Source organism: Oryx dammah, unplaced genomic scaffold (genome assembly GCF_014754425.2).
Source record: "Oryx dammah isolate SB20612 unplaced genomic scaffold, SCBI_Odam_1.1 HiC_scaffold_29, whole genome shotgun sequence".
NCBI lineage: Eukaryota > Metazoa > Chordata > Mammalia > Artiodactyla > Bovidae > Oryx > Oryx dammah.
In genome coordinates, this window is record NW_024070213.1 from 50,586,178 (window position 1) to 50,647,125 (window position 60,948).

The window sequence follows — 60,948 nt, forward strand, 5'->3', positions numbered from 1 at the left end:
TAGAAAGTAAAGGTAACAACAAAAAGATAAAAGCAAACAGCATTCATAGAGTCACTACATAATTATAAAAAATTCAATTCACCAGGGAGATGGAAAAGTTCTAAGTTGGGCTTCCCAGGTGGCGCTAGTGGTAAAGAAACTGCTTGCCAATGCAGGAGACATAAGAGACATGGGTTCAATCCCTGGGTCAGGAAGGTCCCCTGGAGAAGGGAATGGCCCCCACTCCGGTATTCTTGCCTGGAAAACCCCATGGACAGAGGAGCCTGGTGGGCTATAGTCTATGGGGTTGCAAAGAGTCAGATACGACTGAGTGACTAAGCACTCATGCATTCATCTAAAAATAAAGCCCAAACAGAAAGCAAACACCGCTTCAAGAGAAACTGAGAAATCGGCTAATAATGAAATCTTGAGGCTCTTCAGTAAATAAGAAACCAAGTATAAGATAAATCAGTAAAGAAGATCTGCACAGCACAACTAACAAATTTGATCTAATGGACACTACATTCAACTAAGGAATATACACATCAATGTACACACGGGACATGTATGAAAACTGATCACAAGGTAAGTCATAAAGCTAGTCTCAAATTTCAGATCTTTTAGCTCATATTCTCTGGCAAAATGACATTAGATATAAAAATTAAGACAACTGTAATCCACCCAAGCATTTGGACATACATTTTTAAAATGACTAGTGGGTTAACCAGTCAAACCGCTGGAAGGATTAATGATGAAGAAAAAATGAGAAGGCGTAAATAACAGGAATGAGAAACAGTCATAACTACATATGCTGTGGAAACAAATGATATAATATGGATAACAATATCAAGAAGTTTTAAACTAAGATGAAATGGAGAAATCACTAGAAGAACTTATTAAATTTAATAAAACTGACTCGAAAATAATACATCTTAATGATGCTATAATCCTCAAAGAAATGGATCAACAGTTTACATGCTCTTAATAACCACTGGCTTTAAGACTAGTTCCAATCTTAAACTCTTACAGACTGTTGAAAGACTCATTTAGTAAGATCAGTATAACCTTGACACCAAAACAGACAACGCAGGACATAAAAGGAGAATTATAAGTTGATTTCACTCATGAATGTAGAGGCATAAATCCTAAAGAAAATATTTGCAAGTTGAGTCCAACAATGTATTAACACACATACACACCAGGACCAAATTGGGTTTATCCTAGGAATTAAAGATGGGTTCAATATTAAAAAGTCAACTATCAATTTAATACAGTAACATTAAAACAATTCATGCCTTTAAATAAATGAGAAAAAAGCATTCAATAAGATTCAACATTCATTCATATTAAACTATTAGCTTGGACCTCCCTAGTTTAAGAATCCACCTTGCAATGCAGGGGAAGCGAGTTTGATCCCTGGTTGGGGAACTAGGACCCCACATGCCACAGGGTAATTAAGCCCACACACCACAAATACAGAGTCTGTGCCGCAAAAGATCTTGCATGAGGCAAGAAAGATCCTGCAAGCTGCAACAAAGACTTGATGAAGGTAAATAAATATTAAAAAAAAAAAAAACTATTAGTGAACTACAAATAGAAAACAATCTCCTTAATCTGAGGACAGGCCATTTGTGGAAAAAAAATAAAACATAGAAAACTGAAATGTTAAAAGCATTCCCTTTAAACTGGGACTGAGACAGGATGTTCATCATCAGTTCTTTTCAACATTGTACTACAGGTCCTAGCAAGTACAGAATGTAACAAATTTTTTTAAAGGGAGAAAGTTCAAGAAAAGGAAGAAAACTGCCACCTTTTCACATGATGTCATTATATAAAAAACTCAAAAGACATCTAAATAAGAACTAATAAAATTTTAGCATGGTTGCTAGATGCAAAATCAACATGTAGCTACAATAGATCTATAATCAGTAAGAACCACTTAAATTAGAAAGTGTAATTCTAAGAAATTTACCACAGCATTAAAAAATATATTTAAAAAAACTAATATAAGACGTGAAGGCCTTTATGGAGAAAAATAGTTAAAAGTTTATTGAGAGATATTAAATAAATGGAGAAATACACAACGTTTTTGGATGGGAAGACTCATTATTGAAAAGATACCAATTTTCTCCAAGCTAATTAATAAGTTCAATACAATTATAAAAGATAATACATAAACTGGGAGAAAATACATACAACATATTTAAGTGACAAAGGACTGGGATTCAGAATATATAAAGAAATTATATAAATCAATGAAATAAAAGACATCAACAGAAAAATGGGTAAAAGACATGAACAGGTATTTTACAAAGAGGAAACACGTTTATATATGAAAAAACATTCAATTTCATTAGTAATCAGGGAAACGCAAATTAAATGCACAGTAAGATACTATATAATCGCCACTCAACTGGCAAATATAAAAGATAGTCAAGATTAAGTGTTTGCTAAGACCTAAACATTTGCAATGACACTCAACCACTGCCAGTGGGAGCATACTGGTACAAATGCTGTAGAAAACAGTTCAGCATGATGAAGTGAAACCTGCTTTTTGGAGCATCAGTTCTCAAATTTTTACTCCAGAACCTCTATACAGCCTTAAAAATTATTGAGGACCTCAAAGAGCTTGTTGTTCATGTGGCTTATACTTATCAAAATTTACCATATTAGAAGTTAAAACAGACATTTTCAAAACAAAAATACACAGGTACACCCTTGATAAGCTGTCAGAGTGATGTCATCATATATCTGAAAAACATTTAAATGTGAAAAATGAGAGTGAAGCGGACAAATAACGTTCTAGCACTCATGAAAATCGTTTTGCCCTCACAGACTCCCCTCTGAAGGGGTGTCAGGGTCCTCAAGAATCCCTGGACCATATTTGAGAACAACTGCCCTAGAGAACTCTTGCACATGTGCACCAGGTGACATGTACAAGGATTCACTCATTCCTCAGATATTTATTAAGCATCCACCACGTACCAGCCTTGTTCCAGACATTGTGAATGTGTTAGAAAAAATCAGATGAAGCAAGACAAAACCCCTGCCCACACAGAGCTTACACTGTAATTGGTAGAATGCTCATAGCAGTGTCATTCAGAATAGGCAAAACTGAAAACAATCCAAACCTCCATGAACAGGGGAACAGATAAATAAATTGTGGTACAGTCATACAATGGAATACTATACAGTAGTGAAAACAAATGAAATACACTTACATGCATAAACATGGATAGGAATCTAAAAAACAATGTCAGAAAAAGTCACAGAAGAATATATAAAGCATGATACCATTTACATATAAGTTCAGAAACAAGTAAATCTAAATAATATATTATTAGGGATACATAACATAGAATGCAAAGCCATAAATAAAAACAAGAGAATTGTTACCAAATAATCCAGAATAATGTTTACCTCATGTGGTATGTGTGGGAGGAAGGCAAAGGGGGGGAGCTGTATACATCTCAGGGTATTCTAGTTCTTAAGCTGAAGACGTGTGATCATTTTATTCTCAACAAGCATTTTAAAAGAAAAAAAGGTTATGTGATACAATTTCACCAACAAAGAGAGGGAATATCTGATATTTCAGCCACTGTTCTGCACTGCAAATCAGCCAATTATTGTAACTGGTGGGGAAGAAGTACATAGTAATAGGAAGAAAGGAATAAATATGAGCTATTCTTCACAGAAGTTAATTACGTTCCCAGAAAGCTAGGATCTAATGAGATGGCAGTATTACAGTGCTGCTCTGCCAAGTTGGTTCAGCCACTGGCATGATTCTGGTTACTTTGTTCACTGGGTATAATTATTTGTATAAGTGGAGAATAAAATGATAAGTGATGCAACTCCCAGAATAAACTGAGAAGACATTGACTCTACTGAATTCTGTTGACTTTCAAAAGTACAAATTCCCTTTGGCACATTCTTTTAACAGTGCATTTATGTATTAAGCAATTGAAAAATAAAGTGCATGGCAGCTAGTTTCTCCACACTGGTCAATAACAGGTGCCCAAGTTGTCATAACAATTTTGCAATCATGTCTCTGCCAGGGTCATCACCAGCAGTGACATTCTGCAGATTAAACAAGGCACAGTTAAAGTGCAATTTAATCTTATTGAGGGGATTAACTATACATTTTGGTATTCAATCTAGAAATCTGAAAGAAAAAAAATCTTGAAACACTGGATCTATGCTTTGTACCCAGCAACACAGGCCAAAGTTATCTTGGGTTAGGGAGTTGATACAAGAGGTGGACTATGCCTGGAAGCAAATGGCTGGCAACACACTCCCAGGAAACGGAGAGCAGACAGAGAGTATCCTTTAGTTTCTATCTCCCCACCCAGGTTCCAATCATTCAAAAAGTTCCAGATATCACTCTGCTATTTTTAAAATCCTAGGCTGCTTGCTGCAAGACCCAAAATCTTACCCATATGTGAACTGGAATGGACATTGCCACCAGGAAGTGCTAAACTGCAACTGGCTGCAGGATGATTTTGGACCAAGCAGTTGACAAGACCTGCAGGGTCTCACCCACTCTCTTATATGCTATGCTGCCTTAAGTGGCACACCCACACCTTTGTTAAACCAGATATAATTATTATACCTGTAGCTTTGCCCTCCTTCTTCAATAAGAAACAGAGAAATAGAGAGGGGACTTTCCTCAAGCTCTTAAGGAACTTCCACTCTGTCTTCTCAGAGAGGAGGAGGAATGGGTAATTCCCTTGGTCAGAGCTGGACATTTGCTGGACCATGAATTGCTAGTGGACAGATTACTGTTTGTTCAAAAATGAACATTAGCTGCTGCGCTATACAGATACAGAAATAGAAGATACAAAAATCTATTTTGGATAAGGAGGCTGGTATAGCTTTTTCTTTCATCGTTTAGTTTTTAGAATTAACTGTTCCTCCCAGAATGCTGCAGTTCATGTTCTTCCAGGCTTGATTTTTAAAGTCTTTTCTGACTTATGGAAGTGCATAACTACGTAAGGACTCTCAGGTATAACTGGGAGGCCTGGAAGGAAGCTGTGCCACTGCCGTCTTATTTTCAAGTAAAAATCCTCTGTCCTGTAAGCTTAGAGGTGGCCCAGGGGCCTGACCGACTCCAGTGCAGTACTAATGCTGGGGCTCTGTGTCCTTCAGCAGCTCCCTGTGCTTACGTATTAAATAGGTAGCTTCTTCTAGACAACTGTCCATGGCTTTCCTGTGTGGAAATCAGAGAGACTGACTTTGGAAATATTTTTAGCTCATTTTCCTTATCATCCAAAATCATTAGAAATCCTGACCATTAAAAATCATTATCCAGTAATGCCAACCGATTTCACTAAATGCTCATATCTTTTTAGATCAAAGAATCCCTCTTGATGTCTATACACACCCCTATTAAATCCTTTTTAGCCTAATAAATACATAGTAACATATCTCTTACTTATCTCAGAACTTCTCTTAGGAACCTAAGTTAACAGCAGGGTAGAGTAAGACAAAGGTGGACCTTGTATTTCCTCCAAAAGCTTATTCAATCTGCTAAAATCTCTTTCCCTTTGAAAGCCTCCCTTGCACTTTGATGCAATTTGAGAAGAGGAGGGGGAGTATGGAAAGAGACATAAAGGTGACAATTTTCTTTAATCATTTGTTAAAATATTTAAGTATCAGCTAAATGGCTGATATGGAAGAGAGATAAAGACCCAGTCTCTGCCCTAGAGACCTGCCACCTGGCAGAGGGAGAGGAACAATGCTGACAAGTTAAGGGCATAACAGCTTTTAGGCTGCTATGACAAGACTGAACAAAGGGCAGTGGGGGCACAGGAAAAAGGAGTAAAATCTCCCTAGAAATAAATTATGTCAGGAAAGGCTTCATCAGATTGGCAACATTTACATGAATCTCTGGAGACAGGTGGGAGTGGAAAACAGGACTGCAGACAGAGGAGATACATAAGAAGACAGAGGGCACAGTTTGACAGAAGCTTAAAAAAGGTGAAAGTGTCAAGTTTAAAGTAGTTAAAGTTTCAATGATAAGATTAAGTACAATGAAACAATTCACTGGATTTGGGAAATGAGATGTTATCCCTGACCCTTGCTACAGCCATTTTGATGGAGCAGCTAGGACAGAAGACGGGCTGCTATGAATTAAAATGAAGCATGAAGAAAAAATATTAAAAGTAAACAAGACCAAAAAAAGAAATGGGACAACTAGGTTAATCTGTTTCTTGGAGCCATTTGCTTTTTTACTTTCAAGCATACTAGTTTAGCTACAATAAAGGTTAGAGAAGCTTTATATTTGTATCAGAAAATGACTCCCAAACACAATCCACTAACTCATAAGTTTTTAGACACATTTCATTCTTTATGTGCCAAAAAACCGATGCTTTTGAATTGTGGTGCTGGAGAAGACTCTTGAGAGTCCCTTGGATAGCAAGACCAAACTAGTCAATCCTAAAGGAAATCAACCCTGAATATTCCCTGGAAGGATGCTGATGCTGAAGTTCCAATACTTTGACCACCTGATGCAAAAAGATGCCTCACTGGAAAAGACCCTGATGCTGGGAAAGATGGAGGGCGGAAGGAGAAGGGAGCGACAGAGGATAACATGGTTGGATGGCATCACCAACAGAATGGACATGAGTTGGAGCAAACTCTGGGAGATGGTGCAGGAAAAGGTGTGCTGCAGTCCACAGGGTCACAAAGAGTTGGACAGGACTTAGCGACTAAACAACTGACAGCAGCATTATTTACAAGATTGCCTATATTATTTTAAGTGATTTATACAAAATCAACATTTCTACAGATTTACTGTATATTCAGCCATCATTAATTTTTCTTCCATGTAATTAAATAAATAACACCTGTAACTGGTTACAGTAGAGAAGGTGCTTTATTTTACTTGTCACTGGTACACAGTCCATAAAACTGCCTAAAATTAGTCTTGGAAAACATAACTGTCAGTTACTTATACCTTCAATGGTCAAGGACCAAGTCTATTTTGTAATCTACTTCACTTAAGATCAGATGACTACAATACTTTTAAATACAAATAATCTCTTCATATCCAATGTTACAAGTTATTTTTATGCTACAAATGCTGCAATTAAAAAAAAATCTCCAGTTATACAGACCATATCTCTGCAACAAAACTCTGCTAGTCTACAAGTCTTTGAAATAATGGATCAACAGTTTGACCTTCTGACAGATGATTATATTCATGCGATTGGGTTAGAGGGAGCAGGGGCTCATACATACAATCAGATTATTTGTTTTTTTTTTTTTTAATGCGAGTAAAAGTGAGTTTACAATACCCTACTTCTAGTTAAGTTGCCAAAGTTTACTAAACTAAAATGAAGTCAGTACAATATTTTAGAAAACATAATTCTAAGAGCGTGCAACAGAAAAATCTTTTTACTATGTGAACCAAAGCTGCAGAGTCCAGGAGGATTGTGGCACAAAGACTTGTACATCTGAATTGCTTATTCAGTTGGGAGGAGTAAAGAAAGTAATTTAACTCAGTGTAAATCCTCTTATGAAAGATATCTGCATGTTATATAACTGTAGTCACTGCAACACCAGAGGATCTTCACTTAGAAAAGGTGCAAATCATAAGAAGCTAAATGCACTTCTCCTATTATTTATCTCCATCCATTCTCTTCATAAACATACAGCTCAATGATCTCTTATTAACTATTAGTGTCAAAGCCACAGAGATTTCTCTATGGCATCTTTCAGTGACCAACCATTTATCAAAGGGATAAATGGGACTAGAAGTTAATGTACAATTGTAAAAAAATGTTAAGAATTTGGGCTAATTCTCAAAGTAAATCCCTTGGTATACGAAGACTGCCTTTGTCTCTAGAAAATAAGACATATTTTAGAACCACAGGTTCATATTCACCTGCTAGTGTGGAACAGAAGAGGCATTTAAGCAAAGTAAACTAAAAAACAAAATACTAAATAGTTAGAAATGTACACACTCAAATATTCTATTCTTTGTTTAAAGTCAACTTATTCCTTGTCATTAAGAGAAGTGCTTCAAGATGCAAACTGTTAATGCAGTTTGATTAACAAACTGTTAATCCTACATGAGAATAAGGGGTTAAAAGCCAGACCTTTTTCTAATAAAGCAAGTAGATTATAAAATGACTGGGCTTGAAATATATACTTACTGTAACTTTCCATTCTTACTTTTTTTATAACTAAACATACACACATATACAACAAACCCTAGCATTTAATATGTGCAAAATTGCTTACCATTTATTTTAACTTTGGTTAAGTACTTCTTTAGCCTATATCAGACATATTATGGAAGCTATACAAATGATTACAAACATAATAATGAGGTAAGGTAAAATTCTACTAGTGCAAAAAGCAAGCATATGCCAAAAAGCAATGCATATGAGTTAAACAAATACAGAATGAAGTTCTCACCAAGGCAGGTGCTGGGCTAACAAACCAGAGAAGCTCCTTGTAAACACTGTTTGTAAAGTACACATTTAGAGATCAAGGATTCATATAGCCACAAAAAAGGTATTCTAACAACACCACAGTAGTGCATTTATTTTACCTTTAGAGTTTGGAAATCTCTCAATACGTGTCTTAACAGTTTGCATATTTTCTTCAAGAGAAACTTAATTAGTGAAGACACATTAATTACAAATACTGTAGTATAAAAATCCCAGTTCTTTACAAAAATTATATATTAAAATATTCTATACACTTTAAATTAGTAACTGGAACATACATACATATCAGTTCTGCACAATTAAATCCATCTTTGCTGGGAGTATTATACATGAAGTTTGAGGACATAGCTACTCAGTCAACCTCAACTGGCAAAAGGTTACATGGTATAAAAAGGACAGACCTGTGCTCCTGCACTTACTGCAGCTTAGTCTGAAATGTCTTTTCTGCAATTATTGCTCTATATATTTATTCTGGATTTGAATAGGCAGTGGAACCATGAAATTCCTAAAAGGTTTAAAACAAGTCACCTGTAGCAGACTCTCCATAATGCCTATATGTATCTTTAAGGTTGTAATGGAACCTGAGTAAGCTGTCTAATGCTTATATTTCAGTTGTAAAAAAGTTTATACAATTTCAAGATAAAAACAATGCAAAAATAAAACATTTAGAGCATTTACAAAAATCTTACAAATGTTTAAAACACTATTTCAAAACTCATGTCTTGTTAAGGTGCTTCTTTCTTTCTGTGATAAGGAGGACAAAAAAACGCTGAATTTTAAATTATGAACATTTTAATTTTAGCAAAAGCAAAATTAGATCCATTAAGACAGATGTTAAAATATTTAGTGATAAACTTCACTTCTAATGAACATACTGAATTTAAGTGCTGAAAGGGACCTTAAAGGTAAACTTTTTTTTAACTCCCTCATCTATTAATCAGGAAACTGAGGGCCAGGTAAGTGCTTTGGCCAAAAATATATTCCAATATATCAACCTGGTATGAATCAAGAAAACCCATTAATCTTTTTGTATGTTGCTATGATTCTTGGAAAATGATAAAAATTCCCAAGCAGAGTTTCTGAACTTGCTTCTTTCTTTTTTTTTAATTTCTTAAGCTCTTTGCTAACTGTAGGTAAACAAAGAAATGAATCATATGGCTCCTAAAATCAGTATTACAAATATTATCCAGTAGAAGATAGTTGCTAGAGGACCACTGCTCATATAGAATAACGTGAGAAGGAGTACTCAAAGACTGGACCTTTTCAGTGTAGGGAACATTTACTATATAAGACAGCACAGTGTACAACAGCCAGTTACTAGAATCATCTCAATAACTCTAGGATGACTGAGTTACATGGCCTTTATAAAAGATATTGGGGTAATAAAGCCTTTAGCTTTTATCTTAATTTTACTATTTTTCTTTATAATAGAGCTATAACTATAGGGAAGAATTCATATACTGATTTTCAGAGAGGCTTTGCTTCTTTTCTGTTTTTATTTGGATCTAGAATTGAGCAAATACATTTTAAGAACAACTTACAAACTCAAATTCATAACTGCTAGAAATACAGTCAGAGAATACTCTTTTAAATGACAAATCTCCAAAACCAGTTACTAATAAATAATCATCACAATAGCTTCAGTAAAAAAAAAAAAAAAAGAAAAGAAAATCAATTTAAAGGTGCTTTTTTATTGTTACCTTGAAGCCATCGAACTTGTGTAGCTGGTCCATATCCCTTTTCATTCTTTGCTGATATCCTGAACACAATGGCAGGCCTGGATGTATAATCAATATGTGCATTTGCAAGCTGCCCAGCAGTTACTATACAAGATGTCTTAAGACCACAATAAATCCTCATAAACACAAGCTGACTTGGATTATCTTGTATTTGTGCTGTGCGGATAGCCAAGTAGGCTGAATATTCCAAAATATTTCCAGAAGGTGAAGTTGGAGGTTCCCAGGAAAGATGGATACCCTCAACATTCTTGAAGAGAGCAGAAAAACAAAAACAGATAAAGGTTCTGAAGTTTTCTCTAGTACAGTTACTATGTTATCTTTAGAACACAAGACGTTTTCACTAAAGTAACTGTATCAGATGTTACAACTTTTGTTGTTGATTTTTAAAAATTTACCTTACCTGGATCCGTAATGTTTAATTTATGCCCTTTTAAAAAACATAACTAGGCTTAAATGTCTGCCTGTACACCCAAAGAACGAGATCTTTCTTATCTGAAAGCAGAACTTTTCTTCTCTAAACAGAGATATGACCTTAGGATAAAATATAATCCAGTTAAATGTCAGGTGGCACAGTGGTGAAAATCTGCCTGCCAATAGCAGAGACGCAAGAGACACAAGATTGATCCTTGAGCTGGGAAGATCCCCTTCCCAACTAGGAAGGGTAGGAAATGGAAACCCACTCCAGTATTCATGCCTGGGAAAGTTCATGGACCGGGGAGCCTGGCAGGCTACAGTCCATGGGGTGGCAAAGAGTCAGACATGAATGAGCGACTGAACACACACATTAAAATTCTCTAGCATAATACTTTTCATTTCTATAACAAGAACAAAATTAATATAAGAAGCATACACAGATCTCCCTGACTTTCCAAAATCTGGATGCTGTAATTCTGCTTGAAATTTGTGTCCTTAAAAGTATCATGCCCAGTAGTGGAATTGCTGGATCATACAGTAGTTTTATTCCTAGTTTTTTAAGAAATCTCTATATTGTTCTCCAAGTGGCTGTATAAATTTACATTCTGACCAAGAGTGCAAGAGGGTTCCCTTTTATGCACATCCTCTCCAGCATTTATTATTTGTAGATTTTTTGATGATGGCCATTCTGACCAGTGTGAGGTGATACATCATTGTAGTTTTGATTTGTATTTCTCTAATAATAAGCAAATAGGAAAAGCAGTACGTCAAGGCTGTATACTGTCACCCTGCTTATTTAAATTCTATGCAGAGTACATTATGAGAAACACTGGGCTGGATGAAGCACAAGCTGGAATCAAGATTACCGAGAGAAATATCAATAACCTCAGATATGCAGATGACACCACCCTTATGGCAGAAGGTGAAGAGGAACTAAAGAGCCTCTTGATGAAAGTGAAAGAGGAGAGTAAAAAAGTTGGCTTAAAGCTCAACATTCCGAAAACAAAGATCATGGCATCTGGTCCCATCACTTCATGGGAAATAGATGGGGAAACAGTAGAAACAGTGTCAGACTTTATTTTGGGGGGCTCCAAAATCACTGCAGATGGTGACTGCAGCCATCAAATTAAAAGACGCTTACTCCTTGGAAGGAAAGTTATGACCAACCTAGATAGCAATTGAAAAGCAGAGACATTACTTTGCCAACAAAGGTCCGTCTAGTCAAGGCTATGGTTTTTCCAGTAGTCATGTATGGATGTGAAGAGTTGGACTGCGAAGAAAGCTGAGAGCTGAAGAATTGATGCTTTTGAATTGTGGTGTTGGAGAAGACTCTTGAGAGTCCCTTGGACTGCAAGGAGATCCAACCAGTCCATTCTAAAGGAGATCAGACCTGGGTGTTCATTGGAAGGACTGATGCTAAAGCTGAAACTCCAAGACTTTGGCCACCTCATGCAAAGAGTTGACTCATTGGAAAAGACCTTGATGCTGGGAGGGAATGGGGGCAGGAGGAGAAGGGGACGACAGAGGATGAGATGGCTGGATGGCATCACCAACTCAATGGACATGAGTTTGAGTGAACTCTGTGAGTTGGTGATGGACAGGGAGGCCTGGTGTGCTGTGATTCATGGAGTCGCAAAGAGTCAGACACGACTGAGCGACTGAACTGAACTGAATAATATGCAATGTTGAGCATTTTTTAATCCCACTACTGGGCAATACCCTGAGAAAATCATAATTGAAAAAGACACATGTACCCTAATGTTCACTGCAGCACTACTGACAATAGCCAGGACATGGAAGAACCCTAGATGTTGTTCACTGACAGATGAATGGAAAAAAGAAGTTATGGTATATATGTACAATGGAATATTATTAAGCCATAAAAAGGAATGAATTTGAGTCAGTTCTAGTAAGGTAGATAAACCTAGAACCTGTTATACAGAGTGAAGTTAGTCAGAAACAGAAAAACAAATATCACATATTAACACATATCTAAAAGAAATCAGTCCTGAATATTCACTGGAAGGACTGATGCTGAAGCTGAAACTCCAATACTTTGGCCACCAGATGCGAAGAACTGACTCATTTGAAAAGACCCTGATGCTGGGAAAGATTGAAGGTGGGAGAAGAAGGGGACAACAGAGGATGAGATGGTTGGATGGCATCACCAACTCGATGGACATGAGTTTGAGTAGGCTCCAGGAGTTGGTGATGGACAGGGAGGCCTGGTGTGCTACAATCTGTGGGGTCACAAAGAGTTGGACATAACTGAGTGACTGAACTAAACTGATGGAATCTAGAAAAATCATACTGATGAACCTATTTGTAGGGCAGGAGGAGAGACTCAGACATAGAAAACAGACTTATAGATAGAGCAGGGGAAGGAGAGTGTGGGACTAATTGAGAAAGCAGCACTGAAATATATACATTACCATGTGTAAAACCGATAGCTAATTGCAGGTTACAGGGAAATCAGCCTGGAGCTCTGTGATAATCTAAGGGGGTGGGGGGCAGTGGAGAGAGGTTCAGGAGGGAGGGGACATGTGTATACCTATGGCTGATTCATGATGATGTATAGCAGATACCAACACAACACTGTAAAGCAATTACCCTCCAATTAAAAGTAAATAAATTTTTAAAATATCACGAATGAGGACTTCTCTGGTAGTCCAGTGGCTAAGACTCCGTACTCCCAATGCAGGGGGCCCAGGTTTATCCCTGGTCAGGGAACTAGATCCCACCTGTTGCAACTAAGACTCAGCACACACAACTACTGAGCACTCTAGAGTCCACGAGCCGCAACTACTGAGCCCATGTGCCACAATTACTGAAGACCCTGGGCCCTAGAGCCCGTGCTCCACAAAAAGAGACACGATCATGATAAGAAGCCTGCTCACCGTAATGGGAGAGTAGCCCCCACTCACCGTAACTAGAGAAAAGCCCATGCAGCAACAAAGACCTAACACAGCCAAACATAAATAAATAATTTAAAAAAAAGACTCAGCACAGCCAAATAAAATATTTTAAATAAATATATATCATGAGTGATTAGCAAAAAATATTTTTTAAAAATTTAATCTACCCATTTTAGATATCTCTCATTTCATCAGACATTAAAAGGAATCTTTAAACTGATAGTTTTACTTCATGTACAAAGTTTCAGTAATTTAAATCATTAAGTCTTGACCTGATGTCTCACCTTTGAAATTCTGACTGCAGAAGGAGCTCCAGGAAAACCGGGAATACAAGTTTTAAATTCACTGATTTTGCTGAAAGGGCCTATTCCACAACCATTGATGGCAGCAACCCTGAATCTGTATCCTGTGCCTGGAACAAGATCTTGTTTCTTAAGTAAACTGTAGTCAGGTACATCTGCATTTCCTATCTAAAATGTAATATATGCAAAAGTCAAAGAAAAGATGCAATTAATTATTTTTCATTGAATAACAAAACTTTTAAAGAATGAATTAAGTTTTAGGGTCGTAGTGCACATTATTTATTTTCCTCTTTCATATATGGAATGAACCCCCTCAAAACAAAAGTAAATAAGCCCATAACTTGGTGATTCTCATCCAGAGGAAAAATACCTTTCCAGTTGAGAGTCACTGGTTATAAAAAGAAATATAAAGGTATTCTGCACATCAAAAATACAGAGAAAAGAGAAAAAAACTAACCACTATTAACAAAGTAACAACTATCTCCATGAAAATTTAACTTGGAATAAAAATCTCAGAAGATTTACTGTCAGTCTAGCCAGGAACGATACGTTTTGGACATAGGCGAGCAAGCTTGATAGAAAAGGAACAACTAGCATGCCAGCACGGAGCATTTTAAAAATTAATATTCAGCAGATACTGAATAAGTGTTAAATTAAATAATCGGATTGCATACTCTAGGTAGGAACCTACAACTTTCAAACAGTTTTTACATCGCTACATCACTGTGAGACAGTGCCAATGTTTCATCCCATTTTTAAGGGAGTTACTTCATTTCACAGATGAGGAAACAGTCTCAGCGAGGTTAAACAAGTGATTTGTCCAAGGTCACACTGTCAAGTGCTGAAACTGATAACTCAAACTCAAGTTTACTATATGTGTCCTTCTTTTGGGAAAGACAGATGGCTACCAGGCCCTTAGATACAGGTATTTCCATATATATGAAATCAAACTACAGCAAGAAATTTTGTTAGGCATAATACTAACACAATATTAATCAGGATGTCTATTTTTGTTAAGAATTGAAGGATTCAATATGTAAAAGTGGGAAACCAGAAAATAGTATTAGAGAAACCAAAATATAATGATAAATGTTACATTCTCCATTTGTAAGATCTTTGGGAGATTCAAACCTGAATATCCATTTTGTTGGCAATTCCCTCTCTGCAATTCCCATTCCAGAAAAAATTAGTTCAGTATGCTTTGGAGCTGTTATCTATTTCATAATTCTTAGAAGCTTAATGTCTCTCTCTATATAAGGTCCTCACTGTATTCAATAGTGTTAAGGGCTTTACATTTCTTAAATTATGAAATTGGGGCTAACAAAAGTTCTAAGTTAAAAAAAAGTTCCGTTCTAAACACTCCAGGTAACAACATTAGAGATACTTCAAGTAATCTTCATCTGTACTGGCCAGACTGTATCATTTATGACCCAAAATCCAGCCCAGTGAGTGTATAAGACTTTTTAAAATAACCTGCTTGTGATATATTCTATAAACAGAGCCTTAAAAAAGAATACAATAACTAATACAAACTCTTTAATTATAGGTAGTAAACAGATCCCAATTTCACTCATTCAAATGTCCTGAATCAGGATTACTTCTTAAAGTTCCATGTTTGAGGCTTATACTAACAGTGTAGAAAACACATCAATAGCTACCTTTGAAATGCTTTGCTTCCCTTTTGGCAGCAAATAAAACTGGCTCACCAAAGCTGTATTATTTTTAAAAATTCCTACGTCACACCACTGTCGTTCTCCTGCTTTCACCATGGCCACCGGATTTGAAGGAGTCTCTTTCTAATTTCAGAGAAAGAAAAATTTATGAAGACTCTTACTGAACATACAAGAAATGCCAAGATTTAATAACTCCATGCAGTGATCTACAAGTACGTATATGGGTAAATGCCACAACATTAATAGCTCATAAGTAAATAAACTCTTAACAGATTAGGTCAACTGACAAGTGAGACAGGGATGCCAATTCAAACATAGGGAGTGACAGGCATTCTCCAAGTCAGTAGCTCTGTGCTATCAACCTACTGGAGTTAGCATGCTTTCCAATCAGTGATACGTTAAAATGCCAGCTGTTTTATAGAACATTGTCATTTCAGAGACTCTCTCAGAAAATGTAATAATCCCTTTAGTGTGACATAATAACTCGCTCCAAAAGGAGCAAATAAGGAAAAATTCATTGCAAGCTGGCTTATTTCTAGATTCAAAAACAACTAGCAGAAATTCAGTGATCTTTGCACTTGAAATACCTGTGATTCTCCAAACCTAAAAGGAGAAAAAATGTTCAAAACTAAAATGCAATTTGAATATAATTTAGCATATACTAAAGAGGAGCAGATTAAACAGTTTGACATTTTAATCTTGCTTTAACAAATAAACTTCCCGCACCTTAAACTACTTTTAGTGATAAGTGAATTATACTTATCCTTTTTAAGCTCATCTTCTTTATAAATGAGACACTGTTTCCAGAAGCTCAAAACAAATATGAACTTCAGTTATTTACTTCTGTCTTAAATATATAACAGCAGAGGTACATGCTTATAATTCACAGTACTTGTTATTGAGGCTATCACACATGATAAAGTGAGCTAACCAAAAGAGTCTTAAAGGTTTTTAAGAGAAATAGCTTTAAACTTGTTAAAACGCTCTTCAACAACTTTTATAAAACAACTGGCTCCAATTGCAACTATAGATACCATTCCAACTGATGCACTGTAAAACAATTTAAGAGAAAAAAATCATTTTAATAATTCTTCTTTGAGAAGAGTTATTAGAACACTAGCGCTTAACATTCTGGAAAGGTGAAAGCTGATGAAGGTAAAGACATGATCAAAATCCACAGAATCATGACTGAAAGAAAACTAAGACTACAGACTATTCTTGAAGGTTCTAAATGGTAAATGTTAGGTTAAATAAAAGCTCTTGCTCATAGCAATAAAGTTGAAATGACTGATAATTTAAAAATATACAAAACCACATATATGTATTATCCTTCTATTCATCCACTTGAGACAATCTTAGTATAATATTTGTGAGGCACATTCCTGGCATTTAAGTTTGATACCAGGCAGACTAATTCTAGCCTTCCACCAAAAAATCCAATGTTAGAGATTATTAGGATATCCTACAGGTATGTCTGACTAAAGATTACAATATTCTGTTGTTCTCCTATTAAGCAGCTAGCAATAAAACCATTCGAGTTTTATGTTCTATAACATGTCTTTTTATTCTTTAAATTGTTAAGTAATTTACATTTATACATATACCTATGTATATACACACATTTCTGATTATGAAAGTTAACATTATAGAAAAAGACTGAAAACATAAAGAAAAAGTAAAAATTATCTTTGGCCCCACAACCTGAAGAAAATCATCTAGCAAGGTAGTGTAGATTTGTGTGGACTCATGTGAGAGTGTGAATGTATGTACTGTGTGTTTTTAATAAAATTGGGAATGCACTATATATATTGTTTTTTTATCCACCTTTTTCCACTTAAGATTATACTGTGAACATTTTTCTCTTTAAGCCTCCATTTTTCATTCTGTGTCACGTAATTACTAAGAGGATACCCAAGAGCCTTTTCCTGAATTTAGGTTGAAGTTGCTCAGCATTTAAAGTGTATTTAGCCATCTGTAAGCACATCTCATCTCCAGGGCATATACTTACAGAAAACGGCATCGTGGCAGCATGTGCCTCCACACGGCTTATCTTAGTTGCAGGTAGTGCACATGTTTCATCAACTAAAAATTAAACAATTCATCAGATAAGGCTTATATAATCACTGAGTAAACAGACACATTAAAATATAACTTATAAATATGCAAAAATAGCCAGAGGGAGAAAAAAAATCACAACAATTAGAAATATGGACCCTCTAACTTGAACTAATTCACAAAGCTCATTTTTCAAGGATTTGCTGACTAGCTGGAACTTCAGAGAATGTTTGTCAAACATGAAATACAATTCCTATTACAAAATCATAAAATAAGAATTTACAAAATCAGAAATTGATCAAGCTATAAGAACTGTTACTCCATAGCAGAGAACTAATCTTTTCTAAGGAAAAAATGTTTTGCTGAATAAACTCATGGTAGGAAAGATAAAGTCTGATTGTATTACAGTGCAGCATAGAATATACTATATAATGATTTTAAATGAAATGGCTTTATCTTTTTATATTCAATTCAATCCAAGATGAAATGCAATTCCCATCTAAAACAAATACGTTTGCTGAATTTCTATACAAAAATGGCTCAAAATACAGTATGTGAAACACATTTCAAACCTTCAGCTTTGGTACTGAATGTTGTTAGTGAAGTTTCATCTTTAACAACTGCCCCATTTGTACTGGATGATTCAGTTTTAATGGTCTGCTGGGTTACCATAGTTTGTGCGCTGGAAACAGTACTGGATACAGAAGTTTCAGGGATTACTGTTCTTAAGTCCAGGCAACTACTTAGAACACCTATATTTGCTGAAGTGTGAGGACCTAAAATTAAATGGAAAAGATTAACTATTAACAAATGAATATCTGCAAGTAACTGCTATATCTTAGAGTTCTTATCACCCAATTGTAAGCATTCTCAATTTTAAAATCATTAAACGTGAACACCACAAATGTCAGCCGTATGATTTAACCATTAGGCATAAAATATCAACATTTAGAAAAATAAAATGCATCATATCCATGGATGTCCAAATTCTCAGTTCCTTCCTCCATTCTAAACCCTGAATCACTGTTCTTAAATTCTACTCAATCATAGATCAAATGGCCTTGCCTTCCATTTTAGGGAAAGAAATAGTCATCAGGCATGAATGCCACCCATTTTCTGCCTTCTCTTGTCCTAAACTAGAAATGTATTTATGACTGTGCCCAGCCCCTCTGTCTTCTCTTCCATTTCAGAAGATGACTTCTCCCCTAAGGTAAGTTTAATCTATTCTCTTGTGCTCTTGGTCCCATTCCTTCCCCTGTATTTTGGGATCCTCTCTTATCAATCATTCCTTTCTCTTCAGGGTTTTCAAATTCTTCTGCACAAGTTTTAGCCCTCAGTCTATACACATTATCAAGTCTTCTCCAGTCACCATCTTCCCTTGCTACTTTCCTTCAGAGCAGTCTACTTTCTTGACCACCCCAATCTGACTGAGCACACCACTCTAAGGAAATGGCTTTGACAAATGTCCAGGGATAGTTAGCTCTAAGGGATACTGATCAATTTTCATTTACTTGACCTCTGTGTAATATAAACAGTGCTGACCACATACTTTTTTTTGAAGTTGTTTCTGTCTATGACTTGTATTCACACATGTATGCATCATAAATGTATAGTTATAAATGGTAATACCCACTACAGAGGTAAAAAATGATACCATTTTTTTTGGTTCTTTGCCTAACCTTCTTGGGAAGCCTTTTCAATCTCTTTAGCTGACTTCTCTTGTTCAGATGACTCTAGATGCAGGTATTTTCCAAGCCCTATCTTGTCTCCCATTGCATATTTCCCCGCTGCATTAGCTACCATTTACAAATCATACATCTCTCAACTATGTATGTCCTAGGCACAGTGTCAGGTCCTGAGAATCCAGCAGTGAACAAGTCAGAGAAGGTCCTTGTTCTTGTGGATATTAGACATTCTTAACTTTGAAATTAATATTTCCAGCCAAGAACTGCCTTCTAGACTCCAGACCTATAGTATCCAACTGCCCATTAGAAATCTTTACCAACATGTTCCTCAAGTGTCTCAAAAACAGCAAGTTCAAGGTTGAACCTATCTTATTCCCAAATCTGTTCTTGCTTCTGTATTTCTTATCCTGATGAAGAGTATCATCATCCACTGAATATCCAACCCAGAAAACTGGGAATCATGTTTGACTCATTTTCATTTCTCATATACAACCAGTTTCCTAGTCTAATAGGTGCTACTTTCTAAGAGTCTCTGAACTAATGTATTCTCTCCTCTCCATCTCACCCACTGCTTTAGACTCTATGCATCTCTTTAAGTCCTAAAAGAACCTTCTAACAAGCCTCCCAATCATCTCCTATAATAGCTCTTCCTGATGGTGAGGCTAGAATGTCCTTTCCAAAATAAAAAACAAAAACTAATCGTGCCACTCTTTCACTTTTGAAAAATACCAGTTACTCCAACCTACAGAGGAAAAGCCCAATCTCCTCTTGTTAACCTGAGACTAGCTAGCCATTCATTTACATATTTGAATCTCTACAATGTGCCAGATGCTGTCATTGTATATAACCACTCGTTTCCCCATTTGCCTAATATTAATTTTATCCAAACTGCCTTATAAGTAGGATTTAGAGTACATTAGGATCCTAAAATCTCAAAGCTCATATTTGTTTTCAAGAATGTAAACTTCTTTACATGATGGACATAGAAAATCACTATAAAAATTTAAATTGATGTCTAGTACCAAGCTTTTATAATTCTGACCAAATGATTCGTTTACATCAGCAAATCAACAAAACAAAGTCTCTCCTCTTCCACAAGTAATGAAATCAGAAAAACTATAGGAAACTATTTTTCTTGAATATTTTTATCTACCATGGATTCTTAAAGAAAAATGGAAATAAAAAGAATATTTGTCTTGTTATTTACTGAAGAGGGATTAGCTTTTTATTAACTGTCACAATTTTTTCAAATTAAAAATAAAGCCACATATTACTATGCCAGGGATATATCAGAATAAGATTTATAAAGTAACTTTAGATACTGAAATCAGAGGTAACATTTAATATATCACAAATGATACCAGAATATTAAAATTAAAATCTTTTCAATACAAGCCCTCAAATTATAAGCTGTTCCATGCATTCAACAGGCTAATCAACAATTCTCATAAATGAACTATCTTTCTGAGGATAATACAGTTATTTGCTAAACAAATATTTATTTATTCATTTATTTATTAAGTGACTACAATTTGCCAAGCATGGATCTGGGTGCTGAGGAAATATATGTGAACAAGACAGACAAAATCCTGACCCAAAATAAATAATTACAGATAGTTATAAGCACTAGGACAATAAAATAATGGAACAGTGACATTGAACACACTGGCCAACCTCAAATGGCATACGAGAGCTTGCCTCATTTAAATTCTGTAGTTAATAACTAATCATCACTATTTAGGTAAGTTCTTGCTTGGTATCATGACATCATTTTAATTAGGGTTAATGAGGTAAGTATATATCATCTTTTGAAACTGGATCCAAACTATGTAACATTTACTTTTTCAAAGACTCTAAAATTCTCTATCATTATTATAAAATGCTTTAGCTTTATGTAAAATGCTATCTTTATACCTTCATTTTTCCTTAGCATATCCACCACACAACTATTATGATTAGAAGCATTAGCTGACAAAGATGAATGCAAAGAGGCATTAGAATCATTTGATGCTTTGAGATCTGGTTTGTTTTTCACTGAAGTTCCTTTCATGGCTGTATGTTCAGATTTTACACTGTTCACTATATCACTGATCTACAAGAAAGAAAATAATTTATTACAGCAAGTAATGTTCAATTAAATAGAAATATATATAAAAACAAGCAAAATAATTTACAACTTAAATGCTTTTGAAAATAAATTATCCAAAATATAAAACAGCTTAAATTATAGCCTTATATTATTCTTTAAATTTTATAATAGCTTAAGAAAACAATTTCTTTTCACTTAATATCCATTCTCAAAAGATCAGTTCTGAAGGGAAAAGGAACAGTAAATTTCGAGGGAATAAAATTTATATTTTACAAGTGGTAGCTAGTATTCAAGTAAATATGGTCAAGCTAGACCAACCTAGTCAGCATATTAAAAAGCAGAGAAATTACTTTGCTGACAAAGGTTCCTCTAGTCAAAGCTATGTTTTTTCCAGTAGTCATGTATGGTTGTGAGAGTTGGACCACAAAGAAGGCTGAGCGCCAAAGAATTGATGCTTTTGAACTGTGGTGTTGGAGAAGACTCTTGAGAGTCCCTTGGACTGCAAGGAGATCAAACCAGTCAATCCAAAAGGAGATCAGTGCTGAATATTCATTGGAAGGACTGATGCTGAAGCTGAAACTCTAATACTTTGGCCACCTGATGCAAAGCACTGACTCCTTGGAAAAGATGCTGATGCTGGGAAAGACTGAAAGTAGGAGGAGAAGGACGACAGAGGATGAGACGGTTGGATGGCATCACCGACTCGATGGACATGAGTTTGAGTAAGCTCCGGGAGTTGGTGATGGACAGGGAGGCCTGGCGTGCTGCAGTCCATCGGGTCTCAAAGAGTCGGACATGACTGAGTGACTAAACTGAACTGAATAGGTGACAATACCCAAGGTACTGAGTTTAACATTCTGGTCAAATTTTCTTAACAAGATTAGACATGTATACTAAAGATTGTGTGTGTGTGCTGAGTCACTCTAGTCATTGCCAGCTCTTTGCAACCCCACGGACTGTAGCCTGCCTGGCTCCCCTGTCCATGGGATTCTCCAGGCAAGAATACTGGAGTGGGTTGCCATGCCCTCCTCCAGGGGATCTTCCCCACCTGGGGATCAGTGTCTCTTATGTCTCCTGGACTGGCAAGCAGATTCTTCACAACTATAGCACCACCTGGGAAGCCCTTACTAAAGATCTTTTGAATCCTAAAAGAAAAATCTGTTACATGAAACCTTCAAGCATACGAATTATTTTGTATGACTGAGTTTTCCATATAGGCATCGAGATTTAATACATACACATATCAATATTCTTCACCATTAAACATTTTAGATAGCAATCTTCCTAATCACCTGTTTATTTTCTTAAAGATACTATAATAAACACATTTAAACCTTTTGGTAATTCAAATCACCAATGTAAATATCAGTTATTATATAGCAATAACTATAGGTCTGCTGAACCATAAAAGTGATCTGGCTTCATTCAAATACCCCAATACTGCCTGCCTCTTTTTAGTTACCTGTTTTTTGTTACTTTTCTGTCTCCATCTTTAATGTCATTTAGAACTATAGTCAATTATAATTTCTCATGGCTCAAAGGATACTTGTTCATAATGTGCCCTCTGTGCTGTGCTCAGTCACTCAGTCATGTCTGTCTCTTTGCAACTGCATGGACTATAGCCCACCAGGCCCCTCTGGCCTTGGGGCTTCTCCAGGCAGAATACTGGAGTGAGTAGCCATTCCTTTCTCCAGGGGATCTTCCCGACTCACAGATTGAACCAGGATCTCCTGCTTTGCAGGCAGATTCTTTACCAGCTGAGCTACCAGGGAAGCCCAATACACACTCTGCCTCCATTCTAATTGATGGTGATTATGCTAGTGTTAATAAATGATGATGATGATATCCACAACCATTAGGGACCATTATACTACCTGACAGGCTCCATGATACATATTTATAAGGTCTGAATCTCACTTAATTTTCACAAGAATTCTATAAATTGGATAATATCACCCTAGCTTATACATGGAAAACAATGAGACTCAGAGATCTTAGATACCATACCCATGATCAAGTAGCCAGCAAGCAGCAAAGCAAGAATTTGACCTCAAGTTTATTTCACTATGAACTCCCCATGTCATACTATCTGCGAGCATAGTACAGCGAAGTGCAAAAAATGAGGCATGCCTTTATAAAGCAGAAAAGGCTGAAGCTAAGAGCCTGTAGGTGGAAAGTCATGGACAGGTGAACCATTTTTGCTCAAGAGCCCAGAAAGGCTTGGAAATTGGAGGCATCAGGTTCTTTGGAAGCTGAAGTACAGAATGCAAATAAACACCAGAGGACCATCATATGGAAGACTATATAAACAGTGGTTGTATAGGGAGGGAGGTGGAAAGAAGATTCAAGAGGGAGGTGACATATGTATACCTATGGCTGATTCACGTTGATGTTTGGGAGAAACCAACACAATTCTATAAAGCAATTATCCTTCAATTAAAAAATAAATTTAAAACTAAAAAAAAAGTGGTTGTAGCCCCAGCTCTGCTCTTCCAGTATACAAAGGCAAACAAATTCCACACCTCCATTCCAACTGAAGAAGGAAGGTAGGCACAAAGATTGAAATGGGAGGCTCTGGACTGTGGTACAGTATCTGGTGAGGTTGGAGAATAGGCAACCTACTGAAAATGGGGATTAAGTGAAAGTCTGTATACTGAACAGAGAGATACCATTTATCCTGCATTAAGCTCCAGGCTTAAAACCCGTAAGCAAGGGGCTGGAGAAGTCTCAGAGGAAACCCATTAGTCCAAGAGAAAAGATACTAGTATTTGTGGATTCTCACCCAGAAACCCTCATTAAGGTCTACTAATCAAACATGCTATATGCATAGAGCCACTATGGCCTGAGTATTTGTGTCCTCCACAATTACATGTTGAAATCTAACCCCCAAGGTAATGGTATCAGAAAGCAGCATGTTTGGGCTGTGACTAGTGCCCTTATAAAAGTGGCCAAGAAAGATCAGTTGTTCCTTCCACCATGTGAGGATACAATGATAAGTTAGCAGTCTGCAACCCTTCAGAGGTTCCTTACCAGAACTCGACCATACAGGTACCCTGATCTTGGACTTCCAGACTCCAGAAATGCAGGAAATAAATTTTTCTTGTTTATAAGCCATCTAGGCTATGGTATTTTGCTAGAGCAGGCCAAATGGACTAAGACAGCCTCCAAGCTCCTTTTTAATGCCTCACTTTAAACATGAAAGGATACCAAGCATCACCAGACATTTGTTGACAGGCTCTAATATGGAAGTCCAAGACCAAATTTTTTTAAAAGGAGCTTGAAAAAAAGAAATAATGCTGAGAGAAGAATATAACTCAACTTTTTTTATAAAAAAGCATAATTCTTGAAGAGATAAGAGATATATTATATTTTTGAAGCAAAAATAAAATGCCATAAAAGAAAGAAAGAATAGGATCAGGCTTTTAGAGAGTAACTATGTAGCTGAATATATTTAAAAACTGAATAAGATATTTATAATACAAATGAAGAAACTTTTCAGAAAGCAGACCAATCAGAAGAAAAGATAGAAAATAAAAAGTTAAATCAGAGGATTAGTTCAGGAGTACCATCATTCAATAACAGGAGTAACAAAAAAAAAAAAAGAGAATGTGGAAAGAAGAAATAATCAGTAGTGAAAGCCCTGAGTTCCCAGAATGACACAGTCCACTGAATGGACAGCACAGTGAATAAAGCAAAGACATACACTCTAAGGTACATCCTTGTTGAAATTTCTGAGAACTAGGGATTAAAACAAAACAATTAGGTCTCATGTAAATGATCAGGAATCCAAGTGGCATCCAACTTCTTAACAGCATCACTGAATGCTACAAGACAGTAGGAAAATGCCTTTCAGTTTCTCAGGAAAACATTTCCAATATAGAATTCTATAACCCAGCCAAACTACCAACCAAATGTAAACAGAGAAGAGGCATTTTCAAATATGGAAGATCTTAAAAAGTTTACCTTTCATACTCCCTTTCTCAGGAAAACTATTGGAGAATATCAAAAAAAGAGAATGACATGAGATCAAGAAACAGGCCCTAACACAGAAAAGAGATAAAAGAAGCTTACAATAAAAAACAAATGGGGACTTCCCTGGTGGCCCAGTGGTTAGGAAGTTGTCTGCAGGGGACATGGATTCAGCCTCTGGTCTGGGCAGACTCCACATGCTGTGGAGTAACCAAGCCCATGTGCCACAGCGACTGTGGTGGCTTCTCTTGTTGAGGAGCACTGGCTCTGGGGAGCACAGGCTTTGGTAGCTGTGCTGCACAGGCTTAATTGCCCTGCAGCATGTGGAATCTTCCCAGACCAGGGATTGAACCCATGTCGTCTACATTGGCAGGCAAATTCTTTATGACTAATTCACACTGTTGTACAGCAGAAACCAACACATTTAAAGAAATTTTCCTCCAATTAAAAAATAAAATAAGAAAAAAGGGGAGGGGAAAAAGAGCCCATGCACAACAACTGGAGAGTAGCCCTTACTAGCCACAACTAGAGAAAGGCTACATCCAGCAAAGAAGACCCAGCACAGCCAAAAAAAATTAAAAAATAAATAAAATTTGTTTTTTAAAAAAGAAACAAATGGAAGTTTTAAGATTACAGCTGAGTAGCAGACTTAGAGAAGAATTAGTACAAACTAGAGCATCAAGACAGAGGTTTCAGTAGGGATGGTTCTAGGGGCAGAGGGGTGGTAAAGAAAGAAAAAAGAAACTATATGTTCAAATATTTTGAGTTTTATTATTTTATTGGAAAATCAGAGTATGAATTAATGATAGGCAAGAAGAAAATCAAGCAAATGAAAAAGTAAGGCAGTTAACAATGCCAAGAAAAACAAAAAATTACATGAAAAAGGAACAATTTCATAGCACATTACAGGGCTCAGCTCTGAGTATGTCATCATCACAATGTAAATATCACATAATGATTCAACTAAAAATATTATAAGTGCATGGGAAGAGAAAGGGGAGCAAACGGCAATATTTTAAGAGACCAAAAAAATCTTCATCTTCCATTATTGAAAACAATTGATCTAAAACTAGAAAGTCAGGAAGTGGCAGCACAAGGATTTTATTTATACGCAGAAAGGTAGATACAGAAGAAAGATAAAATATTTGAAAGTAGTAGTTTCTAGAGAGGCAGGATCAAGAGCAAATAGGAACAGAGTAGGGAACCGTTGCTCTTTATTATAAACCTTGTAGTAACACCTAAATTTATTTTTTGAAATATATATGGTGTGTATGCTTGTGTGTATATTAGCCTCTGATACTATGTACAATGAGACTTCAATCTCCTAGCCAAGGGTTCTTAATTCAGGCTACTGTCACAATGATATGTAGAGCTTTCCTTAAAAACAGTTACCTGGTCATCATCTTAAAGATTCTCTTTCACTGGATCTGGGGAAAGGCATGGGAACCTGTGTTTATTTGTTTTTAATCTCAGAGGTGAATGTGATGTGTAGCCATGGTTGAGACTCCCTATCCTCAGGTAATATAAAATATTAATAAAAACTGGCACTATAACCATAAACATCCATTTACCATTATACATTTTTTCAACTTACACTGTTAGGAATGATGCTATTACTGCCTTGTCTGTGAGGGTCCATCCTGACTCCTGTAGGAATAAGAAAGTTCAGACTGATATGCTATAAATAAACTTCCAAGAAAATATGTTACAGTCAAATATTTTTAAAAGTTACATATTAAAGGTTTAAAAAGTAGTAACTATCAAAGATTATCTGTTTTCTTAATAGTCTGCTTAATAGCTGATTTAAATCCTTTTTGGAAGAACATGTAAAATTAAATTTGCTTTTACTTTCCAAGTAAATATATTTTTGAAAGCTGAAATATTTATAAAAAATAATTAAACAACTATCATGTCAAATTAAGAAAGCACATCAAAATGAACTACAAAAAAAATTCTACCCTATACATCTATGTGTTCTACTATATCACGATGCTAATACAGTCAAGTTCCAGAGTTGAAACATATATGATTTACCAGGTAGGAAACATCACAGCATAACATTTCTTAAACCAGATCTAACCATAGGCTTTTCTATAGTTATCTTTTTTTCATAAAGCATATGAGCATACATGCTCTAAGTGTAAAAATTATACTACCTTGCATATTTGGTGATGCTGAAGAATCTGATGATGCAGCTTGGTATGGCAAGTCTGTATTCAACTGCAAAAGATAGCCCTCAACTGTAGGCACTTCATCCCATTTGACGTGAAAAGAATTGGTAGTGGCTTTGATCAGTTGTACTTGTGATGGTGCTGGTGGTTTCTCTAAAGAACAAAATTGGTATTAAGTATTTAAGTTTCAAATGTATCAACAGTTTCTCTATATAGTTTGTACAGACCTGGAATTCTGAAAATATTAGCAATGAATATTTCATCTGTTTACTAAGAGGGAAAAAATTTACTCAGATAAGCAAAGCTATAGCAGGTCAAATGAAAATAATTTAGAGTTCTGATTCAATGTATTTATCTAATTACTTATGCAAATAAAACTATAAACAAAATAATCCAGGTCTAAGCTGAGTCACCAAATTAAAAAAAAAAATTAATCCTAGAGGAGGGGGGGAAACCAAGTACTTGACAGTTAGCTATACTATTTTACCTCTTCAGGAGCTTTTAATTTTATGAACCAATTTTAAGCCAAGAGAATACATGTTAGAAATACTGTTAATGTTAGCAATTATGATTTAGAGCTGGTATTTTTGAAAAACATAACTTCTTTGAAGTTAATACCTTCTTATCAAAACTTGTACTACTCAAAACAGGTAATTATTTTGGTATAAAATATTACCAACATTTCTAAAACAAGTTACAATCATGGACTCTTAGAACTGGAAAAAAGTACCTAAAATTATTTCTACAATATCCCAGTTTTCTTTTTGCTTACCTACCAAATTAGGAAACTCACAAATCCCAGAGCAGTATATTCCATCTCTAGACAGTTACATAAGGAAAATCTATTCTCCTAGTGAGCTGAAATTCCCTGGTGGCTCAGAGGGCAAAGAATCTGCCTGCAGATTCTTCCTGCAGCAGAAGATCCAGGTTTTGATTCTTGGGTTGGGAAGATCCCCTGGGGAAGGAAATGGCAACCCACTCCAGTATTCTTGCCTGGAGAATTCCATGGACAGAGAAGTCTGGTGGGCCGCAGTTCATGCAGTCACAAAGAGTTGGACACGACTGAACGCCTAACAGTTTCAATTCAGTGAGCTGAAATCTGTAAGTTATAATTTAATCTTTATATAACAAGTCTAATATCTATTTATTTGTATCTTTTAGAATAAGGGTCAGCAAAAGCAAACTATGGCTCATGGGCCAGATCCAGTTTGTGCCTACTTTTGTAAATAACGTTTTACTGAAATACACCTATGTTCATTTGTTTATGCATTGTCTATGAGTCCAGCTTTTGGGCTTCCCTGTGGGTTTGAATGGAAGGGAAGGGAAAAGTTAGGGAAGATCTCTATCCCTTGGTAGGGAAGATCCCATAGAGAAGGAAATGACAGTTCACTCCAGTATTCTTGCCTAGGAAATCCCAAGGACAGAGGAGACAGGAGGGCTACAGTCCATGGGGTTGCAAAAGAGTCAGACAGGATTAAACAACTAAATAACAACATGACTCCTTTTATGTTACACCAGTAGAGTTGAGTAGTTGTAATAGAGATCATATGGTCCACAAAACTTAAAATATCTACCCTCTGTGTCTTTACCAAAAAAAGTCTTATGACCCTACTTTAGAGGATAATTAAGCCAAGTTCTTTCAACTACTCCCATGTAAATTCCTCCATGATCCTATTCACAATTCAGTTTATTTATGTTTCTCAAAGTAAGGCAACCCATACCTGAGAAAAAGCAGACAAATAGACAAGTCCAGAAGATACACCACCCACATAACAGAAGTTACATGAAGAAAAATAGAGAAAACAGCAGGGTGTAAGTCAGTGAAATAAATCAAGAAAATTCCCACAACTGAAGAACATGAGCTTCCAGACTGAATGGACTCACTGAGTACTCAACACAAGGAATTTTAAAAAGACACACAATGAGACACACAGCATACATCATAAAACTTACGCACAGCAGAGACAAGGAAAAACCCTAAAAGCTATTAAGCATGAGGGGGAAGTTCACATTTAAAAGGACCAAAAATCAGAAGTGGTTTAGATTTCTCAACAAAAACGCCAGAAGTTTGAATACAATATAACACCTTTCAAAAAATATTTTCCCCAGCTTCCAAAATTCTTAAGGATAATGACTTCCAACATACAGTTCTATTTCCACTCAAACTGCCAATTTGATGGGAAGGAATACTGAATGTATTTTCAAACAATGCAAAATCTCAAAATAAATATACCACCTATGCACCCTTTCCCTGGGATGTGTTCTACAAAAAATGAGGAAGTAAACTAAGAAAAGGGAAAATAAGAGATCCAGGAAGCAGGGAAACCAGCACAGGTGAGAGGCCAAAGACATCCTCAGGAAGATGACGAAGGGAGATTCTAAGAGGATAGGTGTGCTCAATCTGTAGAAGGCAGAGTTCCAATATACCCTTTACATCCCAGATTGGAGGAGGAGAAATTTCTTCAAGATGAGGAAATCTGACAGAATATCTGATGCATCTAACCATAATGAGAGAAGATTTAAACAAGAGAGCATAGACTGAATTAGTGGTAAATATATACAAATCTAAAACAAGGTGACCATTACTAATCCAAAGCAAATGAAGAAGTTGTACAAGAGAGATAATCACCTCTCTAGGTATTCTACATAGCTTACCTGTGAATATGTTTATATGGTTAAAGGTCCGTCTAGTCAAGGCTATGGTTTTTCCAGTGGTCATGTATGTATGCGAGAGTTGGACTATAAAGAGAGCTGAGCGCCCAAGAATTGATGCTTTTGAACTGTGGTGTTGGAGAAGACTCTTGAGAGTCCCTTGGACTGCAAGGAGATCCAACCAGTCCATCCTAAAGGAGATCAGTCCTGGATGTTCACTGGAAGGACTGATGTTGAAGCTGAAACTCCAATACTTTGGCCACCTGATGGGAAGAGCTGACTCATTTGAAAAGACCCTGATGCTAGGAAAGATTGAGGGCAGGAGGAGAAGGGGACGACAGAGGATGAGATGGTTGGATGGCATCATCAACTCAATGGACATGGGTTTGGGTGGACTCTGGGAGTTGGTGATGGACAGGGAGGCCTGGCGTGCTGCAGTTCATGAAGTCTCAAAGAGTCAGACATGACTGAGCAACTGAACTGAACTGAACTGAATGTAAAACACTGAACTCTCATCTAACAAAATGATGGTGTAATCATAATCAGTCAGAATGAGCGAGTAGGGGTTAGAGAAGGTGCATAGGAGAGAGGTAAGGAGTGTTGGGAAGAAGTGAGAAATCCTTGACTTCCATGACTTCCACAGTTTGAAAAATGAGCATATTATGACTAAACTGAAAAAAGAGTAACATATTCATGTTATATGGAGATAGGAAGCTAAATACCATAGGAACTGTTTAACAGAGCTGAAAGCACATGATTGTGAAGCAAGTAAGATGGGAGGAAAGTGGGAGCAAGACTGCTGTTTTTCATTTTTTAAAACGCCTTATGGAAGAATCCTAATCTTTACATGTTCTCAAGTGCACAAAACTTAACTAAAAGTTTAAAAAAAAGGCAAGATGAAGAATCTTTATATCCCTCTCCCACCCAAACTGATGCCAAGTTAGCAAGAGAAAAAGCAAAATCTAAATTTTATCTTCATGATAGTGGCCATGATTACTTTTAGACAGATATTCCTGTCTATAGCCTTTTATGGAAAAGTTTATGAAAAACTGGCCATTCAGAGACAGTGATTATTTTTTTGTCTCAGATCTCTTAGATAATCTTGTTAAAGTAACATAGTTGCTACTGGAAAAAATTTATATGTGCACATTTTTATTTTAATCTCAGAGACTGATTAGAATCTTATCCTTACACTTCAGCTCATAATTCCCAACTTCAAAGATGAATCATAAGTTCAGTTTTCTGTATTTTTTTCCTAACTCCTAACCTAATATGCTCATTTTTCTACTTTTTGCACAGAAAGCATTTAGTCTCTAACTTAATTGTTCGATTTATTACTTTTTCAAGTATCTTGAAAAATTTTTTAATCTTAATTTTAAAATTAAACTTTCTATATTATAAAAGCAACACATGCTACTGTAGAAAATACAGATAAGAAAGAAAACCTTTTTAAAAAATGTATAATCTCACCTCTTAGCTATTATTACTTTGGTACACAGTATATCCTTCCAGATTTTCCTGTTTATACACTTAAAAGAAAAACTGGAATCTTAGGTTGTTTTATAACTGCTTTTCTCATAAAACAACACATATTAATGTCTCCAGATCTGATTTTTCTACTGCCTTCCAGATTTCTTTATTCCCTCAACTGCTTAACTGATCTCCTTATTTCAAACTTAGCAAGGTTTAAATGGAACTTTTCATTTTCTCCACAAGCCTGTTTTCTCCACAATCTTTCCCATCTCAGTAAATGGAAATAACACCGTATTATTCAAGGTAAAAACTTCATCCTTTTTTTCTCTTTCTGTCAACTACCACACCCAACTCATCAGTCAGTTCTGTTAACAAAAACTGTAAAATACATTTCAAACTTATCCACTCTTTCCACCTCTAGAGTCGAAGATTTCTTTGACGACTGCAAAAGCCTCTTTTTGTGTCTCTGTGTCTACTTTTGCCCCCTACAATTTATTTTCCACTCAAGTTCATTGATGATTCCAAAATACAGATCAGATCATGACACATCTCTCCTCCAAACTAATAAATCTCTCCACCATTGTATTTTAGAAACAATGTAATCTTTACCATGATGTTGCAGGTCCTGTATGATCTGTCCTGTGGTCATCGCTCTAATCTCTATGCCTACACTCTCTTACTCAGCTCAGATCTGTTGACAAACATGCCAAGTATTCCCATCTCAGGGCCCTCATACTTGCTTTTCATTCTTCCTGTAGTGTCCCCTCCCTGCCCCACCACCTGACTTTTTACATGGATAGCACTCTCTCATCATTTGGTGCTGTGCTGTGCTAAGTTGCTTCAATTGTGTCCGACTCTTTGCAACCCTATGGACTGTAGACCGCCAGGCTCCTCTGTCCATAGGATTCTCCAGGCAAGAATACTGGAATGGGTTGTCATGCCCTCTTCATTTGGATTACATCTCAAATGCCAGTTCACCCTTTCCCGACTCCAGTAGCCACCCCACTTCACCCCATTCCTAGTACCTCCCAATACTATCTAATTGTTCTATTTTACTGTCTTCAGATACTCACCCCAAACTAAATTTATTTTGTTTATTTGTCTGATTACTGCCCATCAACCTTCTGTCCTCACACTCTTATAGAATATTAAGTTCTTTGACAGGACAGACGTTATCAGTCTTATTCACTGATTTATTCTCAGCATTTAGAACAGTTCCTATTCACAGCTGTCAACCAATAAATCAATAAATATTTATGGAAAAACGGACATGAGTTCTATACTAAAAATTGCTTTTTATTATAATACTTCTTAAAAAACTTTTTTATTTTGGAATAATTTTAGATTTATAGAAAAATTGCAGAGTTCCCATATACCTTTTACTCAGTATTTTCTAATGCTAATACACTTATAACTAAGAAATGAACTCTGGAATAACAGTATTTATCAAGGCTTCCCTTGTGGTTCAGTGGTAAAGAATCTACATGTCAATGCAGAAGACATGGGTTCAATCCCTGGGTCAGGAAGATCCCCTAGAGAAGGAAATGGCATCCCACTACAGTATTATTGCCTGGGAAATCCCATGGACAGAGAAGCCTGGCAGGCTACACAGTCCATGCGGTTGCAAAAGAGCTGGATACAACTGAGCAACTAAACAACAACACTATTTATTAACCAAACTACAGACTATTCAGGTTTTACCACCACCATTATTTTCAATAAATGGTTTTTGTTCCAGGATATCACCTTATATTTAATCATCATATCTCCTTAGTCTCCTCTAATCTGTGACTATTTCTTAGTCTTTCCTTGTTTTTCATCACTTTAAACTTTTGAAGAATACTGTTCACATATCCTGTAAAACATCTAGAATGTCCCTCAGTTTGGATTTGTCTAATATGTTCTCATATTTAGAATGGCATTATGCATTTTGGGGAAAAGTACCACAGAGGTGAAGTATCTTCTTATCACATGATATGGGAGGCAGGGACTAAGTGATACCAACACAACTTATCTCTAGTGATACTGACCTTGATTACTTAAGGTGATGTTTGCCAGGTTTCTACACTGCAAAGCTACTAGTTTTCCCTTTCCATACTCTACTCCTGGGAAGGGAGTCACTAAATTCACTCTAAACTCATGGAGAGGGAAATTAAGAAACTCCTCTAGAATGGAAAATATCTATACATATCATTTCTTCCATTCATATGAAAAAGAGAGGTAGTGACATGACAGCAAGCTCAAAAGACAGACATTACTTGATTATTTATCTAAAGAAAAACTTTGTTAAATACTCTTACCTACCAGTATCAAGATACCAAAGATCCTTGCAGCAAACTTGACTATTCAGTGCTTTTTTGTAGCCGTCTCTTCCACTCCAAAAATATAATCGAGTGCCAATTGCAACAGCACAGTGTCCAGCTCTTGGTCTTGGTCTTGAATTTTTTTTATCTTCCTGAGAATCTGATACTAGGGTGGTCCATTCTGCTGTATCTAAACATAGAAATATCCATGACTGATCAACTTCTCTTAAATGACAAAATAATAAAAATTATTTTATTAATAAATTTTATTTTAGTAAATAATTCTTAAAAGACTTACCCAGATTCAGGTAAGAAAATGAACTGGTACACCTCCATTCACAATCATGAGGTGAAGTCTCAATATTCTCCCCTTTATGTGGAACCCATCCACCAAAGATGTACATCCTGAACAACAACAAAAGGAAAACATAAAGGAGCTGGTTTTCTTTTTAAAATCACTTATCACTGTCAAGGAAATGCAAATATGATAATGAATAAAGTGGTCTTCATTCTAGAGTTTATAATTTTATGAAGCCATACAGAATCGAAATTATTTCTCTCTGGCCAGTTACTTAAAGTAGGAAATATTTCAATTATAACACATTTAAAAATCAATATTGTATGCAATATACTCAGGGGTACCTCAGCCAGAAGCATGACATTGAAAGTCAGATTTAGAATTGATGTGTATAGTAACCAAAGAGAATTCAGTTTCATATAACTTTGGTCACTGATATCATCAAATAAAAAACATTAAATATGTTCCTCAGAGCCCTAAAGGTTCTTGAGACATGCCCAGTGGTAACTGAAAAAGTAAGGCTCATCAGGCAGAGCTTAGGCCATGTAGCCTCACGCCAACCAGAGAAGCTCTGTTTTTTAAAATCTGTTTTCTATATTATAGTTCCAGTACAAAAGCATATTTTATAAAAGAGTTCTGCTGTTTAAAAAAATGAATATCTTATTAGATTTTGCTTATGGTTATTTTTGAGAAGAACTAATGAGGTTCTAAATTTTAACTGTTGTCTCCTAAAAGATTACCATTAAGATAAAGTCTCTACAGAGATAAGTACTTACTTCAATTCTACTTAAAACAATATTCCTAATCCTGGCTCAGTGTTGCATAAAAAAGGGAACTTGTTGATGACAGTTAACCTTGAAGGAGTGCTCTTTATGTACCAGGTACTGTTGGAAGCATTTTCCATGTACTGATTCATCCAGTCCTCATGGGAGCCTTGTGAAGGACATTTTACTGTTATCCCCATTTTATACTTGAGTTGGTTTAAAGCTCAATATTCAGAAAACAAAGATCATGGCATCCAGTCCCATCACTTCATGGCAAACAGATGGGGAAACAGTGGAAACAGTGGCAGACTTTATTTTGGGGGGCTCCAAAATCACTGCAGATGGTGACTGCAGCCATGAAATTAAAAGACACTTACTCCTTGGAAGGAAAGTTATGACCAACCTAGACAGCATATTAAAAAGCAGAGACATTACTTTGCCAACAAAGGTCCGTCTAGTCAAGGCTATGGCTTTTCCAGTAGTCATGTATGGATGTGAGAGTTGGACTATAAAGAAAGCTGAGCACCAAAGAATTGATGCTTTGAACTGTGGTGTTGGAGAAGACTCTGGAGAGTCCCTTGGACTGCAAGGAGATCCAACCAGTCCATCCTAATGGAAATCAGTCCTGAATATTCATTGGAAGGACTGATGCTGAAGCTTAAATTCCAATACTTTGGCCACCTGATGCAAAGAGCTGACTCATTTGAAAAGACCCTGATGCTGGGAAAGATTGAAGGTGGGAGGAGAAGGGGATGACAGAGGATGAGATGCTTGGATGCCATTACTGACTCAATGGACATGAGTTTGAGTAAACTCTGGGAGTTGGTGATGGACAGGGAGGCCTGGCGTGCTGCAGTCCATGGGGTCACAAAGAGTCGGACACGACTGAGCGACTGAACTGAACTGACTGATAATCGAGTAATCTGAAGTACAGAGAGATTAAGTTTCTTTGCCCCTGAACAGACAGTACAAGTATCCAAGCTGAGACCTGAATTCAGGTAATCTGGTTACAGAGTCCACCTTCTATCCATAATGCCATCCAAAGTATAATCATTGAACACAGAAGCTAAATATACACCTGAGTATGAATCAAGCACTACCAAAAATGTGTAAGAAGAAACAATGAGTTACGTGTGTCAAATCTATTGATGGAGGACAGATAAGTTTGACATCACCCTGCCTTACCCTTATGTAAAACCTACTCTGTGCATGATGTAAGGAATGCAAAGAAGCAGAAGAAGGAATATGACAAGAAAATGCATGATATTTTGGCTCCTGTGCACATATCATTTTGGTTTCAGTAAGTGCAATCAAGCATTATCAAATCATCTTCAAGAAACTAGCAGCATCACTCTTCTTTGTATGTATCTTTCTTAAGTTTGTTAAAAAGAAAAAAAGACCAAAATACAAAATAACACCATACTTATTTCCTATAACACTGGCTGTATGAAGGCTTCGTGGAAGTGGCACTGTCCCTTTAGTTTCTGGTTTTGACCATGACATAGTTTCTAAAAATAAAAACAAGTATATTAGCAACTTAATCTAATAATAGAGAATTACCTCAACTTCCAGAAATTTTTTTAAAAAAGGGACCTACCAAAATGAAGCTAAAATGTTTCAAAACCATTATTTGAATTTCATCTTAAAATAAACATTTTCAGCTGACACAAATTGTCAATCACAGCAATCTATTTACACTCGAATGTTAGTATTTGCAATGGAGAGGTGTATTTAGGGTGCAAACAATTTTGAATTAAGACTAGATTAAGGTTTTTAACATTTTAAGTAAGAGCACATTGTGCAGAAGACACTCAGAAGTGACAGCACATGTATCTTCCAAATATTCATTCCTACAGCACCTTAAAATAGCTATGCAAGGGTTTTTTTTTATCGACCAGATGTAACATTACTAATGCCACATTTACTATAGACAGGGTAACCACATAAATTCAATCATCCTCAACTGGGACACTTTACAGAGTAAAAGGAGGTACTACTGATAATTTACATGGGACAGTAAGCATAAAACAGGACCATTAAAGGCAAACCAGAAAATATGGTGATCCTACTTACAGGGAGCCCAGGAGTGTCACTATCATAAATCAAACATTCATTTGTTCAACTTGACTCATCAGCAATCATTCATATTAAATCTAAGTACAACTCAATACTGTAATAAAAATATTTTTCAAGGCAATTTTTATGTTTGCCTTTATCAATCATAATGAATTTCTAAGCCTGAATCAACTTAAGCTCACCTAAGTCAAGTTGCCATAGATCATCCAGGCGAGCACCACACATTCCACCAAAAACATACATTTTAGGGCTTCCAGAATCTCTTTTGCAATATATAACAGCTGTGTGGGATTCTCTTGGAGAAGGCACAATCCCTTTAGTCACCGGAATGCTCCAACCCACAACACCAGAACCATGCTGTAGCTCCAACTCATAGAAGTCATTTAAATATCTAGGATATAATGAAATAAATTAAAACATTAATATAATATATACCTTTTATTTGCTTTTTCTTTCTACTTATAAAAATTATGTATGCTTACTGTGAAAAAGTCATACAGTACAGAAAAATATTAGGAGAGCAGAAACCCCATAATTCATTCATTCAATGTTATTTATCAAACATTACTGTGTACCAGGCACTCTTATGGGGATCATCAGTGAACAGAGAGATTTAAAAAATCTGCCACCATACAGCCAACACTCATGTCCATGACAATACTGTGATGGTTTCAAAACATAGCCTCAAATTCCCTGACCTTCTTCCCTACAGCAAGTTGGGTTTATGTCCACTTCCCTAGGCGCTGGGTAGGTTGTGACTCCTTTAACTAATAGAGTACAGTGAAATGATACTATGTGATTTCTGGGGCTGAGTCACAGAAGGCCAATGCAGCTTCACTAGTGACCACTTGCATTCGGAATCCTGAACCTCCATGAAAGTTCAACTGTCAGAAAACCACCATCTGAACAGGACACACGCAGGCACACAGGATGACAGTCCTAGTTGAGTCCACCCTTCAGCCATCCCAGCTGAGGCATCAGACATGGGAGTAACCATTCAAGCCTTCCCATCTGAGGGCCTAGCCATCACTGTTGTCTCCCGTACGAATTTTCAAAGGACAGAATCCATGGACACAATAAAATGGTTGCTAGTTTCCATCACTAACTTTTGGGGCAATTTATTACACGGTACTAGATAACTGGAACAATCACTACTGACAATAGTAAATACCCTTTAAGACCTCTCCGTCTATGGATAGCTACATACGTATAAGCAAGGTATACTAAAAATGTTGCTTTGCAACTTTTTTTTCTTTATAAATTTTCACTCTATAATGTCATAGCAATGTTCTACATAGCTTTTATACTCTAGAAATTGGCATCAGACTTCTCATCTGTGACATGGATGTTTTCTATGTTTTCAGCAAAATGATTTTCATAGGAATCTGTTTCTCAATAAACTGAGTAATCAAATTATTACTCAAGTATGAAGGCAAAATTAAACATTTCAGAACATATAAAACTTCAAAGTTTAGCCATATAATTTGTTTTGTGAAAAAATGATTCTAGATCATCCATGAAAAATAAAAAGAAATCCAAGAAAGAATACACTGAATAAAAGAAATGGTTGTACAAATAAACTAGTAATTTATAATTAAATTTAAATTGATGTTGAAACTGTGGTTGTGAGGTCTAAATAATCACTGAGAAAGACTAATCAAAAAATCAATTTCTTAACATTATTGTCATTTGGAATAAGATTCATAATGCTACAAAACAGAAAAAAGGGAGTAAGCAGAAAAAGGCTACAGATAAAGATAATCTATTTCTAAAGATGAAAAGGTATCTTTGGTTTAAATGTGTGTGATAATTTCCAAGCAACAAAAGGAAGCACAGAAATAGCATGTATAATTTTCAAATCATAAGAAGGAAAGAATGAATCAGGGAAAAAAAAGGAAAATGGGGAAAAAAAGCATAATCTATAGAGATAGGATAGGAAAAAAACAACTATAAACAGTGTCAAGAGAAAAGAAAAACTGAAATCACTTTAGTATACATCACAGAAAAGAGATCAAATTTTCTTAATATAAAGACCTATAAAATCAAGAAATCAAGATAATGACCAATCACACAATAGACACAGGTGAAAGGTATAAACAGGCAGTTCACAGAACAGGAAATAAAAATTACATAAATACACTTCACAAATATTCACCCTCATCACAACTTTTACAAATCTACAAAGGAAGAGAAAGGGGTATGGAGAAGCAACAATAAGCAGAGTTTATAGAAGACATAAAATTACACGGGCAGGGAAAAAACTTCCCTATTATAAGACAAAGTCTCTTCAACGTAGGGAATGTGTAGGGGAATCAAAAGAACCCCAAATCCAACTATAAGCAATTAACAACAAGTGAAAGTGAAAGCCGCTCAGACATGTCCGACTCTTTGTGACCCCGAGGACTATACAGTCCATGAAATTCTCCAGGCCAGAATACTGTAGTGGGTAGCCTTTCCCTTCTCCTAGGGATCTTCCCAACCCAGGGATCAAACCCAGGTCTCCCACATTGCAGGTGGATTCTTTACCAGCTGAGCCACAAGGGAAGCATAGCAAGGATGATAATAAAACTATTTAACAACTGATATGGCATAGATTTAAACAGGTCAGAATGAATGCCAGCCACTATGCTGTAAACAGTTCATACTATTAACTGTTAGTTCTATTTACGAAAGTTAAGTCTGTAACAAAATAATATATACAGGTTGAAATTATATATAAGGAATAAAACACAAATTCACAATCACACTGGGAGATTTTAACATGTCATTCAGAAGTTGATATGACCAAGATCTACAGCATAAAACAGTTTTGAATAATAATTTAAGACACTGATTTAATAAAGAACCTTCTACCCAAACAGTCAAGAATTCATAATCCTATGAACAACTATGGAATAGTTACAAAAAATGACTGTGAAATAGACCATAAAAATAATCACTAAAAAAAGAAACTCCATAGACCATATTTTTTAATTGAGCATAATAAAACTAGATATTAGTGATAATAACAAAATTTTCCATTTGAAAAAATTTTTTAATTATGCTCAACATACACTTTTGGTTAAAAAGAGAAAAAAATTAATTATCAAACTACAGATTTAAGAAAACTTCCTTATATACAGGAACTTAAAAAAATACAACAAATTACTAAGTATAACAAAAAAGAATCAGACTCACAGATATAAAGGACAAAGTAATGGTTACCAGCGGCGAGAGGGAAGGGAGGAGGCATAGAGGGAGGGGATGAAGAGGTACAAACTATTAGGTATAAAATAAGCTACAAGAACATATTGTACAACACAGAGAATATAGCCAATATTTTGTAAGTATAAATGGAGTATAACCTCAAAAAATAGTGAATCACTAAAACTTATATAATATGATACAACTATACTTCATAATCCCATCCACAGAGGAGCCTGGCAGGTTACAGTCCGTGCGGTCAAAGAGTTGGACACAACTGAGCACAAGGCACGTGACATGGTATTTCATAAACAAGTATAGAATTGGACATGATTCAGTGACTGAACGACAACATACTTCATATGCTGCTGCTAAGTCGCTTCAGCCGTGTCCGACTGTGTGTGACCCCATAGACAGCCTCCCACCAGGCTCCCCCGTCCCTGGGATTTTCCAGGCAAGAGTACTGGAGTGGGTTGCCATTTCCTTCTCCAATGCATGAAAGTGAAAAGTGAAAGGGAAGTCGCTCAGTTGTGTCCGACTGTTAGCGACCCCATGGACTGCAGCCTACCAGGCTCCTCCATCCATGGGATTTTCCAGGCAAGAGTACTGGAGTGGGGTGCCATTGCCTTCTCCAATACTTCATATATATATATATATATATGTACATATAATTTTTTTTAAAAAAAGCTTCCTTAATCTGACCAAAGGCATATAATGGAAACTTAAAGCATACATCACTTAATGATAGGTAAATATTAAGTATATTAATGAAAATGAATAGAGTTTAGAATAAATGCTGATAATATTTTTCTATAAAGAGCTAGATAAATATTTTAGACTTTATATGTCATAAGTTCAATTCTACTCTGTTCTTTTAATAAGAAAGCAGCCAGAGACAACATGTATATAAACAGGAATGGCTGTGTTCCAATGAAACTTACTAGCAAAAACAGGCAGTAAGCCAAATTTTCCATACAAAGAGTAGTTTGTAACCCCTGGGGTGGAGACTAGAAGACCCATTTCTAAGAGAATTAAGATATGGCAGACAGGGGACTTCAAAACAGTGGGGAGGTGGAAGAAGACTGGCTTATTTAACAAATAGAACAGAAAATTCATTCAGAAGAAAAAGTAAAATCCTACAAAAATATATTGCAAGTGCATTAACATTTTAAACATAAAAAGCAAAACTGTGAATGTACTAGGAAACATGATAGAAAAATTATTTTTATAGTTTTGGGATAGAAAAGTCTTCTTAATAACCAAGACACAGAGCCAGAAAGCCATTAAAATATATATATCATCATACTTGATAAAGGAAAAAGGAAAACTCTTAAAAGGGGGGAAGCAAACAAAAGACTTGGAAAATATTATTTAGAACATATAAATATATAGAACATATAAAAAACAGTAACAAAAAGAAAGACTGTAATCCATGAAAATATGATTAGAATAATAAAATCTTGTCACTGGATACAAGATCAATATACTGGTCAAGATCAATAGAGAGAGACCAACTTTATTTCTATATGCTAGCAATGAACAATCCAAAAATGAAATTAAGCAGCCAAATTTAGTCACAATGTCATCAAAAAGAATAAAAGATTAAAAATAAATTTAACAAGAGCAAGATTAGTACATTGGAAATCTGAAAACATTGCTGACCAACAACCTAAAGAAGATCTAAATAAACGTAGAGCCATTCCATGTTTATAGACTAGAAGACTCAATACTAATAAGATAGAAACTCTCCAAATATTGATATATCCAGTCAACACATTCCCTATCAAAATCTTAGGAGAACTTTTTGCGGAAACTGGCAAGATGATCCTAAAATTTACACAGAAATGCAAAGGATTCAGAATAGTGAAAACATGCTTGAGAAAAGAGTAAAATTTCATAACGTAGATCTTCCTATTTTAAAACTTACTACAAAGCTACAGTAACTAAGACAATGTGGTATGAGCATAAGACCAGAAATATAGATCAGTCGGACAGAATTAGAAGTCTAGAAACAAACTCTTACAGTTATGGTTAATTGACAGTCAACAAAGATGCCAGAACAATATAATGAGAAAAGGATAATCTTTACAACGAATAGTGTTGGGAAAACTGAATATCCGTATGTAAAGGATGAATTTACTCAGTTACTTTAGGCATAAAAATTACCTCAAAAAGAACCATAGACATAAATGTAAAGGACAAAACTATAGAACTTTTAGAACAAAATAGAAGAACAATCTTTATGACCTTGAGATAGGCATACAGTTCTTAAAAATGATGCTAAAAGCATAATCCATATTTGCAAATCATTTGATTTTTTTAAAAACAAACTTGTATCTAGAATATATAAAGAAGTCTTACAACTCAAGAATACAAGCAACTAAATTTTATTTTTAAAATTTATTGTATTGAAGTATAGTTAATTTACAATGTTACATTAATTTCTGTTGTACAGCAAAGTGACTCAGTTACACATATCTATATACATTCTTTTTTATATTGGTTTCTATGATGGTCTATCACAGGATACTGAATATAGCTCCCTGTGCTACACAGCAGAACCTTGTTGTTTACCCAGCTCTATATGACAGTTTGCACCTGCTAATCTGAAACTCTCAATCCATCCCTCCCCCATGGCAACCACAAGCCTGTTCTCTATGTCTGTGAGTCGATTTCTGTTTCATAAATAAGTTTATTTGTACCATATATTAGATTCCACATATTAAGTGATATTATATGGTATTTGTCTTTCTCTTTTTGACTTACTTCACTGAGTATGATCATCTCTAGGTCTATTCATGTTATTGCAAATAGCAGTCAGTATTTCCTTCTTTTTTATGGCCAAGTAGTATTCCATTGTGTATACGTACCACATCTTCTTTATCCATCCATCTGTCTATGGACATTTAGGTTGTTTCCATGCCTTGGGTATTGTGAACTGTGCTGCTATGAACATAGGTGTGCAATGTATCTTTTTGAATTATAGTTTTTTCTGGAAAAATGCCCAGGAGTGGGATTGTTGGATCATATGACACTTTTAGTTTTTTTAGAAACTTCCATACTGTTATCCACAGTGGCTATACCAATTCATAGTCCCATCAACAGTGTAGGAGAGTTTCCTTTTCTCCATACCCTCTCGAGCATTTGTTATTTGTAGACTTTTTAATGATGGCCATTCTGACCAGTGTGAGGTGGTACCTGATTGTTATTCTGATTTGCATTTCTCTAATAATCAGCAAGGTTCAGCACCTTTTCTTGTGCCTATTGGCCATCTATATCAAACAATTTAATTTTAAAATGAACAAAGATTTGAATAGAAATTTCACCAAAGAAGATATATAAATGGCTAAAAAGCTCATGAAAAGAAACTCAACATCATTGGTCAATAGGGAAATGCAAACCAAAACCAAAATAAGACATGACCTTATACCCACTAGGTTGGCTACAGTCAAAAAGACAGACAATAAAAATGTTAGCATTTGATGTGGAAAATTTGGAACCCTTATACATTGCTGGAGGGAAGGTAAAATGGTAGTTACTGGAAAACAGTCCAGTAGTGCTTAAAAGTTAAATGTAAATTTCCCACATGACTCATCAGTTCTATTACTAGGTATCTAATCAAGAGCAATGAATACATATCCATAGAAAGACTTGTAGGCAAATGATAACAGCATTATTATAAGAGCTCCAAATTGGAAACAATCCAAATGTCTATCAACTGATTACAGATAAATAAAATGTGACATACCAGTACAATGGAGTATTATTCAACAATAAAAAGGAAAAAAACATTTGATACATGCTACAGTATGGTTGAACCTCAATATTAGGCTAAGTCAAAGAAGATAAATGCACAAAATCACATGTATATGAAATGTTCAGAAAAAGCTAATCTAAGAGACAGAAAGTAGTCTGGTAGTTATGTGGGTATTGGTATAGGAATGAGGACTGACTGCAAATGAATAAGAAGTTTCTTATAGTAACTCATATATACGGAATCTAGGAAAGCAGTACTGGTGAACCTATTTACAGAGAAGAAATGGAAACGCAGATATAGAGAATGGACTTGTGGACACAGAGAGGGGAGGAGAGGCTAGGAGAAATTGAGAGAGTAGCATTGACATAGGTGGGAAACTGCTATGTAACACAGAGAGAGCCCAGCAGGTGCTCTGTGATGACCTAGATGAGTCGAATGTGGAGCAAGGGAGGCTACAGAGAGAGGGGATATATATATACACATATATATATGTATATATATATAATTATGACTGATTCGAGCTGATATACAGCAGAAACCACTGTCTGAACCACCAGGGAAGCTCATAGAGACTATCACAACACTAAAGCAATTATCCTCCAATAAAAAAAGTTTCTTTTTGGAATGATGGGAATATTCTAGAATTGGATGGTGGTGATGGTTACACAACACTATAAATTACTAAAAATCTATGAATTGTACATATAAAAAAGATGAATGTTATGGTATATTATCAATTTTTAAACAAAAATAAACGTGGACCTAAACAATTTCAGAGTAGGAATTGTAACTATTCAATAAGCACTGTTAATTAAGCTCATTTATAGTTTAAAAATAAATCAAAATAAACCTATGAAATATATTTCACCAATTATGTTGGCAAGAACTAAGAAGAGTGAGATGATTCAGTATTGCCAGGGGTGTAAGGCACTCTTGTATGCTGCCATTAGGAGTATAAAATTGTTCCATCGCTTTGGAGGTTGATTCAGGAGTACCTAACTAGAACTAACACCCAAAAGAGATGTCCTTTTCATTATCGGGGACTGGAATGCAAAAGTAGGAAGTCAAGAAATACCAGTAACAGACAAATTTGGCCTTGGAGTACAGAGTAAAGCAGGGCAAAGGCTAATAGAACTTTGCCAAGAGAATATACTGGTCATAGCAAACACCCTCTTCCAACAACACAAGAGAAGACTCAACACATGGGCATCACCAGATGGTCAACACCAAAATCAGACTGATTATATTATTTGCAGCCAAAGATGGAGAAGCTCTGTAGTCAGCAAAAATGACACCAGGAGCTGACTGTGGCTCAGATCATGAACTCCTTACTGCCAAATTCAGAGTTAAATTGAAGAAAGTGGGGAAAACCACTAGACCATTCAGGTATGACCTAAATCAAATCCCTTATGATTATACAGTAGAGGTGAGAAATAGATTTAAAGGACTAGATCTGATAGATAGAGTGCCTGATGAACTATGGATGGAGGTTCGTGACATTGTACAGGAGACAGGGATCAAGACCATCCCCATGGAAAAGAAATGCAAAAAAGCAAAATGGCTGTCTGAGGAGGCCTTACAAATAGCTGTGAAAAGAAGAGAAGCAAAAAGCAATGGAAAAAAGGATACCCATTTGAATGCAGAGTTCCAAAAAATAGCAAGCAGAGATAAGAAAGCCTTCCTCAGTGATCAGTGCAAAGAAATAGAGGAAAACAATAGAATGGGAAAGACTAGAGATCTCTTCAAGAAAATTAGAGATAACAAGGGAACATTTCATGCAAAGATGGACTCAATAAAGGACAGAAATCGTATGGACCTAACAGAAGCAGAAGATATTAAGAAGAGGAGGCAAGAATACACAGAAAAACTATACAAAAAAGATCTTCACGACCCAGATAATCACGAGGGTGTGATCACTCACCTAGAGCCAGACATCCTGTAATGTGAAGTCAAGTGGGCCTTAGGAAGCATCACTATGAACAAAGCTAGTGGAGGTGATAGAATTCCAGTTGAGCTATTTCAAATCCTGAAAGATGATGCTGTGAAAGTGCTGCACTCAATGTGTCAGCAAATTTGAAAAATTCAGCAGTGGCTGGAAAAGGACTGGAAAAGGTCAGTTTTCATTCCAATCCCAAAGAAAGGCAATGCCAAAGAATGCTCAAACTACTGTACAACTGTATTTATCTCATACGCTAGTAAAGTAATGCTCAAAATTCTCCAAGCCAGGCTTCAACAATATGTGAACCATGAACTTCCAGATGTTCAAGCTGGTTTTAGAAAAGGCAGAGGAATCAGAGATCAAATTGCCAACATCTGCTGGATCATGGAAAAAGCAAGAGTTCCAGAAAAACATCTATTTCTGCTTCATTGACTATGCCAAAGCCTTTGACTGTGGATCACAACAAACTGTGGAAAATCTTCAAGCGATGGAAACACCAGGCCACCTGACCTGCCTCTTGAGAAATCTGTATGCAGGTCAGGAAGAAACAGAACTCTACATGGAACAACAGACTGGTTCCAAATAGGAAAAGGAGTATGTCAAGGCTGTATATTGTCACCCTGCTTATTTAACTTATATGCAGAGTACATCATGAGAAACGCTGGGCTGCATGAAGCACAAGCTGGAATCAAGATTGCCGGGAGAAATATCAAAAACCTCAGATATGCAGATGACACCACCCTTATGGCAGAAAGTGAAGAGGAACTAAAGAGCCTCTTGATGAAAGTGAAAGAGGAGAGTGAAAAAGTTGGCTTAAAGCTCAACATTCAGAAAACCAAGATCATGGCATCTGGTCCCATCACTTCATGGGAAATAGATGGGGAAACAGTGGCTGACTTTATTTTTTTGGGCTCCAAAATCACCGCAGATGGTGACTGCAGCCATGAAATTAAAAGACACTTACTCCTTGGAAGGAAAGTTATGACCAACCTAGATAGCATATTCAAAAGCAGAGACATTACTTTGTCAACAAAGGTCCGTCTAGTCAAGGCTATGGTTTTTCCAGTGGTCATGTATGGATGTGAGAGTTGGACTATGAAGAAAGCTGAGCACAGAGAACTGATGCTTTTGAACTGTGGTGTTGGAGAAGACGCTTGAGAGTCCCTTGGACTGCAAGGGGATCCAACCAGAGCTTCCTAAAGGAAATCAGTCCTGGGTGTTCATTGGAAGGAATGATGTTGAAGCTGAAACTCCAATATTTTGGCCACCTGATGCAAAGAGCTGACTCATTTGAAAAGACCCAGATGTTGGAAAAGCTTGAAGGCGGGAAGAGAAGGGGACGACAGAGGATGAGATGGTTGGATGGCATCACCAATTCAATTGACATGATTTTGGGTAAACTCCGGGAGTTGGTGATGGACAAGGAGGCCTAAAGTGCTGTGGTTCATGGGGTCGCAAAGAGGCGGACATGACTGAGTGACTGAACTGAACTGAACAAAGTTAAAATGTATCCTTTGATCACCACCATCTCCTTCCCAACATTTATAAGTATCAATCCTACAAAAAAATTCATATTATGCAAAAACTATAATAGCAAAATGGAAATATTTAAGTGTCCATCTGTAGGGGAATGGTTAGATAATTTGCATAACTCAGACTACTTTTCCACTGTTAATAACAGGCCAATCCATATCTACTGCCATGTAAAAATATATTATTAAAGGTAAACTAACAAACAAAAAACTCAAATAAACACCCAAAGTCATAAAGCAAAAGGAAAGCTCTCACTTATATTTAAAAAAAAAAAAAAAGAGTAGACTCAGATTAACATTCCCAAGTCCCTTCTCCCAGAAAGCAAAACATGTATCCTTGCATCACCCACTCAGGTCTTGGCCTTACAGCTTGCTTTGAACAATGGAATGTCAACAGAAATGAATGTGCTGGCTTTAATCAAGGCTTTAAAAAGCATCACATGTATCTAGTTATTCTCTCAAGCAGCATAAACTTGAGAAGCTTACCCTTAACACGACAAAAACTGACTAATACAATGTGTTATATGAAAAAGGTCCCAAAACATACACATCAAATTGAATTATGTGTGCCTTCCTATGTTGGGGAACAGGGATCCTGTGAAAAAGAACTTTGTACATTGTCTGATTCCTTGAATTTCACAAGTTAGTATTTCCAAAGAAATCTGTTTAATGGAAGAATGAAAAAAGACATGTACTAAAAGTATCTGGATTAGCATGGGGGATATATTATTTTCCTCTTTTTCTCTAGTTTCCAAATTTTCTACGTATTTTAGCATGTTACTTTTTTCAAGTTTGTAGGGAAAAAAAGGTAAGGCTCTAAAATCAATCTCATGTAGGTAAAAAGACACATTATAATGGTGATGACAACTACTGATATTGCTGATGGCAACTTGAAAGTGCTTTGAAAATTATGCCAATGATCTTATTTAGCAATCACAATGACACTGGAAGGTATGTATTTAATCACTTCCAGAAAACAGGCTTAGATTATTTCCACTAAAGGACACATACATGGTAAGCAGTGAATCAGAAAACAGTCTTGTGGACTCTAAACCTCCAAATCCTGAATGCTATAATGACCATGTGATCAAAACATTATGCAAAAAGAAAAGAGGCAGTGATTAATTCTGTTTGAAAAAAGAAGAGGATTGGTTCTAAAGGTATTTGCTTGTGTGAACCACTCTTAACAGCTTCCTATGTGAGAAATGGAAATGACGGCCTTCATTTGATATTCAGATTTTTGTCACCAAATTCCCAGAGAAATATAATTTGTAAATAACCATTTGTTACTTTTCATTATCACTTACAACAACTAAAACACATTATGGCTCAACATATACAATATAACTGCCACAAGCAGTTATATTAATACCAATTTAGTAAGATGATTTGGTTTAAAAAGGCACAGTTTTGAAAACTGATATACTCCAGGGACTAAGGAAAAATCACAAAAGGACACAAATTTGTTCACTGTTAGGTTCAAATGCAAAGGGATAAGCTTCATTGCTTTTAATAATTAAAGATGGAAGAAATTACATGTTCTTAATCTAAATCATAAAATAAATATTTGATCTGAAAAAGTGTTGGCATACCTGGGAACATTATTGTTTGAATCTTCACTTTCATTTGCCAAGCCACCAAACAAATAGCATTTGTTACCATATAAAGAGAAGCTATGTCCCAGTCGAGGACAAGGAGGTAAACCAGAAGAAGGGGGATGGGGTTTCACTTTTTTCCATAACCAACGACTTGCCTAAAAAAAAGAGCATAAATAAACTCAGACAAAATCACGAAACATTCCTGTTAAAATTCTAAAATATCATACCAATACATTTTAATCTGAATCCAATCAGAAGGCTTCAATAAACTACTTTGGGGACAAATGACAAATGAGATGGTTGGATGAGATGGTTGGATGGCATCACAAATAAATTCTGAAATTAAAATGAGTGTTCCAACAGAAAATCAGTCTAGTCTTCCATATTCACAGCTTTCCACAATGGCAAACTAAGCTAATAATCATTAACACTAGTAATCATAAAATATTGGGTTAGCCAAAAAGTTTGTTAGAGTTTTTCAGCAACATATCATGGAGAAACTCAAACTTTTGGCCAACCCAATATTTTCCAAATGAGGAATTCAAAATTATTTACAACTTTAAGATTACATGTAATTTATGCACTCTCACCTTTTGAAATTAGTTAATCCATGAATGGTATATATTTTAATCTTTAAATAAACATAAAGATCATAAAAAAAACTTTTTTTTCTTGGCCACACCACAGGGCATGTGGGATCTTAGTTCCCCAACCAGAGATAGAACCTGTGCTCCCTGCAGTGGAAATGCAGAGTCTTAACCACTGGCCTGCTAGGGAAGTCCAATGTAAAGATCAAACCAAACTCCAAAACTTACTCTCTAGTCATGGATTGAAATTTTTTGAAATGAACTGCTTATTAACAGGCATAATCCATCTACATTTGCCAACTACCAAACACCCTCATGATCACAGCCTTGGGAATATAAGCACAGTTTAGGAATAAAAATTAGTCAGGGCTGTCACAGTGGGCTCTGAGTCCGGTTCATTGGAGAGTCAAATTGGAAGGCTATCTGAAACTGTTACCTCTTTCGTATGCATTGCCCGGGTTGGGGCGGTGGCGGTGGGGCGGGGGGATTATTAGTGTTAGAGGAACAATTTTTATAAGTAAGGCAGAAGTTTTCCAAAAGGTACGGTCCGGGGGATCAGCAGCAGGTGTGAATTTAGTAGGAATGCAAATTCTCTGTAGACAATACTGATTCAGAAACTCTGAGGGCGGGGCTCAGCAATCTGTTTTCACAAATCCGCCCCCTGCTTCTGTTGCAGGCTAAAGCTTAAGAAAGACTGTACTAAAGCTTAAGACTGTACTAAAGCTTAAGAAAGACTGTACTAAGATACAAAAGCCCAAATATAACTTGTACAACTGATGCTAAGTAACAGATATCTTAATGTTACAAATGTTGCACTGGGTATTGGAAAAAGAATTACATTAGAAACTCTGGCTTTTTAGTGAAGTGGAAATGTTTTCCTTGAAGCTATAAAATGTGGAGCTCACACTTATCTTCAGCATGTTAATGAAATATTTTGCAATCTTTTAAAGAATTAAGAGCAATATCATTATTACCATTTCAGTCTGAGATAATAAATTTGAAATACACTTACTTGTAACTCATATAACTCATTGCTGTATCTTCCATATTCAACCATTCCCCCAAATACTAATATTCTGGTACCATCACAGACAAATCCATGGGCAGCGCAACCTGGAGGGATGTCTCCTCTAACAGCTGGTAGGAACCACTGATTTGTAACTAGTAGCCAAAATAAAATGAAAACCAATTATAATAAAGTTATCATAAACTATGAGTATGTACTTTTATAAGGATCGTTTATATCAGTGGTTCTTAACTGGAAATGATTTTGCCCGGTCAGGGACAAATAAAAAATTTTTAGCTGTCATAAGTGGAAGGGCGAGAGTACTACTAGCAGCTAGTGGGTAGAGGACTAGGGCTGCCAAACATCTAAAATACACAGTATCCGTGTGCTTAGTCGCTCAGTCGTATCTGACTCTGCGACACCATGGACTGTAGCCCGCCAGGCTCCTCCTGCATGGGGATTCTCCAGGCAAGAATATTGGAGTGGGTTGCCATGCCCTCCTCCAGGGGACCTTCTCAACCCAGTGACCGAACCCAGGTCTCCGCATTTCAGGCCAATTCTTTACCGTCTGAGCCACCAGGGAAGCCCAAAGCACAGTAAAGCCCCCTAAAACCAAAAATTATCCGGTTCAAATGTCAATAGACATGCTGCTGAAAAACCTTAATCTATATATCATTTCATTTCCCAACAAATACCCTACGTGGGGAGTATCATCCTCTCCATTTTACAAGTGAAAAATCTGACACTTAGGTTAACTTTAGCGCGGATCCTAAGCAACTGGCAGAGCAAAATTCAGACTCGGTCTAACTTAACTTCAAAGCCAAGATTTTCACATTCTACCGAAGTACCGATTAACTTTCTAACTTTTTAGGCCTGGGGTGTGCCAGAAGGAGGAGAAGGTGAGAAAATAAAAAATTTCTCCTACTCCACCATTTTATTCATTTCTAAATGACCGCTACAATTAAGCTATCCGGCCAGAGAAAAGTTAAGGACCGCGACGTTGATCTGAAACTCATTAACTAACGTTACACCAAGAAAACAGCTTTCTTATGACAGTTGGCGTATTTACAAGTGGGAAAAAAATGAAATTCCAACCTCCCTTATATTCCACAGAGGTACTCAAGGGCAAGGGCCTCCGCGGCCCGAGGCATTTCTCATCCGCAGCGGTGCTGAAGCCGACGGCCCTCCCAGATCGCCGAGCGCCGAACGGCTGAGCTTGGGCACACACACCCAACTGCGCAGACCCGGGCGCCGGTCTCACCCACGAACCACTTCCCCGCCAGTTAAGGGCGCTGAGAACGGGGTAAATATCTTGACTGCCACCTGCCAGATACGGGGCTCAACTGGGGGTGAAAGTAGCAGAAGGCCTTTCCTTTTCCCTCTTCATTTCCCCTATATTCTCTTCCTACGAAGGAAGGAAAGCAAAGACAGGAAAGGCCCCGAGGAACGCTGGTTTGGAGCTGGGTTTTGACAGGGAGGGATCTCGGGGCACCGGAGTGGGCGAGACTTCGGGAAGAGGCCCAGGCGGGTGGAAACAGTCTTTCTCGCCTACGTCCGCCAGCAGCGTTGGCGCGGGCCGGGAGGGGGGCGTCCACGACCGTCTGCCAGAGGGCCGTCGCGCCCAGCTCCGGGGCCGGTTCCGCCCCAGCGGAACCCGGGGAAACGGAGCTACGGCCCGAGAAGCTGCGGGAGCGGGGCCACCCGGCCGAGCCGCACTCTTCGCCGCCGGTCGGAGAAGGCAGTGACCCGGCGGTGACAGCTGTCAGGGCCGCGGCCGCCGCCTCGTCTCCCCTCCCCCTCCGCGGCTCCCGCAGGAGGGGCCGAAGAACCGCCGCCGCGCCTACCGGTGTTGTAGACGTGCAGCTCATCCGCGATGCCCTCGTTGCCCCCTCCAAAGATGATCATCAGCTCCCGGATGGCCACCGCTCGGTGTCCGTGCCGGGCGCGGGGGACCGGCCCCGTGAAGGAGGAAACCCGCCTCCAGTTGAGGAGGCTGGGAGCCGCCATCTTCCCAACCCCCGCCCCTCTGCCCACAATGCACCGCGCCCGCTCCGGCGCCGCTACTCCCGGGGGAGGGCGGGGACCGGCCTCCAGCTGTGCGCTTGGGGCGGGGAACGGTACCCCAAGGTGGGGGATGATGGTCACGTGACCGCGGGGGTCCAGGGCAAGGCTGGAAGGCTGTGAGGAGCGGAACGGAGCGGGGCGGGGCAGGGTGGGGGGCGAGGTACTGGAAGGGAGTACCGCCCCTACCCCCGGGCGACGTGGCTGGTCTTGGCACCCGGGGCAACGGATTTTAGGATGGAAGGAAATTTCCTGCTGACCAGTCTCCCCTCCCCACCCAGTACCTCCAGTTTTGTGTTTGCAGGAGAAGATAGAGCGTTTCCCTTTACGGTCACTTTAATTGAGCATCTAGGATGTGCAGGCGAGTCAGACCCTTTAAACAATGACAGCACAGCAAGAGAAAAGCTCGCTTAGAGGTTTTGAAGTGCCGGGAGCGGGGCGAGAGGAGAGGAGAGTTGGTCTCCGCAGAGGGCGTGACATGCGTGCCCAGGCGCCGCGAGGGCGGCGAGGATGCCCACGAAGGCGGGGGCATGGGGGGACCCGGGCGTGGGGTGATGCGGGGTAGGGAGAGGCCGGCAGGGGTGATCGGGCGTTGGGGGTAGGGGGAGCTGGTCTGCGGGAGGGAGGGAATCTGGACTACGACCGAGCGTCTGCGAGCGCCGCGTGCCCGCTGCAGCTAACTCTGGAGGGAAGACCGGAGCTAAGCTTGCCAAGACAAATAGGGCAGATCAGATTTGGAGGGTGCCATGCCAAGAAGTTTAGGAACGGTGAGCCGCGGAAGTTGTTTTGTTTAAGCAGGTGGGAGGTTATGTATAGATTTCTGTTTTTTATTGTCAGACGTTTGAGGGTATTTCATTGACAAGCACTGTCCTCCTTGCCTTATATGTGTTAACTCATGATTCTCCCAACAATCCAGTGAAGTGGGTACTGTTTTCTCCTTTTAGTGAATGGAGAAATGAGGCACAGAAAAGTAATTTTCTCGTGGGCCCACAGCAGAGAAGAATTAGGGCCAGGATTCAAAGGCACAACTTCTGATTCCAGAGCCCCAACCCCTAACCACTATACCATACTTCCTCTGAATGCAGTCATGCTGCTAAGTCACTTCAGTCGTGTCCGACTCTGTGCGACCCCATAGACGGCAGCCCACCAGGCTTCTCCGTCCATGGGATTTTCCAGGCAAGAGTACTGGAGTGGGGTGCCATTGCCTTCTCCGGAATGCAGTCATACGTAACCCTTTTAAGTCTGGGCTGCCTTGTGATCTGGTCCTATAAAGAATCACACTCAAAGTCTTGGGCCGGGGAGCAGGGAGGCTGGGGGGGAAGGGGAGCTGGGGTGGTGGGAGTTGGGGGGATTAAAGCAATTTAAATCCCTACCTCACACTCTTAAGGTATCAAAGAGGGAATACACATAGTGTAGACCAAATTTCCTAAAATTTCGTTTTCCTCATCTTATTTTCAGTTTCTTTCATATGCCTAGCTCATCTCCTGTTCCCAACTCTCTCAAACCTAACCGTGCCTCTCCCACCTTCTCATTCATCTAAACTTCCTTTTGAGAAGTCATTCTCTTCCTTTTAAGAAGGAATTCTTACTATTCTTTACAGCTCCTGTTTCTTGAGTTTTTACTCTCGCTGATTAATGCCTGAACCTCATAATATGGTCAAAGAGACCTTGGAATAGGAAGATGGCTGGAAACAAAGAAAGCAAGCTATGAATATTTATGTACTGAATTTTTTTGTTGTTGTTACATACATACCATGGGCTTTTAACTGTTTTGGTTATATATTTTTTATCTGAAACAATACTGGAAAAGTTGGGATAGAGCAATGAGTTTTTCATAAAACATTAAATATTTTGTTTAAAGAATTGTACTTTATTCTGAGTTTAGTGTTAAAATGTCCTAGCTTTTATAAATGATGCTTGTAAGTGAATGGTAGTTTGCTTTGCTTTTGTTTTAATGTCCTTATAGCAAAAGACTAAGGGTAAAATTAAAAGTTGCAAACCCAATGTTGATACTCAGATTTAAAAAAATCCAAATTGGTGTATGATATTTGAAAGTCTGAAAACCTCTGAACTAAGAGAAAGATGAAGGCAAAATGTTAAGACAAAAGAGATTACAAGTGATAACGGCTTGCTTAGATAAGGAGCTTCAGGATGGTGGGACAGGTCTGTATTAGTTTCCTAAGACTGCTGTAATGAAGTACCACAAACCATGTGGATTAAAACCACAGAAAGGTGCTGTCTCACACTTCTAGGGTCTAGAAATCTAAAAGCAAGGTATCAGCAGGGACATGATCCCTCTGAAACCTGTAGGGAAGGATTCTTCCTTGCCTTTCTAACTTCTGGTGGTGACTCTCAATCATAGACCTTCCTTGGTTTGTAGCCACGTCACTCCAACTTCTGTCTTCATCCTCATATGATGTCCTCCCTGTGTCTGTGTCTCTTTTCCTTTTCTTAGAAGTTCATTAGTCATATCACATTAGGGCCCACCTGCTGACCTCATCTTAACCTGTTTACAGCTGCAAAGACCTTGTGTTCAAATGTCACAATCACAGCTTATTGGACATTAGAACTTCAGCATACCTTTTGGGGGGACACATTTCAATATGTGACAAGATGCTTAATCCACTATGAAAGATATTTTAACAGAGTACCTATGACTCAGCTCCGCTCTGCTTAAGTGAGAAGTCTAGAATAGGTCCCCAGTTCTCAAGAAAGCTACCTTCAATCTTTGAAACTTTATGAATGCAAGTTGCCATCTAGGAGAAGAGTGTAGAAAGGGAAGAGTGAGGCAGAATAGCACCCTAAAGAAACCAACTTCTAAGTGATAAAGACAGAAGGAGGCTCTCATGAACGAAATGGGGAACAAATAGCCAGAGAAGTCAAAAGGGAACTGGGTGAGCACAATGTCAAAGAAGCCGCAGGCAAAGGGGCTTTTAACAGAGCGGAAGTGGTTATCAAAGCCAAGAGCCATAGAGAGGTCAGATAAGAAAAAGACCAAGAAGCAGCATCTGCTGAATTTGCAGACTAAGAGGCTATTAATGGCCTAGATTAAAATACTTAGTGGAGTGGGAGGAGGGAAGCCACAGAAGATCGAAGAATGAATAACAAGTGAGGCTGCACAGATAACATGTATACTTTACTTCTTACACAGACTTGCCCCTGAAAGGAAAGAAAAAACAGTGGCTGGAGGGGGGGAATGGCTGCATACAAAGCAAGCTGTTCTTATTCTTTTCCAGGGTTGAAACTTGAACGTGATTGTGGTCCTGAGGAAGAATCCAGATGAAAAGGTTAGAGATGTTTTAGTCAGTTTAGGCTACTGTAGCACTACAGGCTGGATGGTTTCTAAACAACCCACATTTATTTCTCACAGTTCTTGAGGCTAGAAGATCTGGGGGCCAGCATGGTCAGATTCTGATGAAGAGTCTCTTGCAAGTTTCACACTGCTGACCTCTCACTCTTTCCTATCTGGTGAAAAGTATGAGGGAGCTCTCTGGGATCTCTTACAAGGGCATTAATTCCATTCATGAGGGCCCCACTTTCATGACCTTAGATCAAGAGCAGAGGTTCTACATCCTAACACCATCACTTTGGGGTGTGAGGATTTCAACATTTGAATTTGGACAGGGATACAAACATTTCACTTCAGTTCAGTCCCTCAGTTGTATCCAACTCTTTGCGACCCCATGGACTGCAGCATGCCAGGCTTCCCTGTCCATCACCGACTCCCAGAGCTTGCTCAAACTCATGTCCATTGAGCTGGTGATGTCATCGAACCATCTCATCCTTTATTTCCCCTTCTCCTTCTTCTGCCTTCAATCTTTCCCAGCATCAGGGTCTTTTCCAGTGAGTCAGTTCTTTGCATCAGGTAGCTAAAGTATTGGAGCTTCAGCTTCAACACCCATCCTTCCAGGAATGATTTCCTTTAGGATGGACTGGTTTGATCTCCTTGCTGTCCAAAGGACCCTCAAGAGTCTTCTCCAACACCACAGTTCAAAAGCATCAATTCTTCAGCACTCAGTGTTCTTTATGGTTCAAATCTCATATCCATACATCAGTTCAGTTCAGTTCAGTTGCTCAATCGTGTCCAACTCTTTGCAACCCTATGGACTGCAGCACAACAGGCCTCCCTGTCCATCACCAACTCCCGGAGTTTACTCAGACTCATGTTCGTTGAATCAGTGATGCCATCCAACCATCTCATCCTCTGTCATCCCCTTTCCTCCTGCCTTCAATCTTTCCCAGCATCAGGGTCTTTTCAAATGAGTCAGTTCTTCACATCAGGTGGCTAAAATATTGGAGTTTCAGCTTTAACATCAGTCCTTCCAATGAATATTCATGAGTGATTTCCTTTAGGATGGATTGATTGGATCTCCTTGGAGTCCAAGAGACTCTCAAGAGTCTTCTCCAACACCACACTTCAAAAGCATCAATTCTTCGGTGCTCAACTTTCTTTATAGTCCAACTCTCACATCCATACGTGACTACTGGAAAAACCATAGCCTTGACTAGACGGACCTTTGTTGGCAAAGTAATCTCTCTGCTGTCTAGGTTGGTCATAACTTTTCTTCCAAGGTGTAAGCAACTTTTAATTTCATGGCTGCAGTCACCATCTGCAGTGATTTTGGAGTCCAAAAAAGTAGTCTGTCACTGTTTCCACTGTTTCCCCATCTATTTGCCATGAAGTGACTGTGAAGAAAGCTGAGCACCGAAGAACTGATGCTTTTGAACTGTGGTGTTGGAGAAGACTCTTGAGAGTCCCTTGGCCTGCAAGGAGATCCAACCAGTCCATTCTAAAGGAGATCAGTCCTGGGTGTTCTTTGGAAGGAATGACACTAAAGCTGAGACTCCAGTACTTTGGCCACCTCATGAGAAGAGCTGGCTCATTGGAAAAGACTCTGATGCTGGGAGGGATTGGGAGCAGGAGGAGAAGGGGACGACAGAGGATGAAATGGCTGGATGGCATCACTGAATCGATGGATGTGAGTTTGAGTGAACTCCAGGAGTTGGTGATGGACAGGGAGGCCTGGCGTGCTGCAATTCAAGGAGTCACAAAGAGTCAGACACGACTGAGCGACTGAACTGAACAGAACTGGACTGATGGGACCAGATGCCATGATCTTAGTTTTCTGAATGTTGAGCTTTAAGCCAACTTTTTTACTCTCCTCTTTCACTTTCATCATGAGGCTCTTTAGTTCTTCTTCACTTTCTGCCATAAGGGTGGTGTCATCTGCATATCTGAGGTTATTGATATTTCCCCCGGCAATCTTGATTACAGCTTGTGCTTCATCCAGCCCAGTATTACAGCCTTGACATACTCCTTTCCTTATTTGGAACCAGTCTATTGTTCCATGTCCAGTTCTAACTTTGCTTCCTGACCTGCATACAGATTTCTCAAGAAGTAGATCAGGTGGTCTGGTATTTCCATTGCTTGAAGAATTTTCCACAGTTTGTGGTGATCCACCACAGTCAAAGGTTTTGGCATAGTCAGTAAAGCAGAAATAGATGTTTTTCTGGAGCTCTCTTGCTTTTTTGATAATCCAACAGATGTTGGCAATTTGATCTCTGGTTCCTCTGCGTTTTCTAAAACCAGCTTGAATATCTGGAAATTCACGGTTCACATACTGTTGAAGCCTGGCTTGGAGAATTTTGAGCATTACTTTATTAGCGTGTGAGATGAGTGCAATTGTGCAGTAGTTTGAACATTTTTTGGCATTGCCTTTCTTTGGGATTGGAATGAAAACTGACCTTTTCCAGTCTTGTGGCCACTGCTGAGTTTTCCAAATTTGCTGGCATATTGAGTGCAGCACTTTCACAGCATCATCTTTTAGGATTTGAAATAGCTCAGCTAGAATTCTATCACTTCCACTAGTGGAGTGATATAATTTGTAGTGATGCTTCCTAAGGCGCACTTGAGTTCATATTCCAGGATGTCTGGCTCTGGGTGAGTTATAGTACCATCATGATTATCTGGGTCTTGAAGATCTTTTTTCCATAGTTCTTCTGTATATTCTTCTTGCCACTTCTTCTTAATATCTTCTGCTTCTGTTAGGTCCATACCATTTCTGTCCTTTATTGAGCCCATCTTTGCATGAAATGTTCTCTGGAAAAATGATAGCTTTGACTACATGGACTTTTGTTGGCAAAGTAATGTCTCTGCTTTGTAACATGCTATCTAGGTTTGTAATAGCTTTTCTTCCAAGAAGCAAGCATGTTTTAATATCATGGCTACAGTCACCAAGTGCAGTGAATTTGGAGCCTTTTAAACACAAGCGTTTAAATCATAGCAAAAGAGTATGTCATTTGGAAATGCTCTCTCTTACAAGTAACATAATGTCCAATGCAGTGTGGCTAAATGATATGACAATTATCTTGCAGAAGAAATCTGGGGTAGGTAAGTCTAAGGTTAGTTTAGCAGTTCAACAGTGTTACAGTTCCAGGTAGCAGCTCTGAATTTCTCTCAACCTTTCCTTTGTGGTTAAAAGAAGGTTGTTGTAGCTTTGGACATTGGGTCCCCACACAACCAATGCCCAAAGGCATGAAATAGGAAGACATCCAGGACAAGGAACTAGAACTCTCATTTTACAAGAAGGAAAAGCATCTTACTCAGAAACCACCCAGCACACCTGCCATTAGGTTTCATTGGCCAGAACTTGGGCTTTTGGTATATTAACATTACATTAGCTGGGGACTTCCCTAGTGGTCCAGTGGTTAAGAATCTGCCTGCCAGTGCAGGGGACACAGGTTCAGTCCTGGTCTGGGAAGATTCCACATGCCACAACTACGCTGGTGCGCCACAGCTACTGACCCCTAGTGCTGCAGTAGAGTCTGTGTTCTGCAGTAAGAGAAGCCCAAGCACCACTAGCTCCTGATCACCACAACTAGAGAAGGCGTGAGTGCAGCAATGAAGACCCAGCACATCTTCAAAGTGCAAAGAGAGATAAACCTATATATTTGGAATTCTAAAAAGACTTTAAGATTGAAAGAATAATAATAATAGGTATGTGGTCTCAGTCGAATTATTTTCTTTGAGCTTCAAATTCTCTGTCTATAAAATGGGGATGATGATACTATCTATTTCTTAAGGTTATTTTGAATATCAAATGAGATAATACATGTAAAGTACAGGCTGTGCTTGCTTTGTAGGAGAGTGTAGTTCCGTGAAAATGACCACAGAAGTTGAAACCCTGCAAAGAGATCTTAGGCCTCCCTGGTGGCTCAGACAGTAAAGAATCTGCCTGCAACCAGGAGGCCAGTCTCCAACCAGGAGACCCAGGTTGGATCCGTGGGTCAGGAAGATCCTCTGGAGAAGGAAAGGGCTACCCACTCCAGTATTCTCGTCTGTAGAAGTCCATAGACAGAGGAACCTGGTGAGCTACAGTCCCATGAGTAGCAAAGAGTTGGACACAGCTGAGTGACTATCACTATCACTTCTATCAAAGAGGTCTTAATTCTCAGTGGGAAAAACTACAGTTGTTATGTTCTTCATCTTTAAAAATTGTCAAAATATTTAAAGTTCTCTTTCTGTTGGTTTTAACTGTCTAAAGAAACAAAAAAATAGTAGAGTTCATATTTATTTTTTCTACTGTAATTTAAAACAGTGGACCCATTGAAGATGAAAATTAAATGTTTTGGGTTGGTTTTGTGGCTTTTTTTTTTTGGTACAAAATTTAGCCAAGAGTTGAAGTTTTTTGGTATAAAACTTATCTAAGTTTTTTTTTGTTGTTGTTGGTATGAAACTGAGCAGGGCTTGCCTTCTTGTAATATAACATACTGTAAGGAGTAAGCATCTATTCTGTGCCTTAGAAAATGATCATATTCCTTTCTAAGTTTGGATCAGCATCCCATATTCTATCCTTAACACCTTCAGCATCATGAAATACCTTAGAGAGTTTCTTTAATGTGAATTTTTTTGCCTGTGTCAATCCCTCTGGAACATCTCCACCCTTATCACAACGACTTTCCTTATGTATGTTCGTAAAATCCCCTTTACTCAAATTTTCTGGCTGCATAGCCAGTGTTGAATAGTGACAGTATCATCCTACAGCCGGCTATTTCTTCTCTACCTCTGTTTACCTTTGGTGTGAGTTTCACTCCCACCGTTATCATTTGTTGGTTGTTTGCTTTGGCTTTGTTGGGTCTTCATTGCTGCTTGCAGGCTTTCTCAGGTGATGAGTTGGGGCTACTCTCTAGTTGGGGTGCATGGGCTTCTCACTGCAGTGGCTTCTCTTGTTGTGGATCACAGGCTGCAGGTGGGTGGGCTCAGCAGTTGCGGC

At 37.7% G+C, this 60,948-nt stretch overlaps 1 protein-coding gene across 2 annotated transcripts; it reads right to left on the reverse strand.

The window, feature by feature from the left end:
• Positions 1–1,997: 1,997 nt before the first annotated feature.
• HCFC2 (host cell factor C2) lies at positions 1,998–52,641 on the reverse strand. Of its 2 annotated transcripts, XM_040234830.1 has the most exons (16): positions 52,460–52,641; positions 50,622–50,770; positions 49,017–49,177; positions 37,196–37,404; positions 36,361–36,445; positions 34,174–34,280; positions 33,877–34,065; positions 27,433–27,600; positions 26,871–26,923; positions 21,133–21,310; positions 18,106–18,309; positions 17,487–17,560; positions 15,464–15,601; positions 13,788–13,973; positions 10,136–10,421; positions 1,998–2,730 (listed from the first exon to the last, which is right to left on the reverse strand). In XM_040234830.1, the coding sequence occupies exons 1-16, from the start codon at positions 52,620–52,622 to the stop codon at positions 2,723–2,725; spliced, it is 2,358 nt and encodes a 785-aa protein (XP_040090764.1). In that variant the 5' UTR covers positions 52,623–52,641; the 3' UTR covers positions 1,998–2,722. The 2 variants fall into 2 exon arrangements, with proteins under 2 accessions (XP_040090764.1, XP_040090763.1); XM_040234829.1 differs by lacking the exon at positions 1,998–2,730 and having other exon boundaries at positions 7,160–10,421.
• Positions 52,642–60,948: the final 8,307 nt, after the last annotated feature.

Bases quoted from the DNA above. Each gene is read 5' to 3' on its own strand.
- HCFC2 (XM_040234829.1), bottom strand. From the start codon at position 52,622: ATGGCGGCTCCCAGCCTCCTCAACTGGAGGCGGGTTTCCTCCTTCACG. The intron at 50,771-52,459 runs GTAGGCGCGGCG...TTTGGCTACTAG, and splicing joins GCTGCACGTCTACAACACCG to TTACAAATCAGTGGTTCCTA. The intron at 37,405-49,016 runs GTATGCCAACAC...ATTATATCCTAG, and splicing joins TCAAACAATAATGTTCCCAG to ATATTTAAATGACTTCTATG.